The 72,089-nt window shown below is 39.7% G+C and overlaps 1 protein-coding gene across 1 annotated transcript; it reads left to right on the top strand.

The window, feature by feature from the left end:
- Nucleotides 1-28,009: 28,009 nt before the first annotated feature.
- On the top strand, nt 28,010-52,646 carry FOXN2 (forkhead box N2). Its single transcript, XM_070947743.1, has 6 exons — nt 28,010-28,120; nt 28,555-29,105; nt 42,141-42,265; nt 46,488-46,552; nt 49,489-49,557; nt 52,120-52,646. The coding sequence occupies exons 2-6, from the start codon at nt 28,569-28,571 to the stop codon at nt 52,644-52,646; spliced, it is 1,323 nt and encodes a 440-aa protein (XP_070803844.1). The 5' UTR covers nt 28,010-28,120; nt 28,555-28,568.
- Nucleotides 52,647-72,089: the final 19,443 nt, after the last annotated feature.

Here is a 72,089-nt window from a genome sequence, read left to right as displayed (position 1 = left end):
CTCTGGTTGAAAAGATCATTGTTTTTAAAGGCATGGAGGTCATGCTGATTTATTGACAATTAAACCTGAAGAATCTCTAAACCTTCTAAAAATAAAACCCATCTGAGTAATTCTGCCAAAGAGAGATTATTCAGCAAGTTGTGTCAGCTGTCATTTTTAGGTTCAGCAAAATCCAACTCCCTTGGCCTGTTTGGAAAGAAGTTCGTGGCCTGTTCAGGTTCTAGCAGCAGTTGCTATAGAAACGAGTTTCATGGGAATCTTTTCCAGTTATGAGAGGAACCCCTGCAGATTTCATGTAGAACTCTTCCTGATGCATTCTGGGAAATCTATGGAGGTGCATTCAGTTGGTGCAGACTTCTGGCCAACTCTGTTTGCTAGTTTGTTAACATTTTCTCAATTCATATGGCCACCCATGTCACTGTAGCATATCGGGGCAACTAACAACACCTTTATAACAGTAAAACCCAATAATATGTAAAATCCATAATGACCACTGAAACCAATCCAGTAAATTAAAATATTCTGCAGTCATTCTGAGGGCTCTCAACTCCCATGCCTGTGAATACATACAGCCTTTGGAAGTTTTTTCTTCCAAATGTTGCTAGAGAAGGATAAGAATATGTAAGTGGTGAACTTCTGAGCACTCAGATGCTTTTTTAGACAGATCTCTCTGACAAGGCATTTCAGTTGTCAACGTTATCAAAGTGGCTTTCAAAACAAGGAAGGGCATTACTGAATACATTCACCCCTGAGGAGTTTATTAACAAATATTTTTTCCTGAAATACAAGCTGGTTCGTGTCTTAAAATATAATACAAATAAATTAGAGAGCAATATAAATTTGCATGAATATGATGAGAATACTTAGAAATTCAACACCATACTGCAGTACTATGATTTTGAATAATCAAAGTACGTCATCTCCTTTCTTCCAAAGGAATTCCAGTGCCTGTTTACTGCTTCAGAAACTGTAAGGGTGGTTGTATTCTGTATATCTTACTTGAAGCAGAACTGCCTTGAAGCATGAGACAAATGTACTGAAAAACAGATACTAGTTTCGATTGTAAGGGCAGTGTAAGTGTAGGTAAGCTTTGCCTACATTTTATGATTACCAATGCCATATTTTAGTCATCAGGTAATTCTGACGCCTAGTGAAAAGAGTTGGGACTTGAAGCAAATTAAAAACCCAGAGCTTAATATTGCCCATATTCCATGACACTTTCCTTGTTTGCTGCTGGTGCTTATTTTCATGTTCATTGGACAAGGTTTATTTCAGAGAAATTATTTTGCCTGATCAGAACCAGATCCAAGTTGGAGTTAATCCTCAGCAAGATGTCCTTTGAAAATCTATCTCAAAGTAGTACAGGATCTGGCCACATGCATACTTGGTAAAAGCATATGGCCATTTATCCCACGCGGCCTCATTCTGGACCAGCTGGAGCCTCCAGGTACACCCCAAGGGCAGCTCCATGTAGAGGGCATTGCAGTATTCCAATGAGAGATAACGAGAGCTTGGGTGACTGTACGGAGGGCATCTCTGTCTAGGAAAGGGTGTAACTGGCGCACCAGGCGAACCTGTGCAAAAGCCCCCCTGGTCACGGCCGTCAGATGGTCCACTAAGGACAACCGTGAATCCAGGAGGACGCCTAAATTGCAAACCCTTTCAGAGGGAGTAAGCAACTCCCCTCCCATCAAGAGTGATGGGGCCACTAGACCATGAGATGCTGGCAACCACAGCCACTCCATCTTGGAAGGGTTGAGTCTGAGCCTGTTCCTACCCATCCAGACCCGTACCACCTCCAGGCACTTAGACATCACGGAAAGGGCATGTAGCAGTACCATTGCTATATTTAACTGTAATGTAATTTCCCATCTTTTTGAGACAGAAACATATGAGACCAGTAATGTATGTCCTAAAATATATTTAAAATAGTGAAACAATAACATAAAAAACTTGCTTAACTAAAAAAATAAAAAGAAAAGAAAATCAAGGCAAAAGATTTATACAATCTGAAGAGAAACCAGAATATAATTCTGGCCAAACTGTATAACTATCTGGTAGATTATGATTTGATGGAGGAGGTAGTTAAGGACCCAATGATAGCATGGGCCAAAAATTTTGGACAAACCATAAATCTGAATGAGTGGGACCAAATTTGGAATAATAATCTTAAAATGACCAGGGCAACAACCTATAAGGAAAACCAATACAAATGATATACAGGTGGCACTTAGCACCGCCCAGGATTGCTAAAATATACCCAAATACGACCCCAAATTGTTGGAAGTGCGGCCATCAGCAAGGTACTTATTATCATTGTTGGTGGACATGCCCACAAGCTAAAGAATTTTGGAGGATGATACAAAAATGGGTGTCAGAAATAATAGGAGATACAATTGAATTAGAACCAAAAATATTTCTCCTGGGAATCTTGAAGACAAAACTTGCAAGAAAGAAGAAATATCTCATTACACATATAATAACAGCAGCGAGAATCTCCTTTGCTCAACATTGGAAGGAAAAAACGTTGCCATCCGAAGAGCACGTAATCAGAAAAGTACTGGAATGTGCTGAAATGAACAAACTGACGTTAGAAATTAATGACAGAGAGGAAACTGACTGCTATAGTGTTTGGGATATGTGGTATGAGTGGTTGAAGAAAAGAAAAGCAAAGGGAAACTTGAGGGAGCTAAAGAAGTTTAAAAGGATGATTAACTAAATGAATATATGGATAGGAGTCATACTACCGGTAGGAAGAAATAAAAGGGAGTAAAGATGCAATCTTATGTAAATAAAAGGTAATATTATATATTAAGGATTACAAAAGTAAGAAATCCTACGGGCAGTATTCTTAAATTAAGATAATTAATCAATACCATGTAAATAACAATGTAAATATTATGAAGGTATATATGTATATGTATATTAACACCATGAAACCGGAAACGGTGGAATTGTACTGTAATTCTTAAACAATAAAAACTTTTTAAAAAAAAATTAAAAGAAAATCCTGTGAAATACAAGTAATCCCTTTTTCCCACCACTCACATAAAAAATCCCTATCCTCATTATAGGTTATCACCTGTTGGATCTCTCCCAGGGATAATAGCTAAGGAAAGGCTGGCATCATAATCCAACTTTCAATCTGGATTGTAGTTTAAGATGCAACATAGAATGTCACAGATGCAAACAATATTGATTGCTCTGGTAAAAGACCTAGTGAATAATCATTTTGTATATATCTGTGGTGTTTGATAACATCAATCATATTTTCTTACTTGATCACTTGCAAGTTGGGAAAAGGAGAGATATCTTTTGCAGATCTTTCTTGGCTTGGTTTAGGATGCTCACAATTTTCCCAGTTGAGTCTGTCCACATGTTGTGAGGTTAAGGAGTTTTCATTGTGTCTTCTGTTTGCTAGTCGGTGTTCAAGATGTGCTCTGTCTACCTGCCAATCCTACATGGTGGCTGTTATACTATAGATTATTCCTATTCTCCCCCACTCCTCTTGGGCTACTGAGGTTTTTGGTTAGTTAACATGTTTTGGAGGGCTTTAGTTGGTTTGTATGGTATGTGATGCCATGTGGTTGTAAAAATCTGTTGGTTGTTTCTGAGATGTTTTTGATGTATGACAGTATTATCCTTTTCATAGTTTCTGTTTGTTGTGCTGTAGTGAATTGAGTGGTCAGGACTTTTTGTTAAAGTTGCATGGGTGCCCATTTTGTTGGAAGATGTATATAGTAGCTGGTCTGTTCCCTTTTTCTGGTGTTCCAGCTTGCTGTAGTGCATTAGTGCTCATCTTACACAGCTCGTTCTTACACAGCTTCTCTTGTGGGAATTTGGGTTGTTACTTTGGTAATGGAGCAATTAATTAGTGTGGATTATTTTTCAATAAATTTCCATTTCTAATTTGTATAAAAATATACAATCCCAAATACCTCAGACACTACAATGCACATCTAGACATTCCCTGCAAGGAAGAACAAGATAATGTTATCAAGTCCCAAAGTCTTGTTGAAAAAAAAAATCAGGTCTTTATTTCCTTTTGAAAACTAAAAAATGTGGGGGTCAATCTAATCTCTGGCAGAATGCTGTTCCAGAGATAGTGGGGCAGCAATTGAGAAAGCCTTATTTTATGAACCCTATTGATGACATTCCCTATGTGAAGGAGCCTGGAGAAAATCTTTTCTTTTTGATCTTAGTGGACAAGCAACAATCACTGGGAGTAGGGAGTCCTGAAGCTATCCAGTTGATGTATAATTTCCCAGGCTGAGGTAGAGACGTTTTGGAAGTTCTGATTCAATATCCAGAGGCTGTGAGGGTCTGGAATGGTACAAACCAGATAGTTGCTGCCTATCTGGAAACTAACTCAGAGGCAGTTCCAAGGTTAGCTATAGATAGGGTCACCTTCCACATGAAGAAGCAAGTCTGCAACCTGGAATCTTTTTAGACTCGGGCATTCTCTGAAACACCAAATAGAAGCCATGGGTTTTGTTCATCTGAGAGTGATTTGCCAGTTTATAATCCTACTTGGACCATGAAACTCTGGTAACAGTAACTCCTACCTTCATCACCATGTGACTTGATTAAAGGAAAGTTCTCATTTATTAACCACAACTGGATTGGCAACTCAACTTTTAGTGACTGTGCTTATGATCTTACTGTACTTCAGGTTTCCTTTGCTTTATGGTCCTGCAAAGGTTGTAAATGTGAGAACTATTACAAAGTTACTTTGTAATTACCATTGTAACTATGAACAGTTGCTCTACAACCTGGGTGTCAAACTCAAGGCCTGAGGGCTGGATTCGGCCCACAGGGTACTTAGATCTGGCCCGCAGGGTCACCCTGGAAACAGCGAAGGACTGGCCCGTGGTGCTTCTGCCAGCGAAAATGGAGCTCAGGAGGGCCACAGATTCATTAGGAGCCTGTTTTTGCTGACAGAGTGCTTGGGCCACCACAGGCGCCAACTGGAGTGATGTCGAACTGGTCATGCCCAACCCAGCCCCCCGAGGTCAAACACAACCCTGATGTGGCCCTCAATGAAATTGAGTTTGACACCCCTGCTCTACAAGGAACTTGCTAAACAAGTAATGTCTTGTCTCTAAACCTGTAATGTCAAATACAATATAAATAACTGCCTTTGAAAGTGGTCCAGAAATTTCAGTTGGTATAAAATGTGGCCAGGATGAGAATCACTATTGCAACATGGCATCTATTTTTCTGTATCCATTTTAGAATTCCATTCAAAGCACTTTATGGCTTCACTCCAGGATAATTGAGGGGCTGTTCGCTCCAGGTAAAACCTGCTCACCCTAGGTAAGGGACATTCAAGGTGCAGTCCCTGAAAGAAATTAGGGGACAAGAGCTCTTGTATGAACCCCATTATTTTAGCATTCTTTGCCCTCAAGGTGAGTACAGCACCCTTGTTAGTGATTTTTTTTGGTAAGACTATTAAAACAGTGTTACTTCATTTTTGAGGTTGATTGTCATTTGGTTTTGTGATTTTTATGACTAGGATGGTTTACTTGCTGGTAGTGACTGTTTTGATATAGTGTATTGTGTTGATTTATCTGTTTAATTTAGTTTTAATCATATTGTCAACAGTGAAGGTTAACATATTATACTTGTAAAAAATAAGTAGAGGGAACATTATTTAGTTTACACAAATTTATGTAATTTTTACGTAAGTATGATTTTGGAACATTATTAGTAGAATCATGTTCTTGGTATCTTGGAAGCAGCCATGTCAACAGAAACATAATGTACAAGCATTCCACAGCACTACTTACATTTTTAAAACTAGGCAACCAATTCTAATCACATAGTTCATATCATGTTTTTTTTTCATCCAAAACAATGATAGGTTCCCATCGAATATATCTTTTCTTTTATGTACACTGAGAGTGTATGCACCAAGGCAAATTCCTTGTATGTCCAATCTCACTTGGTCAATAAAGAATTATATAATAGAACAGTACTCTCAAATGCTGTAAATATACTGATTGTCTCACTTATTTGTCATTTTATTTCATTGCCTCCATGTTTAAATGTAGATAGATATTCCTGAAATCTTGTATCATGCATGGAACCTGAGAATGTAAACAAACAGTACCATATATTGACCTGAACAAATACAATGCTGTTGGAAAACTGAAAGTATAGGATAACATAGAGCAAACAGCTGTGTATGATGACGTAGGCTGTTAGAACTTTTACAGTTTCTTGTTCTGTTGCTTGCCATATTTTTAGATATTCCATCAATTCCTACAGCCTTCTCATTGAGTAACAAGTGGAGTGCTGATCTAATTTCCTCCTCTAGCATTATATATTCACATAAGCAGGGAGTGTCTTCTAGGGTATCTTGGATGTTAACATCTCTAGTATTCATAATTTCACTACACTCCTTTAGTCCTTGTTTGATGTTCCTTGAATCAGTCACAACAGTTAGTTCTTAACTTAAGACTGGAATGGAGCCTGGAATAAATAATGAAGGCTGTACATCTTAACTCAAGGCACCCATTTGACCAGACTTGATTTTAAATTTTTTACAGCAACTAAGCAAATATGGCACCGTTAAGTGATGCAGCAGTCATTAAATGCAGCAGTCATTAAGAAAAATCCATGTATACCTATAGGTGTTTTTTGCTGGAAACAGGCAAAAAACGTTGTAAATTGCAATAACCTGATCGTGGAAAGCTGCAACCAGCAGTAAAGATGAGCTAGTTGCCGTGCACCTGATATGTGATCATGTGACCATGGGGTACCTACAACTGTCAGATCTCTGGAATTCATAAATAGCTTGGAGGGGGATGTCTCTTGTAACTTTAAATGGTTAAGTGATCAGGTATTAAGCAAATTATCAACCTCATCTTTTCTTCAAAATGTCTGTTGTTTGTTCTGACACCTAGTTTGCTTTCTTCTGTTTCTTCATTTTTCATGCTTTCTCTTTCACATTTATCCTTAACATCTTTTTAAAGCTTATTTATAGTTCCTCTGCTTCCCAATCAATGAAGTTCAGGACTTCCTGGTGTTCTCCTTGCAAATGATGAATATATAGTGAAGATCATGCCCTGGATATTGGTTGGCTGTCTTAGAACTTGCATGTGAGCAATTTGTGATCTGTTCCACTGTCAGACCTTGGCCATGTTTTTGCTTTTATATATAACTGAACTCTTCCACCTTCTTCCCTCAATAATATAGTCAATTCCAATAACAGATTAATTGTACTTTTATAATAGACAAACTTTAAGGATGTTCTCTGAATGAACTGATTTCAAGGTCAAGGTGTGGAAGGAACTAGAGGAACTCCATGCCTTTTTCTTCAGAGGACCACGGGGTGCCGGTTGTGTGTGCATACTTACAGGAATTAATATGAACTAAACGCTCCCCACCCCGGCAAAAAATACCAGCCCGCCCTTTTCCTTTCGAACGGATTCGGTTCTTCTGTGACTGTCCCAGGAGAAGCGAGGAAAGGAATCGGCCCATTTAGAATAAAGGGAGGCGAAAGTTGGCGGTGAGCAAGGAAGGTTAGCATGCGGGAAGAGGAGAAGGAGGAGGAGTTAATGGCTCGGACGCCTTGTTGCTATGGGGAGACAGAGGGAGGAGGTGGCTCCGCCGCTGCTGTTGCTGCTTCGCAGGGCAGGGAAAGCCAGAGGCGGCGACGCTGCTGTTCTGTGACACATTTCCCATATTGCTGCTACTGCTGCCATATTGTGCCCCCATCCTCTCTCCCCTCCCCATGCGCCTGCTTCATGAGTACAGTGAGTTGGACTATTTCTTTTATTAACTATTTCTGGGGATAGTGGGCGGGAATCAAATATCATTTCTTTCATCCTCCCCCCCCCCAAATCTGGGATTTTCTGTTCTTTCCATTTATTTTTAACTTCCAAATCTTTAAATGTTAAGTTCTAGCTAGCCTCTTTATCTCTTTTTTCCCTTTCCCTCCTTTTTTTTAATTTTTTTTTCCAGATGTGGGGCTAAAATGTATCTGAGTAAGACGCTTGTCTGAGCTTTTCTTCCCTCGGTTGCACAATGTGAGCTGGGTAACGCGGAGGCTTAAATTGCGCCGCTGGCGTGCTTGCGTGTCTCCGCGCGCTCCGGCTAAAGATTTAATTCGGGCGAGGGGTGGAATCGAGCAAAGGCTGCAAAGGGGGGGGGAGGGAAAGGTGATCGGGTCGAGCGCATGTCGAAGATCTGTGTAAATTGGAGTTTGTACCTTCAGAGGCTCTGTTTGCTCATCTGGGAGGAAAAACATTTCCATGGCCAAGCCAGAGCTTTGTGGCCTCTTTGCTGGGTGGGAGGAGGAGACCAAGAGGAAGGTTAAGAATTTCAGAGGAGCGATTTGAAGAAAGAGGGGTCGCTTTCCGCAAGCCGCGAAGTAGGGCTTCTTCCAGCCAGTTTTGTCGAGGCCGGAGGTCGGGGTGGGGGGGAGAAAGACTTTGGGTTGATTGGCAGTTAGCATTTTGCACGGGGAGCGATCGGGTCTGCCCGACGGTTCAAATGGGACGCGGGGGAGAAGTGAAATTAAACGAGTAAGGCATGGGAACAGGCGAGAAAGGCTTCTTTTCTGGATGAAGGAGAACTACTGGAGACGATGTGTGCCTGTTGATCGACAGGCACAAGACAGGGAAGACCAAACGGGGAAATATCTTCCAATTATAGCCTCGAAATAACTGGTAATGTCTGGGCATTGATAGGACCTGCTGCGAGTTGTACTCCGGAGGCGTTGCGGCGTCTATTCGAGGGAAGAGTTTTACGGCTTCGAGAGTAGGCACGCAGGGGTGGGGGGGGGAGGAAGGGCTGAGTTTCCGTGACGGTGAGGAAGTGCTCGAGTCCTTTCCGCGATCAGGGAATTGGGCTTTAAGACTCCGGGGACTCCTTCGGGTTGCTCAGCTGTCGCAAAAACCTCCTTTCTTCTCCCCCTGGACTTGGCGTTGTTCTCTCGTGGGAGATCCGCTGCCATGTGGTGGTCCCTTCTCCCTACGGACGGTCATAATAAAAGAGGGGGAAGAGAGACGCTTGAGCGACCGCTGAAATGTTATAAGCCGTAAAACAACCAGGGAGGGAAGGGACAAGCTTGTCAGTTTTCTTCCGTGTCAAGTTGTACGGCTAAAATCTCTCCGAGCAGAGGGCAGAAAACTTAGCTCTTGGAAGTTACATTTCTTCCAGTTTAAAGTAGGATCTCCCCTCTCCCTTCCCCCCTCGTCGTCGGCTGCGATTTGTTTAGTTCCGCCAGTTTTGCTTCCCCCATTTTGGTTTGAGGCTGTGACAGCCACGTGGCCGGCAAAGCCTTGCGCAGGGAGAGGCGGCCATGGGGTCACACGGGCGACTGTGGGAGCGTGTGGCTCTGTGTAAGCAGCTCAACACAAAGCCAGGCGCACAGGGTAGAGCTCCTCCTCCTCCTCCAGGGGAGCTTAAGAACAGGAACCCCCTCCATGCAATCTCTGCAATATTGCATCAACCCCTCCTCCCCTATGGACCGCTTTTCTTCGCTTCCGGCTGCTAAAAAATAATGCAAACTCTTTATTGATAAAACTGAATGGAAGTGCAGGAAACAAACTTGCACCCAATTCGTTTTGATTGTGCAAACGGCGTAGAAAGGATAGCAATCTCCCCTTGAAAATTGTTAACTGCACAATTGCAAACATATTTGAAATATTTATAAAATACATCCTCAGTTTTAAACACACTTTTAAACCCCATCTCTGTATATATGAAACAGAGAACTTAGTGAAACAATGGTCTACTATTGTTCTTTTCTAATAGCCCTGAACATGAATGGGGAAAACAATCTACTGTAAGCCATCTGAAGCCATTTCTTGCAAATTGGAGGTTGTTGCATTGTTATCTAGAAGATGCTAGTATTTTCCCTCTTCCACAAAGATTTTATTTTGCAGAAAAACATGTATGTGTATCTACTCTTTTAAAATACATGTTACGTTAAAGTACATTATTCCTTTTAATTTATTAGCACAATTTATGTGCTGTTCAACCCAAATAAGGTTCTAAGCAGTTTACCATTTACTTAGTTGTGTTTATTTTTTATTGTATTTGCGATGAAAAAATTGCAGCATTTTGTAGAGATCAGTTGTTTAGAATTAGAAAATACAATTGAGAATACTTAGTGACATATTTTTAATGTGCCCCTCATAGTCATTGATTACCATATTAAACCATTAATTTTAGTCTCTCATGTATTGAAATACAGTAATCTCAAAAAGCAGTTGTGCCTGAGAATTACAGCATTATATTTGCACAAGTGCAAAGGGCACCAAATGGGAGAAGGCTGAACTAGTCTAAATACACAGCACTAATTTTCTTTACTAAGTAGTGAGAAGCTGGGAATATGACTTCCCAGTATTGAAATATGGAATGTACTTCTAAAGCAATGTACTTGGTGCCACTGTTTAGGAAAATGGGGAAAACCTTTCACTAACCTTTTAACAATTGTTCATAATGAGAGGTTTTAATTTTGGCTTTAACTGCATTTTATTATGATGTTCACTATTATTATTGAAAGCCATCTTGAACTTTGGAATAACATTCTCCAATTCAGTTACTAAATATAAGTACTCACTTTTGCAAGAATACAGTTACTAAGCTTTTGAGGCCTTCTCAACTTGCAGCACAGCTACAAAAAGGGCTGGGTAATTCATAAATTCTTTATTTCATTACAGATTATTAGATGATGTTCTCTTCAGATGGCTTGCATTATGTCACTGATGAATGAGGATTTCCCTATAAAGTTTATCATGTTCTCTACCAACAATTATAACAGTGGTGGTTTCCGTCCCATTGTACTATCTGATTGCCATGGTTGTAATAATAATTAATAAATATTAATGGCAATCTTTAAAGGAAGAGTTGGCATTTGCTGCAAACTGAGTTTATATCAAAATGATGGCATGTGTGCAGTGACTCTATAGGGTATATTCCACCTTTATACACCTGTATCCTGATTTCTAATGTCATTTATGTAATGGCTGCATGTTTTATCATTCATCTCCTCCCCCCCCCTTTGGAACAGTGTTCCTTTTGATGTTGGTAAACTACAATTCTCTATGTTCACTTACAGCCTTGCTGAAGGAACTACAGTTGTCGTTCAGCAACATATAGAAAACCATAAGTTTCTGCCCGTGTTATTGAGCATAGAATGTATATTGCTAAGCAAAGTTAATGTAGGCCAAAACATATGCTGACTTTTTCACTAGAAAATTAAAACCTTCCAGGTGATATGGACTAGATTTTATCAAGGTCTTTTGCTACTTTGAAGTGAAGACTAATGAAACTATTATCCTCTCCAAATCTTGTTTTTTAATGTATGAGATGGATAGGTTTAGGTGGGCACACAAGAAGTAAAGGCTAGGGCCAGCACACACTTAGCCCCATATTCTCCAATCATAGTTTACATGCCCATAGTTTGAATCTTAGTGCTTCACCAGTGCTAATATGGAACAGATTCCTTGAAGATAAAAAGTTTTAAAATCACATGGACAAATGACTTAAGTAACAGTAATTGTGTAGATAATATCCAAAAAGCTTTTTGCACAGTGCTGTATGTATCTATTCAAGTGTGTTCCATTGAATTCAGAAAAGCAATTAAGTATGCATAAGACTGCACATCCAAACTGTTTTGAATCATAAAAATCTATATTCTTCAAAGGGAACAAAAATCCCTGTTGTAACTAGGGAAATGAACAATTGTGCAGCCCAGGCAATGGGTTTTTAATAAGTACTAGAATTTGGAGCATGGGAAATGCCAGGAGAGCAATCATGACCTTGTATTGGAGTTTTTCTTACCTTTATACATTGCATGGTCCAATATTTCAACTCCATCTAGACACAAAAGTAATCTGGCAGGCAGTTTCCTCATATTGTCTTGATATGTTTGATGCACATGAGCCTGTCATTCTGAACTACCGTACTTGCATTACTGTTCCTAGTATCTTGACAAGATCTTTTGCATTTTCACAGTCAACTTGATCTTTCCCTAAAAGAGAGATAATATTTTATTAGGCAAAATTACATTGTTTTCCTTCTAAGCCTCAGGCAGAAAATCTAAGTAAATTTGTATCAGAACTGTATATAGTTCAGCGAAAAAGGATTTAAGTTTCAGAGGGCCAATACAATTTTTTAATAGCCTAGTACAGTGATGGCGAACTTTTTTGCCTTTGTGTGCCAAAAGCAGGGGGAGCGCAGGGGGATCACACACACGCGTACCCACACCCATAATTCAATGCGCCCTGCCCCCTTGCGCATGCGCACGATACACCCCCCCGTTCCCCCTCTTTTGGTACACAATGGCACAGAGGGCCTGGTAGGCCCATTTTTCGCCCAACTCAGGCTACAGAGGCTTTCTAGGAGCCTGGGGAGGGCAAAAACTGCCTTCTCCACCGTACCGGAGGCCCTCTGGAGGCCGGAAACGGCCCATTTCTCAACTTCCGGTCCCACCATGCGCACTGGAGCTGAACTAGGGCAACGCTTGCATGCCCACCGATATAGCTCCATGTGCCCCCTGTAGCACGCGTGCCATAGGTTCGCCATCACGGGCCTAGCATCTATTCTGTTTACTCATTGTGGAATATAGGCAGAAACTATTTTTTCATTCCATTTTGAAACTGAGGGCATCAAGCATCTGGTTGGCTGTAATACAAGTAGGTAGTTGTAAACCAGTCTTACCTTATTTCATTTTATGTTGTAATATGAGATATTGAATCAAAGTCCATGCCTTCTGCATAGTTAAATTAATTATCCTGTTTAATTGTCCCTTTTTTGATCTGAAAAGAAATGTGGTATAGTCCGCCCTCAGAGCTATTTGGCTTTCCTTGTAGGGCTTGTGGGGCCTCAAAGAGTTGCAGTGATTGGCTCTATAGCAAATTAAATGGACATAAGGCTTTTGGAATTGTTCTTACTTAGTTAGATAAGAGGTTGGAAAATGGGGAAAAGTTGCTCACAGTCACTATTCTTCCTTCCCTCTTTGCATTTAGGACTATTAGAGTATAGTTGTACATTACAGAGTTCACTGTTTATTAGGTTTGATATTACACAGGGAGCTCCTGTGGAAGTAGAAGTCACCAGACATTTTCCAGAACGCTGCTACTACACTCCAGCATAGGGTTAAATCCTCATTTCTGCCAGCAACTGAGAGAACCTTTATTTAAATAACTTCCTACTCTGTGCTCTCACCACGCCCCTTTTGCACACAGTTCCCCGTCTTTCTCTCAGTTGCTGCCAGACTGAGAGGGTTTTTCTCTGTGCTCCGAGGTAAGCGTTAGGCCTTTGTTTATTTTTGATTAGCCCCTTCTTTATTTTCGGTTTGGTAGGGTTTCCCCTTTTGTAAATTGGTTTATTTTGCTTCCCTGCCTGCCTGCTGTTAGCTGGGTTCGTGCCTGGGGATCCAGGTCGTCCCAGCCAGCGCCTGCGTGCGCTCACAGCTGCTGGTTTCTGTCCCCTCGGGGCGGATCCGGCTGATTAAGAACTGCCGGTGGAGTCGGCTGAGGGCTGCGCTCCCCCCCCCACACCGATTGCTTGGGGAGAGAGCCGAGCGGCGGGGCATCGCAAACGGCGGTTAGCGGGCGCGCTACCGCCACGGAGCCTTTCAGACGACCGTCCCGTCAGGTGCCTGCGGGCGGCGTCTCGGCCAGCCGTTTGATTGCCGCGTGGGCTCCGTTCCGGCATTTATAAGGCTTCCGGAGGGCGCGGCGTGGCGGAACATCGCTCGCCACCCTCCTGTGACTGGGCAAGCGGCCGGAGACCCCTTCCACGTGGCGACCTAGGGAGAGGCGCCAGGGGTGCAGCGGAGGCCGTTGGAGAGCGCGTGGGACCGCAGCATCCCCGCGCTGTAGCCGCGCGGCCGCCATTTTGATTGTTGGGCGGCAGCCATTTTGTCTGACCGCGTGGAGCGGCCCGACTCCCATAAGTTTGTTCGCCTTCAGAGGGCCCATTCTGGGGCGTCCACAGGCGTGTCACCGCTCGCACCTTCTCCCAAGACAAGGAGATTTATTTGGCCCCACCAGCTGTTTCCCCCTGTTGGCTGGGGGGGGGGGCGACCTTAAGGCTATCTGCCCTACAAAGCCAGCCCTCCTGCCTGGCCTGGGCTAGGGCCCTGAAGTGTCTGAGCGCGCTGCGACCCAAGTTGTTAGTGGTCTATCCAGTCACTTTCTCTCTCCTTGAGCCAGAGAGTTTTGATTGACTGTGCAATTAATTAACCAAATAAATAAATAAATTAATAAATTAAAAAAAAAAAAAAAAAAGCCACGCCCCCTGGTCACATAGGTGGGCCCCTGGCTTCTATGATGGCGGATTCATCATTTTCCTCTGACGTGGAGCAGGAGGCCAGCCCGGTCAGAGCAAGCAAATCTCGCAAAAACCAGCCGGCCAAGCGGTCCAAGGCAGATGGACACAAGTCCCGGTCTTCTAAGTCTTCTTCAGCGGACAAAGATGAGCTCCGTCGTCATAAGGCCTTGGAGAAACAATACGAGAAGGCCAGACTGGCTTCCGCTTCCTCGTCAAGCCGGGACGCGGGGCTCGCGCTTCAGTCTTCTTGCGCTCCCCAGGATCCGGAGCGAAGGGCGGTCCAACTCAGGCCTTTGGCGTTGCAGAGAGGCGTGTCCCAGTCGATGCCGGACGTCTCGTTAGTGGGTCTGGATTCTCTACCGCCTCCACGACGCCAACCTTCTGCCACTTTCACACCTACGGCTGCGGGGCTTCGCCCTGTGGATCAGCCACCGCCCCCTCCTCAGTATGATTTCCAGTCGATGCTTTCCACCGCTCTGGCATCTATTATGGCGGCTGGCGCTCAAACAGCAGCACTGACTTCCCCTGCGGGGACTTCCTCTGGGGGGTTGGGGACTGCGGGTTCTCGCAGGGCCCGCTCCCCGTCCCGTCTGGACTCTGATTCGTCTGAAACTTCGGATCAGGAGGAGGAGGCGCCAGAGGACCTCGAATTTTCGGAGGATGAAGACCTACCTCCTGACTCCCCGGCTTTCACGGGTTTGTTCCGGCCCGCATTATTCAAATCCCTGCTCCACAAGGCCCGGCAGACAACCAATTTGGGGTCGGTGGGGGCTCAACCCCCGGCGTCCCAACCCGAGCCTGGCCCGCACGATGCCTTGTTCAAACAAGTAAAGCAGGAAAAGGACTTCATTCCGTGCCCCCAACTTTTCACGGATGTGTTGCAGGCACCTTGGGGCCAACCTGGGTCGTCTACCGCGCCCAGTAACCTGGACAAGAAATTGTTCTGTTCGGCACCTGAGTTGGATGCACTGTTGGACTTGCCCGCTGTGGATGCCCCTGTCGCTAGTCTCACTTCTCAGTCAATGGTATCGTCTGATCCTCTTGAAGGTCTAAAATCTGAGGACAGGCGTACCGAACTGGCTTTCCGCAGGTCTCATCAAGCAGTTGCTTGGACGGTCAGGACGGCCACGGCTACGTCGTTCTTCAATCGTGCATCTCTGATTTGGCTGCGACAGCTCCGAGAACGGCTGCCGCCAGAGGAGCAGCGTATGCTGCATGATATCAATAAAATCATCGCCGCCACGGAATACTCAGCAGATGCCTCGTTGAACTCGGTCAAATTTGCATCCCGGGCGATGGCAGCTTCCATTACTTCACGTCGTCTGTTCTGGCTTCGCCCGTGGAAGGCGGACATCAAAGCCAAGTGGAAGCTGGCGGCGGCTCCGTATAGGGCCTCCCACCTGTTCGGCGCTGCTTTGGATCCGGTCCTGGTGGAGGACAAAGACAAACGTAAAATTATGCCTTCCTCTTCTCGCAAGCAAGACAGGCGCTATACCCCGTACTCGCAGCGTCAGCCCTTTCGGTCTTACTCGGGGCAGGGAGGCCCCTCCACTTACAGACCTCCGTTCCAGCAGTCAGAACGTTTCACAGACAGGCAACGATTCAGAGACCGTGGCAGACCTCAACCTGCCTCTAAGCGTCCCTACCGCGGAGCCAACTCCAAGCCCTATCGCAGGGGCAAATGACTCACCGACTCCAGGTCCCGTCGGAGGGCGACTTCAATCTTTTCATCGCCAGTGGGACCAGTCCACGTCGGACGAGTGGGTTCGTCGCACGATTTCAGACGGACTCGCGATAGAATTCTTGGATCGACCTCCTCGACGCTTCCTGAGATGCCCCGTGCCCCTGTCCATGGACTGTCGCAACCTGATGGAGGAGGAGATCTCACACCTTTTGGAGATCAGGGCGATAGAACCGGTGCCGGTGGATCAACGAGGGACCGGGTTCTACTCGGTCCTGTTCTTGGTGCCGAAATCTTCAGGGGGCGTTCGAGGGATTCTCAACCTCAGAGATTTGAATCGTACGGTGCGTTACCGTCGATTCAAAATGCACTCCCTTCACTCGATACTGGCTTCGATTCGTCCAGGGGACCTGATGCAGTCGGTGGATTTACGGGAGGCCTACCTGCATGTTCCAGTGCTGCCTTCGCATCGTCAATTTCTTCGCTTCGAATATGCGGGCGGTCATTACCAATATTGTGCAATGCCGTTCGGTCTTTCTTCGGCTCCCCGTACTTTCACCAAGTTGGTGGCGGTGGTGGCGGCAACACTCAGTGCCATTCCAGTCAGGGCGCTCTGTTACCTGGACGATGTGCTGGTCCTTTCCTCGTCCAGACAACGGGCAGTGCGAGACATGGAGCAGGTGATCTCGGCCTTCAGGAAGCACGGCTTCACTATCAATCTGGACAAGAGCCACCTAGTTCCTTCAACCTCGATTTTGCATCTAGGGACGGTGATAGACTCTGGGAAGGGGCAGGTCTTCCTGTCAGAAGACAGAGTGAGAAGCATTCTGGCACTCCTGGACCAGATCTTAGCCCAGAGGTCGGTACCACTGCTGACATTGTCCCGGTTGCTGGGGAAGATGGTGTCGTGCTTCCGCATTGTGCCATGGGCGCGCAGACACTCTCGCCCATTGCAATGGCTCCTGCTCCCCTTTCAGAGAGACCGCAGCTCCAATTCGTCAAGAAGGGTGCTGGTCCCTCCACGAGTTCGCCTATCGCTACGTTGGTGGAAGTCGACGGCCATTCGGAGGGGATGCAACTTTCTGGAGCCAGACCGGATCGTGATCACCACGGATGCCAGTCTCCATGGTTGGGGAGCCCATATGGAGGCACAAGTGGCGCAGGGACAATGGACTCCGGCGGAGCGCACTCACAGTATCAACTTGCTGGAGCTACGAGCGATCCGCCTCGCTCTGATACACTTCAAGTCCCTGATTCGCGGCCGTCACGTTCTAATACTCACGGACAACACGTCCGCCAAGGCGCACGTAAACCGCGAAGGAGGGACGAGGTCGCGGAGACTGATGCACGAGTCGGAGCGTCTGTTCAGCTGGGCGGAGATTCATCTGGCATCGATCCGAGCGGATCACATCTCCGGGATAGCCAATACTCGGGCGGACTGGCTCAGCAGAGAAGTGATCGATCAGGCCGAGTGGCAGCTGCTTCCCAGTCTGTTTCAGGAAGCATCACTTCGCTTCGGGCAGCCGGTGGTGGACCTCTTCGCCAGCCCGGCCAACGCGCAACTCCCAAGGTTCATCTCGCGATTTCCGACGCCGCTCGCAGAGGACACAGATGCATTGAGATGCAGTTGGCCGGCCGGCCTTCTGTACGCCTTCCCGCCAGTGCCATTGATTCAGCGAGTGATCCGGAAGTTGCTGGTGGAGAGGGCGGAGGTGCTGCTGGTGGCGCCGTACTGGCCGCGCAGACAGTGGTTCGCGGACCTCGTGGAACTTTCGACGTCGGCGCCGTGGCGAATCCCTCCTCATCGGATTGTCTTGCGTCAAGGGGCCATTCGACACCCCGAGCCCCAGCGGTTCCAGTTGGCCGTTTGGCATTTGAACGCGTTATCCTGAGGAAGGGCCGTTTGCCAGACGAGGTGATTGGGACGATTCAGGCGGCCCGTAGGCCTTCTACAACAAGGATTTATGAAGCCTCGTGGAGGGCCTTTTGCTGCTGGTGCGCGGGGGCCCATGTGGATCCGACGTCCGCGACTATCCAGGATGTTTTGGGTTTCCTGCAAGCGGGGTTGCGCAAAGGCCTGGCTCCGGCTACCCTTCGGCGTCAGGTGGCGGCCCTGGCCACGGTGCTTTCCTTTCCTCCATACACATCCCTGTCCCATCACCCGTGGGTGAGGGGGTTTCTTCATGGAGCTACAAACCTGCGGCCGCCCACCGTTCACCGTTATCCCTCTTGGGATTTGGCGCTGGTTTTACAGGCCCTTACTGTTTCACCGTTTGAGCCGCTGGGTTCTATTTCTTTGAAATTTCTATCGTTCAAAGTGGCTTTCTTGATAGCTATTACGTCGGCACGGCGCATATCGGAGCTGTCGGCCTTATCCGTACGGAAGGATTTGTGCATTTTCCAGGCTAACACTGTTGTGCTTCGACTGGATCCTGCTTTTACCCCCAAGGTTAACTCTTGGTTTCACCGCTCGCAGGAACTGATTCTTCCGGACTTCTGTCCATCGCCCAGGCATCACCGTGAGGTTCTTTGGCACACGCTGGATGTGCGCAGGGCTCTAAGGCGCTACATTCGCAGAACGGAGTCTTTTCGTAAGACGGAGGCATTGTTTGTTTCGTTTCATCCAGCTTCGATGGGGAAGAAGGTGTCGTCGGCCACTATTGGTCGTTGGATTAAGGCCTGCATCTCCTCGGCTTACGAGAGGCAGGCGCGCCCTGTGCCTGCGAGAATTCAGTCTCATTCGACCCGGAGTGCTGCCACCTCGGCGGCCTGGGCTACCCAGGCATCGGTGTTAGACATTTGCAGAGCAGCCACATGGACTTCCTTGTCGCCGTTCATTCGGCACTATCGCATTGATGCTTACGCTTCGGCGGAGGCGTCTTTTGGTCGGAGAGTGCTGCAGACTGTGGTTTCTGGCTCCTCTGAGGGGAGTGGTGGTTTGCCCGGCCCTGGGAATTAGGCTTGGGTATGTCCCTATGCTGGAGTGTAGTAGCAGCGTTCTGGAAAATGGACGTTGTCTTACCTGAACGTCCTTTTTCGGAACGCTGCGTATACACTCCATTTCCCACCCATTTGGTTTCTTTTGTTGGTTTGTGTGTTTTGTTTCTGGTTGGTTTAATAAACTTGTTGTGTTTAACACGCTGTGTCTTCGTTCAAGACTGGGGAACTGTGTGCAAAAGGGGCGTGGTGAGAGCACAGAGTAGGAAGTTATTTAAATAAAGGTTCTCTCAGTTGCTGGCAGAAATGAGGATTTAACCCTATGCTGGAGTGTATACGCAGCGTTCCGAAAAAGGACGTTCAGGTAAGACAACGTCCATTTCCCTAGATTATAAAGGGAGGGATTGTTTTCCTCTTTATGTGGAGAACTATAACCCTATAACTAGGGCTGTAGTGACCATCACTGAGAATGAGGGATGATTTTCTAATTTGTCTGGCATGCTGATCAAAACACCATACTAACTTTTTGCTCTGGAGAAATGTTTATTTATTTGTTAAATTTATTTGCCGCCTATCTCACTGTGGGGCTACTATGTCTCTAAAATCTCAAGATACCAAAACCAGAATAATTATCACTACAAAATCAAAACATTGGAAGGGACTGTTGGCCATTGGATTCAGTCCTCTGACTTGTGGGCATTTTGAGAAGTAGGTTCTCTTGTACATCTTTTGGACATCTTGTATCTATTTATTTTGTAAATCTTGTATGTTTGCATCTCAGAAAATATTCCCCAAGCCAACAGTCATATTAATTTATGTATTTATCATATTTGCATCCTGTCAACTCCCAACGTCTCTGGTCTGTTGCCTTTCTACTGCCTTCTGCGAAATGGGTGCATTGTGACAAAACAGCCATTTTGTGGGAGCATTTATAGCATAATCGTAAAATTACAGGTATACATGCCAGTCCAAAAACACTATCCCTACTCTGTGCTCAGCCACTAACTACTGAGATGGGATGGTTATAGGCATTCTTGGAGCCCTTTCAGACTTCACAGAATTTTTCCAAATAGAGCTATGGCTTTGCAAATCAAGTTGTATGTGTATTTTGGTTCTTCATGCTCATGCATTTGCCCTACCCATTCCAGTAGATGTATACATATACAGCAAAGCAAAATCATCACAAATTACTGCCTGTCTGTGGTTATACATTTTATCAAACAAATGATGCTATGTGTGTTGGCAGAAGGCCACATTTATAGTCAGGCTCAATAGTTGTCCAAAAATAGAATATACTATTTTCTTCCAAGTTTTGCTAGAATCTGAGCCTGATATTCTGAAAAGTTACAGCTGGTGGGATGAATGGAAATGTTCAGTTGCATATATACAAAAACAGACTTATGCTATTGAAAGATATTTAATTTAACATTTTAATTGGCAATGTAATTAGTTTGGCCCATGATTTATGTTAGTGTTTCAGGAACTAGAAATGTTTAGGTGTTGATTCACTTGAGCCTCTAAAATCAACTGGAAATACTCATTTTTTTTCTTGTTATTTTCCCCCTGAAAATCACTTAATGAAAAAAAAATCACATATTGTGCATACCTATGGCTTATTGAAAAAATTGTTGAACTAATTCTTAGCCTAGCAGGATTGTTTTTAAGTCTAGCTGTTAATTTTGACATTGAAACATTTAATTCTGATGCAGCTTTTTCCAAATTTCCACTCTGCCTCTCTCCACTATAGAGTGTTATCTGCCCATTTTTGAATTGGCAGGAAAGAAAAACTGATTTTTTTTTGTAAATTCCATATAACTTGGAATTATCTTTAGATGGTGTGGGGGGAAAGAAGGAAAACATTATTTTAATACTGATGCAATTAAGAAGAACTTAAGCCTATCTTACTCATGGGTGTAAAAGGAAAGCAACAAAATCAAGACGCTACAAAAAAATAGATATTATCTGGGCATGATTGTATCATCATTTGGTACGAATTGTGGAGAACCTCTCAAAGTGAAAAGCAGATGTTCACATTGAAAACCACCTTGCTCTGTTCCATACAGGTAGACTTCAACTTATGACCACCATGGAGCCCAAAATTTCTGTTGTTAAGTGAGGCATTTGTTAAGTGAATTTTGCCCCATTTTATGACCTTTCTTGCCACATTTGTTGAGTGAATCACTTCCATTGTTAATTTAGTAACAGGGTCATTAAGTGAAACTCCCTTCCCCATTGACTTGGCGTATAAAAGGTCGCAAAAGCTGATCGCATGACCCCGAGACACTGCAACTGTCATCAGTATGAGTCAGTTGCCAAGCCTCTGAATTTTGATCACATGACCACGGGGATGCTGCAGTGGTTTTAAGTGTGAAAAATGGCAGTAAGTCATTTTTTTCATGCCTTGTAACTTCTAACAGTCACTAAATGAACTGTTGTAAGTCGAGGACTACATGTACTCCTCCCCCTCTTCTTAAGGCAAACTTCTACTTTTTTCAGTGTTGAGCATATGAAGGCATGGACTGTTTGAACCCGGGAGAAGCAATTGTGGAAAGTCCCAGTTATCTAGGTTCTTTGCTAACAGCTTTATACTTCCAAGACTAGTTTTCATAGCTGGTTTTGCAACAGTCCTTTCTTTTAATTGCTAAATAAGGTTTACAACAAAGGATGAGTACATATAAGCATATACGAGCCATTTTTAAAAAATGGACCAGCCACCTGATGCTTATGGGAAAAAGGCTGACTGTTGACATGTCTCATTAATAATGCAAAGCTGAGTGCATATCCTGGATGTCCTTAAAATCTTAAGACTGATTTAACTATCAGAAGGTCTTGCCATCAGGCAACAGAGAAACAACAATAACTTGGATCTTTTGATGCTGAGCAATATTCCAGTATGCACAGTTTCGTCTGGTCGACTGATATGCCAGCTTGCCTAAACCTATGACTGAGAGGTAGGTTTTTATCCCTGAGGAGAACATAATGTTTCAGTTGTCTTGGATACATAGTGGTGTAAGTAGGATTGTAATCAAGTATAGGCTCTCTGCAGTGCATTTTGGGATTTAAATCTGACCTCTGATCCCAGTAGCAGCTCCAGTGAGATGGGTGGTATATACTAGCACATATGTGGTAAATTCTAAGAACAAAGGGAAAAAGAAATGAATATAATTCTTGCCTTAGATACCTTGCATTTTTCTAGAATATATCCTACTTTCTGTGAATGATTGTTCTTGCGCTTGACGGCTAAGCAAAATGAAGCTTAAGTTGCTTATTTAGGTTTTTCTCTGTTCACATGCTGTGCTCCACTAGAACATTAAGGTATCAGAACGAAATGGGCATTGATTTCAAAGAAGCTGCATCTACTTTGAAAGCTGGAAGGTAAAATACTCTAATGAGCTGTCAAGATGCTGAATATCAGGATAGATTCAGTTTCCACGATCAAGCTAACATTCTGTGTTTCAGGCTCAAATATACTTGAACCCGTATAACTGATTGTCAAACACACATACAGCAAGCAGAGATACTGACTGAATTCACATGTCAGTCTAATCTAAACCATCAAGTGCTTGTTTGATTTTGGCTTAGTTTGTTGGATGACTCCAGTCATTCTAAATTATGATTTAAGTTATTGTAAAATTCTATCAGTCAGTAAACCATAACCTAAACTGGCATGTAAACTTCGCCATATTCTTTATTCACATAATGCTAAACAATATTCAAAGTTCCACTGTTGGTTTTCAGTTTTTGATTGCTCTGTATATGAAAATCCTCACTGCCTTATAGTGCTGTTTCAGCTATCTCTGTTTATCACATGGAATTCCTCCCTTATTTTGTTAAACCAGTTCAGCTTGGAACAAAAACAAGTTTTATGTGATGTCACTTAATAATTACAGGTTTGGTAACAATCCTCCTTCCTTCCCTGCCCCCACTTGCACTCTTCTGCACACGCACGCCCTAAAAGCATCGTAACATAATGCACTCTAGCATTACATGCCAAAGGTTTAAGTGTTGGTAATGAGGGCACAGTCCATTTGTTCAGAGTCTGATTGGAACGTGCAATGCTGAGCAAGCAGGAAGTCATGGAAGCTGAACATGACACTATTCGGAATACAGCACACTTGCTAGCTTCAGCCTTCCCAGGTTGCCTGATTTTATTTATTTTATTTTATTTATATTTCTTATTTCTAAACCGCCCATCTCTCTCAAAGAGGGGGCTCTGATGCCCAGACTATGGACAAGGAGGTGAGAGGATCCTTCCACGGGAAAGAAAAATTCCTACCTAAGATATAACATGAGGCAAAATATACTTTCTTGGGCAAAGCTTTGTAATTTCGATTTTTTAAAACATATAGAATGTCTGATTAATGAAAATAATTAGGAATTTGATAATTACTCATGGTACTAGTTCAGCTCAGCAGTTCCAAAGCTGTAATTGGCTTTTCAAGGAAAAAAAAAAGTCACAGTGACTATTCCTCACAAACAAGCAGGGGGAGAGAAATGCTCAGTTGCTTGGAGGCACTGAAAAGTATTTCCAGTTCAAGAACATTTGTTTGAACTGGAATAGCTAGCCTTCCCTATGTGATGCCCTCCCAATTGGACCACTGGTCTTCTAATTCTCCTCTGTGTGATCATATTAGCTGGAAATTATGAGAAATGTCACATAATAGTTGGAGGATTCTTAATTGGAGAAAACTGGACTAAGCTGGATAGATATTCTGACCTGATCAAATGTCTTTTTGTGTTCTCTGATAAGATGGGCTATCCTAGCTCACAGGATGAGCTAGCCTAGCTCACAGGCTCTCTAACCTTCCCCTAGCAATCTGTTTCTCTTTGTTCAGCTTGCTTATTTTTTAATCTGGCATCATGAATAAACTGTTGTTAGGACTAACTTGGATTATACTTTGAAGCTAGTTTTGAAATCATAGCATAGTGCAGAGATGTGCCATTTTGATTTGGCAGACGCTTTAAACTTTTGTGTGTTGGGCTGAAATTCTACTGAAAGAGAATGGACAGACCGAATAAGTGAGCAGGACATAACCTGAATTTTATTTTGTTTAGTTTTATATCCGTTGCACTATATTAATGTATCATATTAAAAACTAAAATTAAAGATATTTTTGAACAAGTTCTGGGACTTGTTCTTTTGTTCTTTCAACTTTTTGCATACCTGATTCAAAAGTTAACACTGAATAGGTTTACCAGTCTATTCACAGTATGGTCTACTGTTACTTGCTTAGTACAGACTTCATGACTAACAAAGAAACTTAAGGGCTTGGAAGACAGGAATGCACAATAACTGTTTGAAAATTTGAAATCAAATACTTTTATCATAAATCTGTTGTGTAGGTGGAAATGTTTCTGAATTGTATGTAAAATCAGTACTTTGAAAAATTATATACAAAATAATACTGCAAAACAGCAACAGCTGGATTTATATTGTATGGCAATTTTTAGGTATTTGAGACAGTAAATAGAAGGTGTGAAAAGGAAAACAGTCTTTGGCTAAGATTATTCCTTCTTTCCAAGCTGTTTGAAGCTAGATGGCTTTATCAGCTCTGTGTGGCAAAGAATAACATTGCAGGTGGAGAGAAACACTACTAGGTAGCTAGAATTAAAATCCCTTCATTATTGTGAATTGTGAGAAAATCAGCCCTCTCTCAGCTCAGTACGTGGGAGAGAGAGAGACAGAGTGGTAAAAACAGCAACCTCCCAGAATGCTTTTTCTTCTGTGGATGTTCACATATGTAAAATATGGTGTATTTTGCCACAAATCAGCTGCCAGTTAGGTTTGAAGAAATCACAGTGCCATTGCTATAGAAACCTGCACTTGATTAGATGTCATAACTCTGTTTGATTCACACTGATGTGCTCTAGGTTCCTACTGTGAAATGAAGACAGTATTTCTTTTATGTAGAGAAAGAATATAAATTCCACTGCTTTACAGCTTACCAAATGACTTTGATGCAGAATTTAATCAAGGTGGGTTACAGCAAACCAGCAAGCATGGTGTTGCTGTTCTGTTGTAAGCTACAAGTTTAATACATTTGTGGTAAAGGTTTTATGGTGTTTTAATTTAGAGAAAAACTGTGTATTACAGAGTTTATCCTTCCCATTGGGAAATGTGTTCTTATATACAAAAAATAATTCCTTACATTCAAATGGAGGCCTCTTTGACCGGGTCCAAACAATACTGAGCTTGTTAGCAAAAATCTTGATGTTTTTAGGCTTTTTTGGTTCACAATTTAATGTCACTAAATGCATGGTGCATTAAATTTATTTATGATCCAACCATCTTTCTGAAAGGGCTTCTATTTTTTTAAGAGCTTGGTGCATCCAATAGTCAAGAATATATCTAACTCAGGATTGAACTGTGGAGTCCTTGGTGATCTCTAAATTTGGTTGGTTGCTTGCAGAAATTGCATTACCATCTAGGTAATATTAATGCACTTATCAGTGCAACAGGCACTAGTGATGCTACTTATTTGAATAATGAAATGTCTGTAAGCAAATAATCAAGCTCAGAGAACACCAAGGAGTCCCACAACTTAGTGTATATTGGTTGTAGAAGGTGTTTCCTTTCACTGTTGGCAAGTCAGATTTTGACAGCAAAGCAAACCTAAATTGCAGACATCAAAGTGGTGAGCATTGAATGCAGTGAAATTGTGTAAACATGGTGTGTAAATTGTGACTAACCATCGTCTCAGTTATGCAGCATTTAGTTATTGATAGATCTATTACTTTTATTATTGTTTCTTGGTAGTTTAATATACTTAAAGATCATAGGCATGATCTTTAAGTCTTTATTTTGAAATAGAAGCAGATATACTGCCAAACCACAGTGCAGGTGAGTAGTAGCAATATCATGTACCTTTAGTCCATTAGTATTTTCATGCATAAGCCAGTTAAATACTTTCCATGGCCAATTTTTTTTCACTTCATATCCTGCACTTTAAGTATTTTTTTTCTTCAGAATATATTGTGATGGTACATTTCCATCAAGCCAACCTATAGTTCTTTAAATGACTTCCTGTTGTATTACAGATGATGTCTTCACTCTTCAGTGCTCTTAAGTGGAAGCATGTTGCCAGTGAAAGCTGAACATTTAGTCTGAGATGAAAATGATAGGCCATCTTATCTTACATTCGCTGTATTTCTGATTTCTCTCAAAATCAGAGGAGTGCATAATAAGTTTTTGTCATGTCACCACCTGTGCCTTTTGGGAAATCGCAGCTAAATCCAAAGGGTTAGCTAGGAGATTCCTCCAGTTTTAATATTATTAGACTAATAGCTTGTAATTGTTGTAAGAATTATTAACAGATGGAAAGTTAGGGGAAGTTTCTTTTTATCTGCAGCTATAAAAGGTTAACTAAACTAGCATACTAAATACATTATGGAGTTTAATACATAAACTGTATACAGGTAGGTGTCAATTAATACTGATAATCCCATGAAATGCTCATATTATTTGAATTTGCACAACTTGGACTGATATTTCTATGAAAAACAAGATAATAGGTCCCAGCTCAAAGGAAATAGGCAATGAACAATTTTAAACATTTATGAATGAAATATAACAGTAAAAAATTAAACATATTTACGTCTTAAATATATTTTGACAAAGTCACAGAGTAGTTATAGAAAATAAAATAAAACCAAAAAACCCTCTAAATATAATTTCTAAAGATAAGCATACACTGACAAAAACATCTTTAACATATAATGTAGGAAATCAGAGCAACATTGTTACTAATACCACCTTTTAGTCATTTTTGTGTGCTTTTAGTATTTTTATTGCTTTCTAATGGATTATAGATCTCATAAATATTTTTTAAAAAACACATCAAGCAAGCAAAAGGATATGCTGGAAGATAAACCCATATCTCCACTATTCTGCTGTAGTTCTTCAAAATGAGTCTCATCTTTTCTGAACTTTCTCCAACAGAATTTTCCTTTTCTCCATTTTGCTCAAACAATCATTAGCCTCTAAAACAGCGGTCCCCAATCTTTCTGGCCCTGTGGATTGGGGGCTGTCAAATGGAGCTTTGTGCGCTCACCCACTGCTTGCACGGCCCAGTTCCCATGGACCAGGGTTGGGGACTGCTGCTATGACAGGTCTGGGATAACTCGCTGTGGCCAGTTGTTGCAGGACAATTCGCCATGGGACAATTCAAACAATTGTTTCATTCAGTTACTTTTATTATTGGTGACCATGTTTTTGTCAAAATTACTGTAATGCTTGTATTTCTGGATTGACTTTATTTTATTATTATTGGCCAAGGTTCCATGAAAATAAATTTAGCTTTTGTATTTGTTAAATTGGCTGACGGCAAGTTGTTTCACAGCAAGTTGGCCATGGCATGTTGTGCCATTCTGGCTTCTAAAAACCTCAATGACAGTAGCAGATGTGCTAGCCTCAATTGTGAGTTTGCTAGCCTTGCATTAACTGGATTTTGGTTGGCATTATACAGTAGGTTTTTTTTTTTCTATCTTGCCTAAGATAAAGTACCTGGAAACTTAAAAGTTTGCAAATATTTTGTAAACATTGCTGACTAAATAAAAGCATTTGCCTGTGTGGATTTTGGACTAGATTATGGATGTTTTAATGTTTTAATAATCCTGATCTACCTTGCAAGTTCATACTAGTTGCTGAAGTAATTAGCTTGTCTGCTTTGAATGTTCAAGCTGTTAGGATAGTAAATATTATAATCATAATCACCAGAATAAGTATATTTTGCCATTTGGAACTTCTGCTTTGAGGGTGCTATGACCTCTTGTTTTTCTTTTTGTAGCAATAATATCTTCTGAGCACTAAGGTATGGAAAACTTTGTAGAAATTTTTCCTTTGCTATCTTTTCTAGAATGGCCAAGTGAAGAATCAATATTGGTCATATTATCGTTTTGTTAGTGAGATTGGTGGTATATAAATTTAATAAATAAATAAATAATAAAAATATGTATGTGGCTGCATGGTGTTTCCAGAAGTACTGCAGAGAAGAAGCAGCCCACACTATTGTGAAGGTGTGGGATATTTCTGCTGTGAAATGCATTTTTTGAAAATCAAGAATCCTGACTATCGCTTACAGATTCAAATCTAAATAAACCACTTCTTCACCATTAATAAGACTACAAGTAGTCTTCATTTAGTGACCACAATTGGGATTGGCAACTCAGATATGAAACAAAGTGATCACGAAGTGAAACTGTGACAAGGTGTGCTCATGATCTTATTTCAACTTGGATTTGGGGGGGGGGTATTGGTTTGTTTGTTATTTTTTTATACTGTGGTTTTATTGTTTGTAAGCCACTAGAGTTGCTGTGAGCAAGTAGGCAGCTATATAAATTTTCTAAATAAATTTAATAAACTTTTGTTTGCTTTAGAGACCTATAAAAGTTGTAAATGCAAGGTTTGTCATGAAGGTACTTTTTCATCATTGTTATAACTGCAAAAAATTGCTAAGCAAAGCAATCAGTAAACAAGGAGTGTCTATCATATTTTTGTCAGGTGTTTTGTAAAAATATAGATGAAAATTTGTTAAAATAGAAAGCCTAGATAGTAGATGAGCTAGATGATCCAATGATCAAACTAAATATAGAGCCACTAACAACCTACCTTTTAATGCTTAGGGTTTTATTTTTATGTCTAGGCCTACAAGATTAAATGGGTCCAGTAACAGGAATGACTCCGGATAAGAAAGCTGAAACACCAGGAGTAGAGAAAGCTGCAGGTCTAAGGCATATCCAAAGAATGGGAAGCTTGCCGGAGGCAGGTGATGCTGCTCGACCAAAAGCCACAGCTGTGGATAGTGAAGTTGCGGACGATGAGCTCACCAACTTGAACTGGCTTCATGAAAACAGTAATCTCCTAACGAACTTTAGCCTGGGAAGTGAAGGTCTTCCAGTTGTTAGTCCTCTGTATGATATTGAGGGGGATAATGTGCCAACGTATCCATCCTCCTGCTATTCTAATCCGAAGAAGAAATCTGCCACATCTAAGCCCCCATATTCTTTCAGTCTTCTTATATACATGGCAATTGAACATTCTCCTAATAAAAGCCTGCCAGTGAAAGAAATTTACAGCTGGATTCTGGAACGGTTCCCATACTTTGCTACGGCTCCCACCGGCTGGAAGAACTCCGTCCGGCATAATCTTTCTCTGAATAAGTGTTTCCGAAAGGTGGAGAGAAGCCTTGGCAAGGTGAGATTAGAGTTGTTTACATGTGTCTTTTTAATGACTGTAAACCCATTTTCCTTATTGTGGAACCCTTGATTCAAATGTTTAGTAGAACATAAATAAATATGGAAGGTTTGGGGTCTTCGTTACCTTATACTAGCTTTACTAAACCAGGTGCCTTCCAGATATGTTGGGACTTCAAATTATGTTGATTAGACAGCCTAATCGTTACAGTGTCAATGCATCAGAGAGACCTAGTTGAGGAAACTGTAAACATAAGGCTGTTACATTCTGTTTTGACAGCCTGACATCTTTTAATCATCACGTAGAACCCATGTGGTTCAGAAATTAGTGTGCTGGTCAGTTCTAAAGTGTAAAAACTCAGCGGGTGAGTATTTACCGATGGTTTTTATACTGCCCCAATTAAAAAAAAAATACTACCGTGTTTCCCCGAAAATAAGACCCTGTCTTATATTTTTTTGAACCCCAAAATAAGCGCTTGGCTTTATTTTCGGGGAGATCGTATTATTTTGGGGCACGTGGAGCAAGATGGGGCTCCTCTTGCTATCTTACCTGATTTCCAGCTCTGCATTTAAATATTTTCAGGGAGGGCTTATTTTCGGGGGGAGGCTTATTTTGGTGCATGCGCTCAAAAGCCCAATTGGACTTCTTATCAGGTGATGTCTTATTTTTGGGGAAACAGAGTATTTGGTAAAATAGTAACTTTAGAGCAATTTCTCTCAGTTCAGTCTACGTTATAAGGTGATTGTTGGGGGAGGGGAATGGAAGGATGAAATGTTATGTATTTTCCCTTGATTTCCTGTTAGAATTCAAATGATAAATATTTGTACCCACAAAATGTTGATAACAAATACCATTTGCATGAATTGAACAGCTGGAAATGAGCTTATTCCTTCCAGTTCCATCCTTGGCTTTGCTATCAGTTCCTCTCTCACTTCTATACCTAGGAAGCTGCCTTCTCCCCAGGCAACCATTGTTCCACCCAACTCAGCACTGTTAATGCTAAACGTTAGAAGTTGTCCAGGATTCGTGGTACAGGTTTTTCCCAATCTGTAAGACCTGAAACTGGTATGGCAGGGATTACTGGTTCAAAGGCTAGACAGAACTGTTGTTTAAGCATTGATCAAGTGCCTCCAAGTCTCAGAATGGCCAGATTTCCACATTGAAAATCTCTAAGCAAAAGTCTTAACATTTAAATCCTGGATCATATATTTAGATAGACAACTTGATATTAGCCATTAGCAGATCTTTTCCGTATATATTGTTTCTATCTTATTTGTGGCAAGGTAGCAGATTGGACAGTGTTAACATCTATGATGTGATTGGTTACCAGTTTGCTTTTGGGTCCAATTCAAGATACTGGTGGCCAGCGTTTGAGTTCTACATGTCTTAGTTCCTAATATCTATAAGACTATTTTTCCTATCCTTACTCGACTGAACCCCATACAGTAAGCCACCTGTGAAAATCTGTCACAAGTATTCAGTGTGTTGTGATAAATGTTTTTGACTATGAAAGATTTAGAATAGAAAGACAGAGCCATAATTGGACAGGCTGTTGCGTTTATTTATTTATGATGGACGTACGTTTTTTGTAGTTCAGATTAAAAGGAGTAATTTTAAATATACACCATCATTTTGGATGATTTGTTTTCCTTCTGATGTTAATATCATGAAGAAATATTGAAAAGTTGTCATAAGTGGAAAAAACAGCTAAGTCAAGCTTTGTGACTGAATTTGCCTATAAGTAGGGTATGGCAGGCCAAGGTGTGGCAGAGAGGGGTAGAAAACTCTTACTGGGAATGCATAGCTAACCTCTTAAGGTCTGACAGTGAATGCTTAAAATTCATGCTGGAAAAATAATTTACGAGAAGTTTTTATATTTTTCTGAGAACAGGAAAGCAGTCATTGTTTTACTTACTTCTTAATCCCAGAAATACAATAATAGGGCTTGAAATAAGCCAAGTATCCAATGACCAGTAGAGTATAATATAAATGCTTACATCTCCAACAGTACTTCTTTGAGTAACATGCCAAGGTGGTTTTCCAAAAGTAATGAATGAAGCCAGGTTAAAAACTAAAATTGATTTTCTGTATCTTACATTTCAGTTTAATTAAAATAAAATAAAATAAAATAAGAGTTAATAAGATTAAAATCCAGTCATAAATCTAGTGTTTTCCCTAGTGTATTGAAAATGACAATTTAATAGTAACTTCTCAAGTTCTCTTTAAACTATATCCAAGGAATTCAGAAGTTGCATGTAACTTGGATCTCACACTGCACACATTTGAGCTAAACTCTTAACAGTGTAGTTAAATGTAATTTTATTCTCTCATAATCTATTTTTTATAATACTTTAGTTGATGAAGAAATTTCAAAAACTACTGAAAGCTTGTCCGCTTTTGAGATTTTTAAGTTAACTAGATGTGTTGGATTTGTTCTTGTAACTATTTCGGTATATTTTACAATGTTTGTGATAACTAATAAGAAATGTGGATTAATTTTGGGAAAGAGGGATTTCTGATGTGTATGCTAGGTGGCATCATTGGCTGAGCTACAAGAATCAAGCAATAATGAGTATAGTGGGTTGCCATTCCTTTTTTTTTTTTTTTTTTGCTATTGCTTAACACTTCATTTAATGATTTATAAATTATATCTGACTAAACTAGGGATTGGTGGCAAATCAGTTAACTTCTCATTTTATTGTACGCTTACAAAAATGTGCGTTCTTTAAACCAATGCCCAAAACAAAGTTTACTAAGCTGACAATCGCGAAACACACATTGTGATGTTATTTATGAGCAGCGAGCGCAAAAACATATTTTTGGGAAATATGGAGAAATATTTATATATTGATGGAAGTGGCATGTAATGATAAAATTACAAAGGGAAAATTGTAGTTTGATATATTAGAAAAAGCAAGTACAGAAATACATGTATTTAGGAGAAATGAAGATGCAAAGTGATTGCAAGAGATTGCAGATCAGGGCAGCAATCGGATCCCACACACGTGATTGAAAAAATGAAGGACTGGAGCCCTGCAAAGTAGACCAGACTCTGAAACCAACACCAAATGGACTTGGACTATTTTTATTGTCTATGGAGATTTTCAATCATCCAGATTATGGTTGTCCCAAAGCTACTTTTTCAAAAGGCATTGGACTTCTTCAGAACTGAAGAAGCTTCTTGGATGAGAAGAGAAATGTCTTCAAGGGAAAACAAAGCCCAATTGCCTTTTGAAAAAGTGCATTTAGGACTACTTTTATTGCAACATCTATAATGATAGGCTTCCAAATTTGAATGTTTCCTCCTCCCTCACTTTATTTTCATGTGAACTAGGAAAGAGCTTGCTTGATACACTCTCTCTTACTACTCAGTTACAGATCCATGACCACCTTATCTTGCTGTTACTGTGCTAGCAACTCTTCCTCCTGTGCTTCAAGACCATTCCCTATGTCCTCTATAGATATTCAGTGGAAAGTCCACAAGGCTTCAAAGTAGAGTTGAGGCTATCTTCATTCTCCCGATTTTCCATGGGTTCAGCTGTGAAATTTAAATACATAGCTAGAACATAAATATAACTGCACAATCTTGGACAACTTTTATTATAGAGCTATATTTACATTCTAGCAAACATGAATTGAGTACAACTCTGCTTTGGACTTCCAAACTGAATGTGTAGAGAATGGGAAGGGAAAAGATGGGATGTATGTGTAGATTTGTTCTTTGCATAGTTAGTACTTTTCGTGCATTCAGCTGAGTAGAAATGAATATAAAGAATTTATCCAAATGTATCCATTGTAAGCCATCCCATCAGAATGAATGACTGTATTTGTTCGCACTTGATTTTCCTTTGCTACCTGTCCAGGTGACTTAAATTTTGCCAGCGTTGGGGTGTACCTTACAGAGTTTGCATGGTAGGAGGATTGTGGTTGTTCTAGAAAAACTGGAAAATGTATGTTACGTTAGTTCTGTTGCCTAAAGTAGGAGAAATGGGTTATTTGAAAGTTGTGCTGTTTGTGGCAGGGAGAGCTTAGTGTGTAAAGTACCAGCTCTTTAAGCAGCCTGGTTTGTGTTGCCATGGTAGCATTTCCTCTTGCTTGGCTGGCTTATGAGTGACTGGTAGCGCAAGGCAGAAGCTGTGCAGTGTGCTCCTGGCTGGAGGTGGGAGATGTCATCTCTCTTCTCTGTCTTTTTAAACTCAGGTGTGAGGGTGGATCCCAAGTCCACATGTGTTTGTATGTTTTGATGTAACATTAACTCAAGAGCATCTGAGGGCATTTAGCTAGCTTTTTTAGTTATTCTGCAGAACTGGTTTTGTAGAAATTAAAGAGGAACTGCAAGTCAAATGCGTTGAATGTTGTTTCATTACATTGCAACAGGGGTGGGTTCTACTTACCTTTACTACCGATTCACAGCGGGGCCACACACGTGCGCGAGGTTTGCTCGCACGCACACTCTTCTGCACAAGCGCAGAAGCTTCTGCGCATGCACAGAAGCGTTTTGATGACATCGGGGTTGGTGGGTGGAGCCTCCCGCCAGTTTTACTACTGATTCTATAGAACCGGTGCAAACCGGGGGCAACCCACCACTGCATTGCAAGTATCTCTCTCTGGTACGATGGTGGTAGTAAGGCTTTTCATCTGAGTTAATGTTTATTTATTTATTGTTTATTTATTTATTTATTGGTTTGATTTATATGCCTCCCTTTCTCCGGAGACTCAGGGCGGCTTACAATGCGTTAAGCAATAGCCTTCATACTTTTGTATATACCTGCTTAGTAGGGCTTTCGGGCCCCCCTAAGCGGTGTTCTTTTTATGCAAAGTCAGCTTATTGCCCCCACAATCCGGGTCCTCATTTTACCTACCTCGAAAGGATGGAAGGCTGAGTCAACCTTGTTGCAGCTCACATAGAGGCCAGTTTTCATGGAGAGGTTTAAAGTCATTTTGTCCCTTTCCTTTAGTACACCATCAGAATGACAATTTAAATAAGGCACTCAGGTGATGGAAAACCCATCTGGAATCAAATGGACTCTTTCCCCTGTGGAGTATGTCTCCACAAGAAATATAAAAAATGTTTCATAATATTTAAAATGTACATAAAATTGCAAATTGTTGTCTGCATTATTTGGCATAACAAATTTCTGGTAAAATGCTCACTTTTTAAACAGTTACTTTACTGTTTTTGGTATATTAAAGGTTAATTGTGAAGCTTTCTCTCTTATTAGTGCCCTTCCTACATGCCTGGATTAAAGTTATAACCATTAAGAACCTGGTGGCTCAGCAGACTGATAGCATTGTGATTAACACCAGCTGTCTGCAATTACTGTAAATTCAAACCTCACCAGGCTCAAGGTTGACTCAGCCTTCCATCCTTTCTAAGGTAGGTAAATTGAGGACCCAGTTTGTGGGGGCAATAAGCTGACTTTGTATAAATATACAAAAGTATGAAGGCTATTGTTTAACGCATTGTAAGCCGCCCTGAGTCTCTGGAGAAGGGCGGCATATAAATCAAATTTTTTAAAAAAAGTTTCCAAAACACTCAACCAATATGCTTTCAGAGTATTTTATTCCCTAATCCACTGGGACAAAAAAAACCCCATAAATCCTGAACAAAAGTATGAGTAGTTCTTGATTTATGAGAGAATTGGGGCCATAATTTCCATTGCTGTGGTTGTAAAGTGAAAACTGCCTTGTTTAATGACGGCAATTGCTGCAATCCTGTTAACTGACTCCCATAGTTATTAGGTGAGGCAGCTTCATGCCAGCTTCCAACAACCAAGTCAGTGGGGAAGCCGGCGGGAAGTTGCATAGCCTTGCAAAGTGGCTTGCAAGCAGGCTGGCAAAATGGCTGTTGCCTGGTGAAAGAGGATGTGAAGATTGGAAGGCTTAGGGAGGGAGTGTGAGAAGTGGGGGAAATGCAGTGAGGCATTGAACCTACCTCAGACTTGTGACCTTCCCTGATGGCTTCCTCATTGACTTCTGAGGAAGTTGGCAAGGAAGAACACAAATGGAAATCATGATTTCATGAGGCACTGCAACCAATTGTAAGCATGACCTGGCTCCAGGATCACGATCATAAGACTGTGAAGATGATGGGATGGCAGAATTCCAATAACCAGCTTATAGTCACCTTCATTCAACACTGTCATAACTTCAAACAGTGAACAAGTGGTTGTAAGTCAAGGGCTACTTGTAGAAGTTTGAATCCCCGCACCCTGAGAAGGAGCATATCAGGTAGGACCAACACCCCTTTCATCCAGCAATTCCCAGATTCCTCTAAATAGGTTGGAAATATTACTGACAAGGAATTCTGGGATTTGGTCTCTACATATCTGGAAGTCACTTTATTAGAGAAGTCTGTCATAATGAATCTTGAAGACTAATCCTTTTTTAAAGCAAGTTTGTTGAACTCAAATGGTAGAATTAAAATTGCAACCTTCATTGTAAGAATGATGTACCTCTATATAGAGTGTGTTAGGAAAGAGGATTTTGCAATGCTTGATTCCCAAATGTACCACAGACGTTAAACTTCGCTGTATTGATGAAATGTTTTTTTGTAATATTGATCCAAATGTTAAAAGGGATCAGATCATTAAAGAAAAGTTACTAACAGAAATATTCTGAACAAAGCAGGGTAGGGTACACAACACTTAGATAAATGAGATTTGCTAAACAAATACGCATCCCTTGGGGAATCTCTAATTGAGTACTATCACAGCCTTCTCCAAATTGTTGAGAGGTTGTGCATCAAATTTCTTTGTTTTTCTACTGAATTTCAGCAGTTCAATTTGAAAAACAGCCTGGGGCTATATATGATGTAGAAAGGATGGTTGCCCATAGGAACTGGCATAGAAATTAGCACAGACTTCCTCTAAATGAATTCTTTCCATCCAGAAAAGTCTTGCAATATTCCAAAAATGGTATGGTCTTTGAGAATTTCTGCTAAAGCTATGGACACATGAATATAAATCACACATGGACATGCTAAGTTCTAAATTATCTGGATAGAATCAAGTTGGAGATTAAAAAAAAAAAAAGCTAACTTATGATTACTGAAATACATTCTATTTGGGACTGCTTTTGAAGACTGCCTAGAATTACAGCTGATCTAGAATTTAGTGTCATGAAGGTCACCCTGGTTACACCCGTGTTGTGTGAGTTGCATTGGCTCCCAATATTCTTCTGGGTGAAATTCAAGGTGATGATTATTACAGTTAAAGCCCTATAAGATATAAGACTGGGTTATTGGTATGATTGCCTCTCAGATTGGATAAAATGGGCATGCCTAATGTTATCTTAGAAAAGACGCCATTTCTGTGGCAGCACATGTCATATGGAACACCATTCCCCCAGAGCGGGTGTCTGCAACCTGCGGCTCCGGAGCTGCATGCAGCTCTTTTGTCCCCCTGCTGTGGCTCTCTGTCCGTTGAATCCACCACTGGCTGGCCCTGCCCCTCGCCCTCCCCTCCCAGTCACTCCCCACCTGGCCTGAGAAGGTAAGGGCGATGGCAGGGGATGGAGACTTGCACCTTATTCCAGAGCGGGAGTGAAGCACCCCTGTACATATCTCGCGGGCGCTTCTTCCGGCCCTTGTTGGTGCTACGCACACCTCGGTCGCTTGGAGATGCACAACTTGCTCTCCGCCCCGAGACACTGGCCCAGCCCGGTTGCAGTCGATGCTCTGCATCGTAATGGGCTCCAGGAGGAGGAGGGGACATAGTCTCCCCCATTGTGAAGCGTGCTATTTAACTGTGCTGCGCAAGGCGCTGTGAGAGCAGCGGGCAGACTATGGAGGTAGCAACAGCAGTGGCGTCGGCCGCAGCCAGGCTGAGCCAGTATCGGGGCAGAGAGCAAGTCACACGTCTAGCCAGGCGAGGAGTGACTGGAAGGGGAAGGTGAGGGGTGGGACCAACCAGTGTTCATCTGACAGGGAGCCACAGCAGGGGGATGAAAGAGCTTCATTTATCTGGGAACCTGAAATGACACTTGATTTAAATATGGTAAAAAGCACCCAAAAAAAACCCCAACCTTCACCTGTTTTTGGAAATGGTTCAAGAGGGAACAAAACACACACACACACACACACACACACACACACACACACACACACAAGATAGATAGAGAGAGAGGGAGACGAGAGAGAGAAAGAGAAAGAGAGAGACAGAGAAGGAGAAAGAGAGAGAAACAAACACACACACACACACACACACACACACAGACCTGTTTCCTGGTGTTTTCCCAGGAAACACCAGGAGCCATAAAACCTGGGAAAGCGTGACTGGATGGGAGTGAGTGATGTCAAGTTGGCCATGCCCAGCCAGGTTTTGTGGGTCCTGGTGATTTCTTTTCTGTGGAAAAAGGGTCCAAATGGCTCTTTGAGTGTTTAAGGTTGCAGACCCTGGCCCCAGAGGATCGGCGGCCCCCACTAAACTGAAAAATACTTAAGATCTATCTTTTTCTCCAAACATTGGGTTAGGTTTAGATTGGTGAGATGAATTTATGGGTTACATGGGAAAGTTTAGTTGTGATGCCAAAACTTTTTGTTTTGATGTTTTATTATTGTAAATAGATTTTGTTTTATTTTGAGGTTGTGAGACACCCAAAGTTTGGTTCAAGAAGGGCAGCTATATAAATGTTTTAAATAAATAAAATGTTGAGCATCCCCCCCCCCCATAAGGTGAGTGAGTTGGTACAGTAGTGATTTTTCTCCATTTGTTAATTAAGTTATTCAAAGGATTTTGAATAAGGCCTTTCTTTGTGCAAATTTTATTATTTGAAAAATAACTTATTCTCTTATTTTATTCAAGAGGAATAAAACTATTCAAAAGAATAAATAATTCAAATCTACCCAACTTACCACTGTTCATGGCAAAAATATGACAAACCCAATGACTCATAAAAATATCCTGCATATTGTAACATATTGCAACCATTGAGGTTATTCCTTCTTTTTAAGTGTCTTATTTATAGGACTTAAAATTAAAAGTTCATTAGGTTCAATAATTGAAATGAGATTACTTACCACCCAGTGATGTCTTTGCATGCACTAGAACTTGGCTTTAAAATAGATAATGAGGTGCCCAGTGAGCCATCTTGATGCATCATTCTTTGAAGTTGAAGCAGGAATAGCTTTGATTTCCCTGGATGAAGAATTGCTGGCAGTCCTATGAAAAAGGAGGATAATAAGTATATATTTTAAAAATATGAAGTCCAATTATATAGGTATACCCCAGTGAAATCCAATTCTTAAAAGGCTTTTGGCAGTATCTCTTGGCCAGATGTGCCTCATTTGAGATATGTTGTTAAGAATAACAAAAAAGACAGCCCCAGTTAATTCACCTTGAGCACTTGGAAAGGAAGATTGGGAACCGATAGGAAAAGTCATAGCTATTTTGGAATAGTGCCTGTTTATTCATTGTCTGAAGAGAAAGAGATGGCTGAGGATGAATGCATGCATTATGTCCTAAACACCCTTTTACAAAAGGCCTCTCCAAATAAAAGCCAATTAGAAATACAAGCAGGGCTGCTATTAAGAAATTACTCTATTAATCCTATCTATTGATGTTTTCAACTTCAGTTTTAATGCTTCCAAGCAAGCATTTGAAGACAAAATATTAATATAACATGCATGCAAACCCAAGTGAAAAAGACACTGAATAACCTAAACCAGCAGAGGGACATGGTTTGGCCCTAGGTATCAGAAATAGGATTCAAATCTGATTCAGCATTTATCAGCCTGCTGAGTCTTTGCCTGGTACAGTATATTTTCTTCCATTCCAGGATGTTAAAAGGGTAATACAAAATACGGATGGTCTGCAAAGACAAAACTAGATTGTCAGGGCCTGGGGTGAGATTGAGGGAAAGAGCACAGCTTAAATCTGCAGGAAGCATTCCTGATGAGGAAAGGAGTAGGTGCCAAAATCTAATTTTAGTCAATAATTTTATAATGCATTTTTTGAGGAATTTATTCCAGGCTTTGTCTCGATTTTTTTGTCAGTTTTACTAATGCTACATTGCTTTTGTTTTCGTGTTTAAAAAATAGCCTCTTCAGAATACATATAGGCAGTCCTTGACTTACAACAGTTCATTTAGTAACCATTTGAAATTACAACGGCATTGAAAGAAGTGATTTATGACCATTTTTCACACTTACGACCGTTGCAGCATCCCCATGGTCATGAGATCAAAATTCAGATGCTTTGTAACTGACTCATATTTATGGCAGTTGCAGTGTCCCAGGGTCATGTGATCACCTTGTGCACCTTCTGTCATGGGGAAGCCAGATTCGCTTAACAACCGTGGTATTATCTTAACAAGTGCAATGACTCATTTAACAACTCATTTAACAAGAAAAACCGTAAAATGGGGCAAAATTCACCTCACAATTGCCTCACTTAGCAGCAGAAATTTTGGGCTCAGTTGAAGTCCTAAATTGAGGACTACCTGTATAAGGAAATGTTGGGTTTTTCCAAATCTTATGCATGAGTGTTCTACTTCTAGGAAAGTGAAGCCTATTTCCAAATTGACAGGTAGCATTCTACAACCTAGTCTCATGTTTGTTCCCTGAATAGGGCCATTAAAAAATAAGAAAGAGAAAACTTTCTCATTAATCCATTAAGTTGAAGATTAAAAGTGATCACAGAATATCTGTTGGGTGTTTGGGGACAAGAAGCATCAGAGGATGCAATGGAAATTAATTAATTTGCTTGTTTACTTATTTATATCTTGCCTTTATTATTTTTACAAATAGTTCAAAGTAGTGAATATATCCAAGACATCTATTTCCTCTTATTTTCTCCACGACAACAATCTTGTGAGGTGACTTGGGCTGAGAGAGTAGCTGGCCCAAGTTCACTCAGCTGGCTTTCATGGTTAACACAGGATCAGAACTCACAGTTTCCCACATTCTAATCTGGTATCTTAATCCTGGAAAAGAGATGTGCCTTGTTATAATGCTGAGCAGGAAGACCACACTACAACAATATGATGCTATTTCTTGCTATATGTACAGTATTACAATGGATAGAATCGCTTTCTGTGGTGGTTACTATGTTTTTATCTGATATGAATTGTCATTCAAAGTGAACATATTATTCCCTATGACCTGGAATTCTTGTGTTCTCTTTCAAAAAGTTTTAACATTGACAAAAATTGAGGAAGGGCAACCTTTTTTAGATTTACACTCTCATCTGGAGATGATCAGCATTGTATTACAGGTAGTCCTCAACTTATGACCGCTTGCTTAGCAGCTGTTCAAAGTTACAATGGATCCCCCCCAAATGTACTTAAGTCTGGGATTTTAAATTCCAACAACCCTCTCCCTGCATCACTAGATAACATTGTGGTCACTTGGCAACTGGGCCGCATTTATGACTGTTGGCAGCGTCCCACAGTGAGGTGACCACAGTGTGCCTTATTTGCCGGAAACTGGTGTTTACTTCCAGTTTTCAGCAAAAAAAAAAATGTTGCGGACAATGTGTTTGCTTGATGACCATTGTGTTTAACAACTGCTGCAAAAAATGTAAAATTGGGTTAGTCACGTGGGTGCCTCAAGTTACAACTGTCATAACATGCAACAGAAATTCTGGGTTCCATTACAGTTGTAAGTCAAGATCTATCTCTATCCCAACACATTTGGACGAGTCCAAGTTGAGGAAGATTGCATTTCAAACCCTGCATTATAAAGTGAGTAAACAAAATGCTCATTTTTCTAAAAAAACAAAAGTTATATTCTTATTCCATTTTGATCATCATAATACTAAACGTCAAAGAGATCTAGTGTTATATTAATTATAGGATAATTATAAACATTGGAGGTTGAAAAGTGATTGCTTAAGAAAAAAGGGACACCATAGAGCAACCAGCTACAGAATTCTCCTTTCCTTAATAAAAATGTATTTCTCATAGTTTGAGTAAACATTATGAATGGTGATTCTAAGAAAACAAAAGTAGCTTTCAAACTTTGTTATCACAGCAGTTGTTTAATATGAAGTTTGATTTTTTTTAAATAAATGGTGTCAGTTGGTCTTTTTTATGAAAAGAAAGAAGGATATTTTAGAGGAAATATTTACTTCAATAAATCAATACAAGTAATTTAACATTTTTCAAATATCAAATATTGAAAAGCAAATGGCTAAACCTGTAAGGAAGGAAGGCAGATGACCTTGTAGGAAGTATTGCCAAAGCAAAAGGGGATGAAGTCCAGAACAAAGAGATAAAATTAGTTTGGAAACAGCTCGAACAGAAACCTGCCTAATTCACTGAAGATGGAGGAAGGGGAGGTACAGCACAATCAAACTTTCAGAATTTCATTACTATAGCCAATCTAAATGAAATCAATGTTAGCCTTCATGTGGAGTTGAATTCCTGGTCTGGTCTGCCTAGTGGGGCTGACAATATGTTATCTTGGTCTCCAGAAGGAAAAGCAGGACATAAATCTGATACATAAATAATGCTACATTTTTAATGTTTTATGAAAATGCAGTTACAGATTGGAGAAGCTTGGCATGCAAGATATCCATTGTTTTTTAAGAAAAGGCTGGTTTTTTTTAAGTTTGGTAATGGCAAAAAATATATCCAAATTTTCCAAGTGGGTGAACATTTGATTTAAAAGGTTTTAACTGTGTATTTGTCCATAAATATGACCCCAGTGCTGCCATGAGGAAAAGAAAGGCACTTGTGAGGAAAGTCGCAAGCCCCTTCTTTTCCCATCACATTTCTGACGTCAGCCAATCTTCTGGAGAGGCACAGGGCTGTAGGGATGGCAGTTCCCTCATGAGGTCTTCTGCTGCTGTTACCAAGTGATGAATACAGTGCCAAAGTGGTGGGATTGCAGTAATGGTGCTGTAATGATCCGTTGACCATGCTTATTCAGAGAAGTGTGCCTCCAGCTGTGTTCACATTCATCTTAAGGTCTCTAGACATAAAAAGTGATACATTGTGTTTTATTCAAGCACCTGTGGAGTGTAACACACTTTTAGATCTGATGTTCCTATTGAAACTGCCTGTAATCACTGCTAATGCATGGTTGTTTCCTAGGTGAATGGAAAAGGTTCATTGTGGTGTGTGGATCCAGAATATAAACCAAACCTTGTACAGGCTCTGAAGAAGCAACCATTTCCTTCTGCGTTTGCATTTTATACTCCACCAGCATCACCACTAAGGTAGGATTTCTTTTCCCAAGCAATACAACCTTGGAAGAAAAGGTTTTCCAGATAATATTACTAAAGAGAAGACGGGACAGTTTGTATTTTGACAACACTGTGATGGAAAGCTGTTTTTCTATATCTTTTTTTTTCTTTTTGAAAGTTGGAGAACAGCTCGTATTCAATGGCAGATCCCATATTTTGTAGGCAGAAATGCTTTCCATGTCCAGAGAAGAGATCCTGACATTCCCTGTCCCCAAATGCATTGAGTGTGCTTTCCACTTCCCCCAAATCAGCAGGCCTCAGTCACAGAATACAGGAGACCAGCACTGAACAAGGCAGTTTTATATTTTCATCTCAATAGCCTGCCTCTTATCATAGTTACTAGGATTTTGATACTAGGATTAAAAAAAGGAATGTAATTGTTTGTGAAATCAGAGAGATGTACAGGACTCGGTATAAGCCAGGTAATGAAGCTTCTTGCTTAATACGTTGAGACCATTAACCCTCCCAGGTTTGTATATTATGAACTAATTCCACAGTTCTCATATATTTTCTGGTTAGGCCTGCTTAGGAATATAAGTATTCAGAAAAATAATTGTTTGATAGAACTTTTGTGTTGCATAGTTCATTTTGGAAGAGGCAATATCAGGAGAGAGATTTGGGACATGACCCAAATCTCAATGTACCATATGAGCCTGAAAGACCTTGTGGAGAAGAGGACAGAGCTACCGTATTTTTCACACTATAAGACACAACTAAATTTAGAAGAGGAAAACAACAACAAGAAGTTTTTGGCCTCTGCGTGCCCCATTTTTGGCCCTTTTCCAGCCTTTTTTTGGCCTGTTTCCAGCCCATTTTTGAGGATTTTTTTGGCCCATTTTCGAGGCTTTTTTGACCAGTTTTTTTCCAAAAAGCCCAGGCCGAATAAAGTCTCAAAAACGGGCCAAAAAAAGCCTTGAATACGGGCTGAAAAATGCCCCAAAACAGGCTGAAAAAAGCCTCAAAATGGGCTGAAAAAAAGCCTCCAAAACAGGCCAAAAAAAGGCCTAAAAACGGGGCGTTCAAAGGCCAAAAAACAGCCAGCAGGTGGGCGGGGCTTCTGCAATATTCAGTCACAGACATTTTCACCCCCTTTTGGGAGACAAAAAAGTGTACCTTATAGTCTGAAAAATATGGTCCTTTTGCTCCTGGGTCTCTGCCCCGACTACCCCTGAGATGTACCAAGCACCTGCAAGCACGAAGAGACTTTGCAGCTTCTCTCAAGGCCATGATGACTTGTAATGTGGCAATAACCTGAGAGAGAAAAACTCTTTTTCACATGAAATTACAACTGAATAAAAGAATTGAAAGAAAATACAGTTTAAAAATAGACACTAGTGCATAAGACCTTTTAAAGAAAAAAAATCTAAAAATGATGAAATTTCTGAAGAAGTGTTAAGGGTGAGATGAATTTTTTTGAAGCACAGGTCTGTGAAATTGAAATTCAGACTTATATTCATGCCTAGCAATAACTGGGAAAAAAAGATGTATGAATTCTGTTTTCTGTTCTTTGGAGCATTGCACATTCAGGGAGGCACAAAAATAAAATCTCTGGTATATCACTGTTATTTAGAGTTTTTTTTTCTACTTTCCAACTTGGCTATCGCCAAAAGTGCATGTTTGTTACAGTATTAGATTGTCTTATCTTGCATTCTTTGTTTTGTGCTATATCAAGCCTTGAAAATAGGTCCCTGAGCTTTTAAATATAGAATGTTGTTTAAAAATTAATACCATTGATATTTATTTTGCTGTCAATGTATTTTTTAAGGTGGCTGCAAGAACATTGAAATACAGTAACAGACTTAGTATGGTAAAATATATGAAAACAATAGATAAAAAAAATAAGCTGGTATAAAAATTGGGCCAATTAGGAAGTGAAATGAGTAATTTAAAAAGCAATTTAGAAAAACTTGCAGAAGACAATTCAAAAGAGTCATAGGTCTATTAACAGAATAGCAATAGCACTTATATACTTCTTCATAGTGCTTTACAGCCCTTTATAAGTGGTTTACAGAGTCAGCATATTGCCCCCAACAATTTGGGTCCTCATTTTACCAACCTTGGAAGGATGGAAAGCTGACTCAACCTTGAGCCGCACAGAATCAAACTCCTGGAGTGAACAGTGAGTTAGCCTGGTCAGTATAGACTTGAGATGAACCCTGCCCTAACTTTCCAAAGATAGTGCCAGCTTTTGGGAAATGCTAGAACGGTGATGGTGAATCTATGGCATGCGTGCCAGAGGTGGCACGCAGAGCCTTCTCTGTGGGCACGCATGCTGTCACCAGCTGCTCTTTTGGTTTCCAGCGCGTATGGTCTTCGCGGGTGCTAGAGCGCTGGAAAACGGCCTGAAAACGGCTCAAAAAGCACCCAAAAAACAGGCCATGCGCCGGAGCATCGGAAATCCGAAGACCAGCTGGCCAGTGGGCGCATGCCTGTTTTTTGGCCATTCTTCAGGCCGTTTTCTGGCTGTTTTCTGGCTGTTTTTGGGGCGTTTTTTGGAAAAAAGAACTGCTTTATGATTTAGAAAGGCTTTGAAAATTGTTAAGGCATTTTAAAGTATGGCCTGCTCCTGAGGTAAGTGCATCACTGCAGGAAGAACAAGCTGTTCTTAGACCCTCTTCCAAAAATAGTCTTGATGAACAGGTAGTCTTTGATTTACAACAGTTCATTTAGTAACTGTTTGAAGTTACAACAGCACTGAAAAAAGTGAATTACAACTGTTTTTCACACGACCATTGCAGCATCCCATGGTCATGTGATCAAAATTCAGATGCTTGGCAACTGACTCGGATTTATGACGGTTGCAGTGTCCCAGGGTCAAGTCATCACCTTTTGTGACCTTCTGACAAGCAAAGTCAATGGGGAAGCCAGATTCACTTAACCATGTTACTAACTTAACAACTGCAGCAATTCACTTAACAACTGTGGCAAGAAACGTTGTAAAATGGGCAAAACACACTTAACAACTGTCTCACTTAGAAACAGGAATTTTGGGCTCAATTGTAGTAGTAAGTTGAGGACTATCTGTAGTAGAAATTCTTGCCAGAAAGGCCTTTCTTAAAAGATGCTCATTACAGACTTAATATTTATTGCTTTAAGAAAGTTGTCTTGGGGTAGAATAATGTCCTTCCCCTTTAAATGTATGAAGAGATTTTTTAATACATATAGTCCTCCACTTACAAAGTTCATTTAGTGACCGTTTGAAGTTACAACAGCACTGAGAAAAGTAACTTATGATCCTTTTTCGCACTTACAACTATTGCAGCAACCCCATGGTCATGTGATCAAAATTGAGACACTTGGCAAATGACTCATATTTATGATGGTTGCAGTGTTCCCAGGTCATGTGATCACCTTTGCAACCTTCTGAAAAGCAAAACCAATGGGGAAAACTAGATTCACTTAACAACTGTGTTACTAACTTAACACCTACTGTGATTCACTTAACAACTGAGTCCTCGGAGAGGGGCAGCATACAAATTGAATAAATAAATAAACTGAGGCAAGAAAAGTTGCAAAATGGAGCAAAACTCACTTAACAAATGTCTCAGCAATAGAAATGTTTGGCTCAATTGTGGTCATAAGTTGATGACAACCTGTATTCGCCTTTCAGCAGTACAAAACATCATCTACTTCTGGATAAAAGTTTCAAGCTTTGTGCCAGACAGTAATGTGTGACCTGGAATAAAATCTGAGACAAGATGCAGCAAAAGGCTACGAGATCTTTAGAAAGCAATAGCAAGAAAGTAGTTCAGAAGACCTGTTAGTAGCTTGTATAAAAACTGCATAATTCAGCATAATCTATTTTGGTGGGCAGATAACTTTCTATGACTTTAGGCAAATATATATTTAGATAACCTTCTGTAAGGTTTTAAATTGAAAATGCCTACTCTGGTCCAATATTTAGGTATAAGAAATGACCAATAAAAATAAGGATGGATCACATATTTTAAAAAAAATTATGTACCATGATTTGAAATGAATAGAAAACTGGCATCTGTCTCTAATATGGTAGTTGGTTTAGAAATCAATTTGGTATGGTTCATTTGAGGATCCATTTGGAAATTCCTGGAGTTTGTTATGTATATTTAATTATGTGTATTGAAATCATAATAGCTGAAAATATGATTGGCTCATGTTAATTTTGTCTTCCGTAGCATAGACTCTGAATTTTGAGATTCTTTTTCCTCTCTTCCAGTGGTTCATCATCTCCTTGCTATTTAACCTCAGTTCGGAAACAGTGTCAGGGACGATCTATCAAAGGTAAGCATTTTTTCTGTTGCCCCTTTGTTTAAAAGTCTGAATCAGTCAGTTCTTCAAGCTAGGCAGATAGGAAACAGATTCCATAACTGACTGGAACTGCACTTTATTGATATAAGGGGAACTTGATCACATGAGAAGAAGGAAGAATTTGAACTCAAAACTTGTTCATTTATTTATTTATTGGTTCGATTTATATGCCGCCCTTTTCCGGAGACTCAGGGAGGCTTACAATGTGTTAAGCAACAGCCTTCATACCAGGGGTGAAATCTAAAAATTTTTGCTACTGGTTCTGTGGGCGTGGATTAATTAGTGGGCGGGGCTTGGTGGTAAGGTGATTGGGTGGGCATGGCCAAGTCAATGTCACTTCTTTGCCCTTTTTTAACCTACAAAACACAACACAACACAACTGGCTCACCCACAGTGTAAAAGCAGCTGTGCTAGACCCAAAATGGCCCCGCAACAAGCAGGAACCTCACACAGCCACAAAAAGCCCAAAAAACCAACTTTCATACTTTACACACACACAACACAACACAACACAACATAACTGGCTCACCCACAATGTAAAAGCAGCTGTGCTAGACCCAAAATGGCCCCTGCAATAAGCGGGAACCTCACACAGCCACAAAAAGCCCCAAAAACCAACTTTCACACTTTACACACACAAAATTTCACATACAGCTTTGTGAGATTTTGTGTAGTTAAAGTGAAACACTACAGAAACACACAAAATCTCAGAAAGCTGCACAAATATTATTTTATTTTAATTTATTTTTATTTTTATATAAAAGCAGCTAAATTTAAAACTTCCTAAACTTTAAATGGCTAGGTATAAAAAAATTAACCAATTAACTATTTTTTTTAAAGCTCCCAAAGGGGGAAAAGACTTACCCAATAGAACAGGGGTCTCCAACCTTGGCAACTTTAAGACTTGTGGACTTCAACTCCCAGAATTCCTCAGCCAGCTTTGCTGGGAGTTGAAGTCCACAAGTCTTAAAGTTGCAGATAGAGCTGCTCACCAATGAGCTTGATTGCAGGTAAGGAGATTCAGTTGCTTGCTGATGCAATGGATTGCAGGTATTACAGCATTGCGACCAGCAGCAGTAAGCAGTAAGCAGGCTGGAGGGGGGGCGGGGGGGGGAAGAAACTTTTTTTCTTTTACATGGCTCTGGCGATTCAAGCTGAGTTGCCTGATTAGCAGGCAACTCAGCTGGGATCATCAGAGCTTGGCTCGTCAGAGCCATTTAAAAGGAAAAAAAAGGCTCTGATGATTGCACGGCTCAGCTGGGCATGGGGGGCGGGGGCAGGGATTTTTGCTACCGGTTCTCCGAACTGCCCGCCGTCATCGCTACCTACTCGCCCGAGCTGGTCCGAACCAGGAGCATTTCACCCCTGCTTCATACTTTTGTATATACCTGCTTAGTAGGGCTTTCGCGCCCCCCCCCAAGCGGTGTTCTTTTTTATACAAAGTCAGCTTATTGCCCCCACAAACTGGGTCCTCATTTTACCTACCTCGAAAGGATGGAAGGCTGAGTCAACCTTGAGCCTGGTGAGATTTGGACTTGCAGTAATTGCAGGCAGCTGGCGTTACTTAACAGTGCTTTAGTCTGCTGCGCCAAGACATCATCGTTCATAGTTGCAAAGCAAGACTTTGGTCACAGCATTTGTACCGATAAGAAATGGGAAAACTAAGAATACTAAGATTGGAAACTTTCGTTTGAATTTTCAATAGTGGTTTGCCTGTATTATTTGAACTACCTGGGTTGCTTCAGAAGTATGGCTAGTTTTTGTTGCCTTTGTGTGAGAATAACATCCTGCAGTGAGAAGAAGTCTAGTAGCAGTTAAACAAAGCAATCAACAGATGGAAACTGCCTCGTCTTGATATGAAATCGGCCTTTGCAGTGAAAAAGCATGAGAAAAGAAACCCAGAACTGCCATTTTAAATGTGCTATATAGGGATTTCTTATTTGACAGCAGATTAATTGCTGAGGTTTTGGTTATATTAATCATTTTCTGATAAAGATTACTAATCAAAGTTCTAAGAGCAGGGGTCCTCAAACTTTTTAAACGGGGGGCCAATTCATGATCCCTCAGACTCTTGGGGGGGCCGGACCAGCTGGGTGGGTGTGGCTAGGTGGTCATGTGACTGGGTGGGCGTGGCTAGGTCATGTGACTAGGTGGGCATGGTCAATTTAACAATCCATTAAACAATGCACACAAATTAAACTTTAATTTGTTTTGCTCCTGGAGGTGTTTTATTTGCTTTTGTTTGCATGTTGCTCTTTTGGTTGACTTTTCTTTTTACTAGATTGTTTTTTCAGTTGTTTAGGAGTCTAGTGGTCCACTTCAGGAAACTCAGTTTTGCAGCAATTCTTCTCAGCCCTAAGGAGCTTACAATCAACAAGTCTCTTTCTCTCTGTGTCTCCCCTCCTCTCTCTTGTCTGTCTCTCTCTCTCTCTCTCTCTCTCTATCTTCTGTAGGCCAAACATGGGCTAAAACGGCCTGTTTTTTGGCCTCCCCCGCCTCCAGAACATCTCTGCAGATTAAAAATGGGCTAAAACGGCCCATTTTTTGGCCTCCTGGGGTTTCTGCGCCCCCTGTTTTTCACCTCCCCTGCCTCCAGAATGTCTCTGCAGGCCAAAAATGTTGGCCTTACCTTCCAGTTCTAGCCCACGGGGCTCGCGAAGGTAGGTCCTGCATCCAGCCGAACGGTAGGCGGGGCGATGTGGGCAGGGCAGCCTTGTGGTTCTGTGCGGACTGAATTAATGGCTTGAGGAGTTTGAGGACCGTTGCTCTAAGAGTCTTGTTCTTTGGATAATTGTTTCGGATCGAAATTTCTAGGAACGAATTCCGACTGGTTATTCTGTCATAATCATACTGTTCCAGGTCAAACTTAATTGAGTTAATTGACATGGGGTGCTTTTTCTGATTTTCAGATTCAGATATCGATGCTGCTACTGCCATGATGCTCTTGAATACTTCCATTGAACAAGACATTTTAGATTGTAAGTACGGTAAATCTGTCTTCTTTTCAAAGAATATTGTTTTATAAAATTTATTTTAACTATACATTTTTAAAACTATGTCTGAGTTTAAGCAATTGATAGTTTAATAGGTAAAGCCATGTTTTAGAGTTGCTATGTTGTTTAAAGATGTAAAATCTCCCTCACGTTTTCTTTGACTCCTAGTATAGACATATCCATGAAGCTTTCTTGGCAATTATACAGAAGATTTTTCCAAAAACACCTTGTCATGTTTTTTTTCAACTTCTCAGATTACTTAGAGCGCTAGTAATTTCACCCATATGTGATCCTGACTTTGAAATCAACTAAAATCATTTGAAAAAGGGCAACTAAAACAATTCTGGGATTGTTTAAAGGAAACTGGATGGAAGTCATGTATCATTTATGGAGAAAATTTAAAGCATCTTTTGTTACACCAGTTACAGCTTTGATGTTACTATTTTTCCTGGTAGCGGAAGAAGTGTTTTCTTCCCCCTCCTTTTCTTTTTTCATAACCCAGGATCATCCACTGAAAGTAATAGGCAGGAGATTCCTGGAAACTGAAAGCCCTTCTCACATAGTTGTATTACCTTATGGAATTAGGAGCCACAAGGTATGCAAAGTCCATTACCTTTGATAAGTTCAGAGGGGAGTTAGAAACATTCATGGAGAACTGTTCTGTTAACAGCATGCTTGTGGAGATAGTAGGCCTCCAAATTTCAGTTGAAGGCAGTATTGGCATAGATAGCTATTGCCCTTATCGTCAGTTTTCCCAGGGCATCGGGTTGCTTTCTGGGAATCGGGATGTTGGATTAGATGCCTCTGTTGCAGGTGTGGGCAACATGGCCTATGGTATAATTTAATGCACTCTTTATTTTACAAGTAGTCCTCAACTTACCATTTGTTTAACAATGATTAAAAGTTACAAAGGCCTTGGAAAAAAAGTGAGTTACGATCTGTACTCACACTTATGGCTGTTGGACCACCCTATGATCATGTGAATGCAATTCAGGTGCTTGGCAATCGGCTCACAGATGGTTGCACTTTCCTAAGGCCATGATTTGCAACCTTTTGCTAATTTCTGGCAATAAACACCTATTGGGGAAGCTGGATTTGCTTAATGACCACCATAAAAATTGTCATAAAGTCAGATCCAACTTGACTTATGACTGCAATGACTTAATGACAGAAAGTCCAGTGTCTAGTTGTGGTTGTAAGTTGACGATTACCTATATTTCAGAATATCTGCAAGAAATTCATTTACACTACCAATAAAGTTTTACAGTATTTCCATGCAATCTATTGATTGGAAGAGTGATGTGCGTGCATGTGTGTAAAATTTCTGTTGTGGCCTGTTGGCCGCCAGCCCTTCCAGCAGCTGAATCAGAGGAGGAAGAGGAGGCGTAGGAGTCAGGTCAGCATCAAAGACACCTGGGAACTCTGAGGGGGAAGAGGGAATGGAACTGGCAGAGAGAGAGACAGAGGTGGAGCCTGGGCCATCCGTCAGCTCTCAGTCAACAGCCCCCAGCTCTGGAAGTGCCTGATGAGGAAGAGGAGGAACAGCTAGGTCCAGTGCCTGACGCGCAGATGTGCAGAAGGCAGAGGAGAGCAGTGGGCCAATCCTTGGGAAGGAAGAGCCACCGCTGCTAGCGAAGCCCCACCCTACCTCTGGGGATAAAAGGCAGGGGGCGGAGATGAATAGATGTGGCAGACAACCATTCATCTCTTGGCTGGACGGACTTGTTAGCCTGCAGTGAGAGAGAAACTTTTTGCTGCGGTTGCTGGCGCTCCTAATAGAGGAATCTTTGAGTTAACTTCAGAGGGTTTGTCGTATTTGGGGAGCAAGGTCAAAACAATTTAAAGAGGAAGGGATTAAGACCCTTATCCATTTACAGTTAAAGCTTTGGTCTCAATCAGCACATTACCCCCCAAATATTGTCCCTGATAAGATGTTGCCCAGCCCTCCACTGGGTCTGTTCTTAAAGATTACATTCATGTCTAGGAAGTCACTTGCTTCCAGCAGAATTATTAATACTATGATTAGGTTCAATTTTCAAGTAAAGTGGTAGTGGAACGTGTGAAAATTCATTGAGCATTGAGGAAGGGGATGAGGGAGTTGGGATGGTAAAATATTCAGTCAATGTCCTGGAAACCAGAAAAAGAGGAGCAGAAAATGGAAGGGGGAAAGAAAAGGTGGTGTGTGATGAAGGAGAGAGGGAGATCAATCAAATAACATAGCAACATATTCCCTACCTGATGCTGTCCATAAATTGAACTTCAATTTCCATAACCCTTCAGGCGACAGAACTGTTATATACGCTGTCTGGGGAAGTAGAAGTCTAACACCCTTAGAGAATACTTTGTTGATTTACATAATGAAAAATATTCCAGAAATGAATGATCTAAAATTTCAGCTAAGAAATAAACACAGGGAAAGAAAGCATCTCATTCCTATTCTTGAGCTGGGTTTTAATTGAATCCCTTCCTGATGCTTTAAACATGGAAACATGTTTATTGGACTCATTGCCACCCTTGAGTTTTCAGAAGATTTTTGTTTTCTCTTAGGTGAAAAGCCACCATCCCTCAAGCTCTCCAAGAAAAGGAAATATGGTAGCACATTCCATAACCACACCCAGGAAGAGAGTGATCCAGCAGTCCCTAACATTGACCCCAAGGAGGACCACAATTACAGCGCCAGCAGTGTGGCTGCACAGCGTTGTGCATCGCTCTCTAGCATGTCTTCCCTGTCCTCTGTCGATGATGTATACAAATTTGTCTCAGAGGCCACCCGGACAGGGAGTGACGGCAGTGAAGGATTTCAGAGTGAAGTGGACACAGATGACAACGAAGATGATGATGATTCTCTGGCAGACAGTGGTTATACCTCACAGCCATGTGTCAGTATCACAGATGAGGCCCAGCCTCATCAGAAGGTCCTGGAGGAACTCTGCCAAGAAATTGATGACGAACTCAAAGAGGCAGCTGGGTCTCTTCTTCATCTTGCTGGGATCAGCACTTGTCTTGGCTCACTAATAAGTACTGCAAAGAGCCATGCCCAGAAGAGAAGGAAAAAAAATGACAACACAGTGTGAAGATAATTGATCTATCTATCTATATCTATATCTATATACATGTTTTATTTTTTAGGCTGGCAATATTCCTCCTTTTACCCTTTGCAAGGGAGATCAAAGCCATAAAAGGACTTTTTGTTTGTTCTTAATTTTTGCAGATTATAATTTTGCCATTTATAAAATTTTGTTTTTATTTTTAATTATAAGAGCAATTAATTTGTGCTTTGAAGGACCAATGGAAATTGTGTGAAACAGATGAGGAAGTCTCAATAATTGTAAGGAAATGGAATATTCATTATTATCATTGGAATGATTGATTCACATGGATATCATTGTCATAAACGTGTGACATGTAGGGTCCAACAGATAATTGGAGGAATAAATTGTCCTATGCACAAGGGATTCTTTAAAAAATATGTATATTGTGGAGAAGAGAATTGCTTGCCATTTCCCAATATGCCTTTTCAGTTTCTAGGCCTACCAGGTTTTTGTATGTTGTACTTTAGAAGAAGAGGCTAGATGCAAAGAGTTTGATCACACTAAGGAAAAATCTCTGTCTTTCTAGTTCTGTTGATTAGATACTGAGTGAATGAAATATATTTCATTTATGCAAAATAGGCATAAATTATATGATTTTTAGCCTTCAGAATGGGGTGATAAAAATTAAGCAAACAACACATATATATGTCTAATTCCCAGTTTGTGCTCAGTATGTATGAATCTGGTAGTCCTAAAGGTGTAGAGGCCCATCTGAAATCGGGCAACTAAGCAGGTAATGTCCCCATTTTTCACTGCTTATGGGGTCCACAGTGTCTCCATTTTTTTAGCGATATAGAATGCAGAACAAGACACATAAAGACATGTTTTTATAGCCTTCAGCTTTAGCTTCCATTGTTAACTGATTTCCTCAACTTACAAGCCAAGGGTCTGTGATTACATGAATGGTATAAAACTGCCATGATAATCAGTTGCAGGTTGACTGGTGTTTGCAATTATAAAATTGATAGGTAGGGGAGAGATACAACATGTGAATCTTCCTATTTTTGAGAGGGGGATCTTGAATGGGTAATTAGAATTTTCTTCCTATTTTTAACACAAGGTAAGGAGCTGGTTCTTTCTCTTGTGTTTGTGTTAATTGTAATTATTATATATTGGATCAATGGTGTATACATCTGTTTGCAAATCCGAGGCCCTTCTTTCTGTCTTGATATCTAAATTATGTGCAAATGAGTGACTGCTCAATTGCAAATGACCATTGCACAGAGAACTTTAATTTTGTTTAGGTTAAGGTAGTTGATACTTGACTAGTTCTTCATATGCTAAGAGTTGTTTTGGGGGCTCTAGCACATCACCTTGCAGATCATAATGGAATTATATTCCATATGCAACAGAAATAAGTGCATTGAAAAGTCATTGTTGGCTGAACAATTCTAGACTAATCTTCTCCCTGATTCTTTATGAGTAAAGCTTTTAAAAATTATAATGGGATGATCATGAGAGATTCTTCTTCTTTTTTGCAGCAGTATAGTTCAGCTGTGTTATCACCTGTGTGAGAACAAGGGCTTTCAGTGGCAGCTTTCTAACAGACTACTTCCTAGCCTACCCTGCAGTTTTCAGTTTTGCTTTGATTTAACCCAGCATTTCTAGAAACAACAGAGGAAACTTAGAGATAGATATGTCCACTCCTGGCAGCCTCCACTTTTCTTGGCAATGGGATGGATTTTGTTTATGTTTTATATCTTATTATTTCAGCAATAATATAATCTTCCTTGTTGAATTCTGAGATAAGTCCAGATGCAGCGTGACAGTTGCACATAACATAATATTTACAATGCATGAACCATGTAATATGAGAATTACCTGTTTCTGTGCAGTGTATCGGGGAATTCGAATTCTGGAAGTGTATCCAGATGTTGACTTCTAAAATTGTGGACTTCTGTATCTCCTAGGCATTTATTCAGAAACTGTTGTGCATCTTCTCAATTCTGAGGGCCATAAGAGAGGTTACTACAGTGTTAGGGATGCTAATACACAGTTGGGTTAGGGACAGTTATTTGCCTGTGGGATAGTTAGTCTGAAGTACAGGGCCAAACTATCATCCAGATATCTTTTTGTTGTTACCATCAGCCATACTGATGAGTTTGGAGTCATGTGGCAAGTGTCCCTGGTTGGAACAAAGAGCACTGGAAACAATGAGCGTAACTCAGAAAAACAAGAATCTCCAAGCTGGCACAGCCGTCTTTGGCTGCAGTCTATTAATGCAATTCCATTACTTTTCAGTGGTCACTTGTGGAAGAAATGTTTGCATGCTACAGGCTGGGGCTGTTGTGTCCTGTGAATGTCTTGAATGTTGCATAATGATCAAAGCATAACTTGTTTGGAAAGCAGCTTGACAAATTTCGTCTGCACATTTTCCATGCTTTTGAGAATGAAGGGAAGAGAGTCCACTAGTGGCCCTTTAAGCAAATCTGCCTGTTACCTCTCTGCATTTTGCATTCTTGTGAGTTGTATATTATATTTCTACTGATGACATAGAGCTGCTTTGACAAAAGTGTCAAAGATGTAAATGTCTGGGACTTAACTTCCTTCACTGCCTTTTCTTGCATACTGTCTCTTTATATCTGCTAAAAACTCTTGTCACTGTAATTTCTGTTAAATGTTCAGTAGGAGTTCAATGCCTTAGCCAGGTTCCAGTGATCCTAACTGGACTGATTATAAGAGCTCCGGAACTAAGAGGAGCGATCCCCTCTTGAGGTTTATTGTAGGCTTGTGTAGAGTTTTAGATTCAAAGGCAAAATGGAGTTTAAGGGGACAATCACTTAGCACCTCTCTACAATCCCTTAAATCACATTTATCATTTCCTGAGATTTCCCAGCAACTGGCAGGTATTTTGAGCTAGCAAAAACAGCAGAGAGATGTAGTGTTCATACCCCATATGCTCCAATGTGCTTTTTTGCCTTAGAATGCAAAGCACCGCACAGCCCTACTTTGTTGAATGCTGCTACTGTTACAGCTTCCCTTAATTTGGCAACATCCAGCTGTAGTGTAACTGCAAGTCACAGAATTCCCAGGCACTATGAACAATGGAAATTTTGAGATTTGCAGTCCCAGCACACCCAGGACAGTGCTATTAGAATAATATCAGCAGAGATTCTCCTGGTGTAGGCCTTAAGTTTGTAAGAAATTATGTAGTTTTTAGTATTTCAGAATAATTTTTTTTGTTAAAATGATAGCAACCTATAAGTGAGTCAACCTTGTAATCACATTATTTTATAGACAGAAACAAAAATCTAATGCATGGATGTTTGCACGCTCACCTGTTTGTAGACAACTTTCTTTGATGTCAAGTTTAAACACAAATGGTGCTCATTCTGTATATTGCCTGCTTCAGCTCTTCAATCCAGAAATTCTCGTGGATTGGTGAAAAACTGCCTGCTTGCCAGAATCACTTTTGAAATAATCTGCTGATTAGGTTTTGCTAAGGAAGGAGTAATGTAGGGGTCTACTTCCAAATCTGATAGATTTTGTATAACTTTCTGGTTTTTTTTTTCCATTAATCAATATTGCGAGTTCCACACAGCATAGTGATTGAGAAGTGGAAAAAGACCTATGGATTAAAAGTTGCTTTCAATATATTGTTTTTATTTGCTGTCAAATAATATTTGCCCCTCTTTGAATAGGGTCTTCCATTGTATGACTACTACAAAAAAATAACTCACAGTGTTACTAGGTTTTACATTTGTAAAAGATAGCATGTGGAAGCCTAGAATGCCCTGCAAACATGCTAAGTCAGGGTTATTTAAGGCTCTTTGTATGCTTGAGAAGTATGGTATTTTCTGCCAAAAGGTACCTACGTTAAATAAAAGAAGCAGCCAGTAAATAGAAAGTAAAATATTGTATAATTGCTCAGTAATCAGGTTGTTACTGGGTAGAATTGATTCACAAAAATCTCACCTTAGAAATCACGGGAGAGTTGAAGACTTTTACATCAATTCATAGAAAGCAAAATTCTCATCTGACCTTTTGAATGGCTCTAGTCATATATCCTTCCTATGAAATGGGGTTTTCTATGTGGTAACATGTGGCTAAGTGAAGAATATTGTACTATATACATGATCCAGAGAGCACCTACAGCATGGGGATTTAATATAAAGTCACCACTCACAAATTTATAAGCAAGCCTGTATATTAAGTGCCGAAGCACATTTTAAGTCCTGTATGTTGTGCAGAGATGTCCCATTTAACATTTGTCCAAAATGTGTGTTTAATAACTTGCGTGATGTGAAATTTGTTTCCATAGCAATGCAGGTAATATGGTTATAAAGAAATGTGTTTCTTTGGGTCTTATCTCTTGAAAGTTGAGAAAAGTTGACTTCAGTTCTCAATACATATTGGCCAGATTTTCATGCTTGAGGCTACTTTCCCTAAGAGCTCCTTTGCTCAGGTTTGTCGTCTTACATTTGACCTGTTAAAAGTCTTGTTTGCAGTCTCTTTTCTCCAGACAAAAGTTGATGTGTGCACAATTGTTTTTCAGTGTCCTCCCATTGCAAAAAAGTCTAATGTCACCTCTATGATAGAAAATGTATAGTGATCATTAACATTGGTAGCACTTTCCCTGTTGGTCTTCAAGTCCAAAGGCAGAGCAATAAAAGCATTTGGTGAGAACAGATGCTTCAGAAAGCTCAGATTTAAAGAGCTACGATTGTAGATGCTTGCAATCTTAGTTACCTTACATAGCATGACTTTGGGAAGTCCTCTAATTGTACAATTTCTGCCTATAAATGGGAAGTAATATATATGCAGGTAGCAAATAGCATATTGGAGAGAGGTTTAGATTTTTCCTCCTTATATGCTTGTTTACTATATGCATGGTGCTTTTTGAGTTGCAAAAATATGACATCTTACCCCATCTTCTCCCATTTTGAAGAGATCCCGAGCAGGGATTTACACGTACTTTTTCTAGAATGGGTTGAACAACATGTTGTAATACGTTAGATTTGTTTCATCTCTAAATTCATTGTGGAAATTCCATGAAGAAGGGAACTGCCATATCCAAGTTCTTGTGGATATGAGGAAAAGCTGCATTATTATTATTATTATTATTACTTTTGCCTTTACTAGCCGTATTCACAAATATATGTGTCTTCCTATGGCCAAAATCCACGCTGAACTTACTGTTCTAATTTTCAAAGAGAAGTAAGTGTTTTCATATCTTTGCAGGGAAGTCCTCATTTTCTTTGCTTAAGGTTACCTAGCTCTAGTATGTCTAAAACAGTGGTCCCTAATCTTTGCAGCTTGGGGGCCCGGTTGGTGGGGGGAAGGGGAATTGGGCCACGTGCATGCTGGCCCATCACTCGCATAAGTTGACCTGTGCATGCTGGCCCACCATTCACACGACCCGGTTGGGGACTCCCGTGTCTAAAAGACATCCAGATTGTGCTATGATTTTTTATTAGTAAATTGGGATGCTTTTATTGCAATCATGCGTCTCTCTCCATTCTAAAATTTATGCGCTGTAGGGTCAGACCAGAACAAATGGGAATGGCCAGGGTTCTGATCAGCAAGGTTAGAGATCTATTATTGTGATGTGGATGGAGCATGTACCTGCATCCTCTGGATGTTCAATACAGAATAGCAATAGAGTTATCTACTCTTAAGTTTGGCTTCGTGAAAGAATAATTCTTGCACATAGAAAACTAGTAGCCTAGAATCCTTCCTGAGGCATTAGCTTCTAAAAACAAGGAACCTACGCTGGGAATTTGGGATGGCTACAGATATATTAATGGCTTTGTACATTTCAGAAGAAACGGAAATAGGATGATTTAGCACCATTATATGCATTTCAGGATGTGCTAGACTAGCTGTTCTGGTCCTACAAACTCATAGTAGTCCTTGTCAGCATAGCTATATCTCTTGGGAGGAAAACAAAGGCTAAGGACGATTGCAATGATTTAATAGTGTGGAACTGATATGTGTGACACATATACTTGCTGCACAGAGAACATCCCTAGGCCAGCTAGTCTGTGTCCTGTTAACATATGGAATCATTTGCTCTTGGTCAGACTGCATTGATGCATTCTATAATGTTGTCTACTACCTATGAGGAAGTGTGTGCAGATCATGGCCCTTGGCCAGTGATTGTATACATCATAGTCGGGAGAAGCAGATATGATGGACATGCTTTGTTTTAGATGCAAAGTGTAATCTTACCTTTAATTTTTTTAAAAAAGGTAAATTCCTTTCAGAAAATTAGTTTAGCTTCAGGGAAAAAAGAGGTGATTGTAGAATATTACCTGATCCTCTTCAACTCCTAAAAATTAGCATGGAGGGCTTTCTGCGGGAGACCCACCTGTTCTTGAGGTAGAAGCTGATGTCAGTATTGTGCAAATCTTTCTCCATTTCATATTCTGGAGCTAAATTATAGCTTCCGGGAGAAGTGCAGGCAGCCTTCCTTAGAAAAGCCCAACTTTGAATTGGAACAGTTTGCAGCTTCTTTATTTGGCTAAAGCAAATACGACAGTAAAAGCAAAGCACACCCTGCAATGCTAATGATGGGGTAGTCAAAATATTTATTGAAAAAGAGGAATAGAGTATTTTTAAAAAATCTTGTACCTGCCATTTATTTGAAAAAGCACATTCTCCACAGTTTAACTGCCAGTGCCAAGAAAAGATTTGTTTTTAGAAGTGTATTTTTTTTCAGACTTAAAGTGTATAATTTAAAAGTATTACATTGCCATCTTGTAGTGATAGACCATTTACAATTGCCAATTCACTGTAACTATTATTTATTAAAAATGGAAATTGTAAGAATGCTTTCAGATCAAAGTAAGCAATTTTTTTTTAAATTTACATTAGCTGTTTCTCCCCACCACCTGCCCCTGCAACTTCTTGGATTGACTGAGACTAATTCTGCCAGTAGATTAACCCCTTTCTAACCTGAAATTCCTTGAACCCCGTTTAGTAGTTGACCTGGTTTAAAAATGTTTTTGTATGCTAACCTCTATTAATTAAAATGTTGATGGAGTTTATTTTTACCAAAGAGATGCAATTCATTATGATAAAGTATTTCAAAATAAACTTTGTTTTATAACACTTTGGAGTAATGGATTCTTTTGCCTTTTGGATAATACATCAAAACTTACACTTTATATTTTCCATAGAAAAAAGAACACCATTTGATGTGGTGATTAAGGTACTAGGCTAGCAACCAGGAGACTGTGAACTCCTTGGGGGATCCAGCTGGGTGACCTTGGGCCAGTCATTCTCTCTCTCCTAAGAAAAAGGCAATGGCAAACAACTTCTGAAATCTTGCCAAGAAAATGGCAGGGACTTTTCTAGGCACTTGCCAGGAGTCAACAATGACTCAAAGGCACACACACAACCCCCCCCCCCAAACTCCTTACCAAAAAAATTTGGGGTGAAGTGGACTACACTTTCCATGTTTTGCATATTAGCTACCGTGGGACACCCATATGGGAAGTAATTCTTGGTTGCATGCTTCTTGACCCTTCACTTTTCTCTTTGTCATTTGCTCTGTTCTTGCAGTTACTAAAAAGTCACTGTTCACTTCCATGCAGACACAAAAGTTACATAAATTTCATTTATATAAGAAATGTGTTTCCCTTTAAAACTTATTTCAATAATATAAAAGTCAGTTTGGAGGTAACAGATGCTGGAAGAACATCTGATGGTTTCAATTGTCATTCAAGGGATCACTTCACTTTTTCCTACAATATGCTGAAATTCCATTGCAAATATTAGAGTCAAAGTTTTGTGCTTCTTCTTGCTTTTGTTTCTCATGAGGAACACAGGATTGTCATAAGTAAAATGATGAGAACTTAGAAAATTAGATTAATACTAGAAGCCTTCAAAGTTTTATTACATTTGTTGACATGGTTAATTCAGCTGGCTGCTTCAGATTATGGTATGCAGTCACATGAAGCAGTGAGCAATGATTAGAGTAGTGGTCTAGAACTGGGAAATAAGTTCAAATCAACTCAATCATCCACCTTGCAAAATGATTTTTGGCCCAGTAATTTATACTTAGTTTATCCTATTGTACAAATTTGCTGCTAAGATAATTAGAATGAGTGGACTAAGATCTATATTCAGCACTTCAAATTTCTGAATGAAAGATGAATAAGATAAATACATCTTTAAAGGCAATGATGGCCACCTAAATTTAAAGTTTTTAGTAATGCAGTGTCAATGTTCCTGTTCTTAAGCCATATACATTCCTAGTCCCTTTCCTTTGAGATCCTTATAAATGGAGATATTGGTGATCAACACTGCAACATCCACACAAAAGGAGGGTACCCACCTATAACTTGTGATGGGCAATAGAGAAATCCAGAGTTTACGCAGCCTCCTCATTGCACTCTTGTCAAATCTACAATTGAAAAAGTAGTTGGGAACGTGCAAACTTCAGTCATCTCTGAATGCTAGAAAAGGCTTTAACATCCATTCCAATTACTTGACTACATGTACATTTTATGCAAACTAAGTTGTATAAACTAGCTTCTCAACCTCAACTTGCCACCAATGTCTGTTAATTTAAGTGAAGTTGCATTTTAGGAGAAGAGAGGTCGTTTATAGGTAGGTTCATGGATATCCTAAGTAATATGGAAGCTTGTAGAAGAGCTTTCCTCAATCTGATGCCTTGCAGTTTTGTTGTACTTTAGCTCCCATCATTCAGCAGCATTTTTTTGTAGGAAATAAAGTTCATTACATCTGGAAAATTCCAGATTGGAAAAAAGATGTTTTAGAAGTATTTATATTCTGCAAGAGAGGAGTCTGTGTCTATGTCTGTTTTGCATTATTTTAATCCCTAATCATATGAGGCACAACTTGGCTCAAGGAGTAAATTGTACTTGTATGGCTTTGCCTACATATACATTGCCTCCTTTAACATAAATTTATACAGGACTTGTATTCATTCAAAAATATCCTGAAACGTGGAAACAAATTGGATGTCTGAAAAATACTCTTTCACTATCTACTTCTCTTATGTAACCAATAATAGTTGTGTCACAACTACCAGCTCACCTTTCTTTCTACAGATTCTCTTGCTAAGATTAAACTAATGAAGGCTCTCAAAGATGGAATGATACCTTTACAGAAATTTTGCTTTATGAATCCAGAAGCTTTTCTTCAACCCTGAGGCAACTGTAGTCCAAAACTTCAAGAGATCATTGCATTACGGAAAGCTATTGAAAACAAAAAGATTTCTTCTTAAATGAGTTTGAAAGTCATTGCATTCAGAGATGCCTTTGGAACAATTTGTATCTCTTGTCAAATAGTGTGATGTCATCTCTACCCAATCATAACCTGTTTTGTATGAGCAGAAGGTTGACTCTCCAGGGAAGTATCCAGTGAATGACAGTAGCATCCCATGCAGTGGTTGCTAGGAAACCAAGCCAGCTTTCTTTCAGCAAGACCTAATTTTAAAGATTTAACTCTAGAAGAACCAGGATTCATTTCACCTAGAGTAAGATAGATAGATAGATAGATAGATAGATAGATAGATAGATAGATAGATAGATAGATAGAAAGAATTTTAATGCATGGGTTGGGAGAAAGAATATTGGAAATACTATTAAGAAATACTAGCAATTGGGCTGATGAAAAGGTAAATGTAAGAGATGGCTGCATAGATCCACTCCATCTCATGTATCCTTGCCATCTGCATACAAAATTCTTTGCCTTCTAAAGCAGCTGGGCATTCAATAGATATTGAGACTGAAATACCCAGGATTTTCAACCAGTGATGATGACTCATAGTGGTTTGACATTAAGTACAGTTACTGCCAGGGGATATTGGAAGAAGTTCTCAGGAAATTTGCTTCTGGCTCAATGTGATGCTCTCTGCCACTATTGTTTGTTAATGAAACCAGTTTTCTTGGTTTCTTCCATTTTATGATCAACATAACAAGATCATAACACTTTAATTCAGATCTGTTACAGCCTTCTCTTTTCTCTTTGTTTCCTAGACACAGCATATTATTTTCTTCTTTCATTTTTTAAAAATTGTTCTCTAGCTATCATATTACAACTTGCTACTTTTTATCTGATATGATCAGATGTACCCATAGATATTAACCTTGCTATCCATCATAATGCTGGTGAATCAAAGCTTTCAATTAATGCTTTTTAGTAAGGCAAAAAAGATGTAAACCTAAATTAACTGCTTTGGTTGTTTGTGTGACACATGCAGCAATCACAACTAATAGTAAAAACAGTATCAATCAGTTTTGGCATATCTGGTATAAATACAATCAAAGTCCAGCATGCTCTAAGCATTTTACTTCAAGCATGCACATGATATTCTATGCAAGCTAGAATCATTCTAGAGTGTTTCAGGCAAGCCAACATGCTATTATTCACCTCCATTTGGGATGAGCATGCAGTAAACTGACACTCTTAAGATGATCAGAAATAATTAACAAGCAAAGTAGAATTAAAATCATTCCTATTTTGCAGACTCTTATGTGTATTATTAAATGATGAATTCACAGAATTATAATGTTGACAGTTGATGGCAAATTATGGAAAAAGTTATTTAGTAGCATTAATCTGTATGTAGAATCCCCTGCATTGAGATGGGAACATTTTCTACCTTACCTGTATTAGATTTTATTGATTGATTGAATTTATATAACTGTCCATCTCAGCTATCAGCAAGGCATCTCTTTTTAAATAACATTTCACTGCCTAATGTTTATTAAAATTATTGTTGGTTCTTTGTATTAGTTTTTGGAATTTCTTCAATTTTTTTCTTCCTGTCAATCATGTCTGATTTTCAGATTGCCTGGACAAGTCTCTGCAGTTTCCTTGGCAAGGTTTTTCAAAAGTGGTTTGCCATTGTCTCTTTACTAGGACTGAGAGAAAGTGACTGGCTCAAGATCACCCAGCTGGTTTCATGCCCAAGGCAGGATTAGAACTCTTGGTTTCTAGCTTGCTATTTTAGTTACTACACCAAACTCATTCTCTGATGCCAAAAGCCTAATACACATTTCTTAAATTCTTTCATCTTTGTATCTCTTTCATTTTCTCTTCTCCACCCAAAGTATTCTGCCTGATTTTATAAAATAACAACAAACAGGTCAGAAGAGCTCTAAAAAGTATTGCCTCATTATATAGATCTGTGAGAATTTCAACAGGGAAAGCACATATTTCAGTGATCCAGTCTTACAATTACTATGATAAGAGAAACAAAGCAGCAATTCAGAACCTGGTGCCATCAGCATCTAGAGGCCTGATTTCAGCTTTGGCTGATGGCCTTTGATGATTCACAATGGCTCTTTTTTCAAAAATGGCTTTACCCAACCCCAGCCTGTTGAAAACTGCCATTTGTGAAATTCTTATAAACCTAACTGAACAGTAGAAAGAAACGTTTTTCATTGATGCATAAGTTGTACAGTTTGCACATGGTGTAGGATTTTAGCTCAGATGGCTTCCAAAATTGGAGACGGGGAAATGATATGATAGCTAAACCAAGCTTTCAGCTTTCAGCTTAAGCTTGGTGGAAAAAATAGATACTCAGTTTGATCTAGTGAGACAAATTTAAATGTATTTCACATATTTATTTTTATTTATTTTATTTATAAGCCACAAAGTGACTCTGGGTAGCTTACAGTTAAAGGCAGTACAGTTAAAGGCAATACAAATATATGTGGCAATAAAATTATAAATAAAGGTAAAAGATGTGGAGGGAGAGGAAAAGATGTGAAGGAGGTGAGAGGTGATCTGTTATTAGTCCATCAAGCAGCTCATTTGGCATCCCCCACAGGCTCCACACCAACTTGTTTTCAGACCCTTATGGAAGGTCAGAAGGGTGGGAGCAGATCTTATCCTGAGGACTAAAACGTTCCAAAGTGCAGGGGCCATGGCAAAGAAGGTTCTTCCCTTGGATACTGCCAGCTGAAATCCCTTGATTGGTGGGATGTGCAGCATGCTGACACAGGTGGGGCAGGCCCGTCCCATCAGGATGAGGCAGTTCCACAAATAACCTGGACCCATGCCATGCAGAGCTTTATAGATAATAACCAACACCTTGAATTGCACCTGGAAGCAAACCAGTAACCAGTGTAGCTCACTGAACAGCAGTGTAATGTGGGCCATTCTACAGGCCCCGAAGACTGTCTGCGCAGCCACACTCTGCACTAGTTATAGCTTCTGAAAGCTCTTCAAGGGTAGCCCCATGTAAAATGCATTGCAGTAGTCCAGACGTGAGTTGACCCAGGCTTGAATGACTTGAGCATAGGTCCTCCTGATCCAAGAAAGCCTGCAACTGGTGCACAAAATGAAGGTGTGCAAAAGCTCTCCTAGGCATGACTGCCATCTGCTCATTGGGGAGTTTCAAGTCTAGGAGAACACATGAGTCCCTTCGGGGAGAAGGGCGGGATATAAATTTAATAAGTAAATAAATAAATTTAATAATAAATAAATATAAAAACACAGATGCAAAAAAAAAGGAGTTAAATCATAAATTTGGGATAGTTTGGAGTTTGTTTATTTAATATTTTTCAAATCACTTCTGCTTTACAAACTGGCTCAGTCCACTAACCAATCAGCTCAATTCTATTTCACATAGAAGTATTTAAATACAGGGTCTCTTTGCACATTTGGGCAGAGTGAACTAAGAGATCTTAACATGCTGTAACTGAGTGTAAGCAGTGTTTGAAACAAAGCTTGTGTGTTAATAATTGAACAAGCTAATCTTTCTTTGTTGTAAAAAAAAAAAAAACTTGCATCAGTATACAAAGCCCTGAGTCCAAGTTGCCTCCTAGATTGCCTCCTCTGTAATCTGTCCTCTGTTTCCAGATTCTTTCCAAGGGTCTTCTTACAGGTTCTTCCCCATCCCACATGATGCATCTAACATCAACAGTGATTTCTGTGGCTTCCATGGTAAGGGCCAATGCTGTGGAACAATCTACTGTATTACTCTGCCATTTCATAAATGACAGAAATTGTGGGATAGAAATTGCAAATTAACAATGTCAATGGCATATAAAGAAAATCTATACAAAATGTTTTATAGGTGTTATTTACCACCAGCAAGATTAGCAAAGATGTTCGAAAATTTGTCAGCTAAATGTTGGAAGTGTAATCAGATACCAGCTTTGTATTCACATATGTGGTGGACATGCTCAAAGGCAAAAAATTACTGGACTAAAATACATACATGGTTAGAAAAAATGATAAAGCAACATATAGATTTGAAACCAGAAATATTTTTCTTGAGTATCTTACCAGAACAGTTAATAAAGGGAATACGTATTTAATTTTACATGTGTTAATAGCAGCAAGAATTGTGTTTGCACAGCAATGGAAAAATGAAGAGATCCCTGCAGAGGAAAGTGTTATAAAAAATATAGAGATGGATAGATTAACACTTAAAATAAAAGGAAGAAACTTCCTTTTATAGAATACTTCTTAACATGGAACTTGTTTTACCAATGGCTAACTAACAGAAACAGAGGTTAGAAACTAAAAAGATTACAAGGATAATTAATTATATTGTATACTGATTTTTTTTAAGATGGATAAGCTATTACTATTACTATGTGATTAATATTGATATGTGTATTATGATTATAATTATGATTATTGTTGTATCTCTACTCAAAACTAATTGTACCCAGACAACACATTGCTCAGATAGATATGGAGTTTTTTATATATATTAAAAATGTATTAATAATATATATATATTTAAAAAATCTACTGAATTACTGAATTTCACTCCTCTCCTGAAATTGTTTGTGGACTGTTATAAATTTTCTTGTTGTTTCAGCTCGCATGACAAAGAAAAGGGAAGTGAAACAGGAAGTTATAACTTCCTAGCTTCCTTTGCAATGGCTGAGAAGACTGCTAAAATGATCTTCACAATATAGATCAACCATCATGCGCTGCAGGCACAAACTGGAAGCCTAGTGACTGGGAGAGATTAGGGTTTTTATATTGTGATAAAATGACCAATACATTGTACATTGACATCAGGGAGATATATGTACTTTCCTTTGAAGAGGGCAAAACAGAAAACCCTGCAGATATTCAAAGTAAATAAGCATCCAGATATTAGTTTACTTTATATTTAAATTCTGATTCTGAGGAAAGTATTGCCCCTTGAAGTATTTATTTGTTTGAACACCTATGCTAAACCTGCTTTTCAGTCTGCAATTCTGATCCAATTGAATAGAGAAATTCAGAAGTGAATTCTGGAATTTTTCTTCACTTCAGGAAAAAATATTCTAGATTTGGGTTCTGCTTTTGTTTGATTCCGTGGTTAAAAATGGCCTCTCTATATTTTTCTACATAATTACTTCTGTTTCTAATATATTTTTTCCTTCCTTTTGGTCATTCATTTTTAATTCAGAAACTTTCAAGTCTTACATCAACTGTGGCATTTAAATAAAGAAATATGAATGAATGTAAAAGAAGTTGAATGATTTTAAAAGGCAGAATTTCAGGTATAATATGAATTAAAATATACAAAAGAAAATTATTTTTGTGAGTAATGCAATGATGAATGTCCAGGATTTTCACGTTCCACCTGTTACTGTCTCACTTCTTCTAAGCTTTTATTTATGCCTGAAAAACTGGAAAAATGTTTTCACCCATCCATTTACCTCTATTTCTCATTAATTCAGGATGAGTTATCATTCTCTCTCCTGAATATCTAGAATGTATTGATTTTATCTCTTCATCAAAAATTCTGGTCTGCGAATTATTCAATTAAATATATTTAGATTTTTGTAAAAAATGATATATTCAGAAGTGAAAAACAATATGGCTGAATGTGGATAGACTGTGAAATGATAGAGACATAGGGCAGAAGTTTATCTGGCACTGGACGTAATAATACTTTGCCCTTTTTTCATAAGAAAGGATACCCCAACTCTCTGATAATACTGGACAGGTTTTTGGCTGTAATCATGAAAGTAATCAGTAGTTTAAAATATCGCTTACTATTCAATAGAAATCTGTTTTTGTAATTTCTTCTTATACAGGTAATCCTCGACATATGGGTCACAATTAAGCTCAACATTTTCATTGCTAAGCAAGACAGTGGTTAAGTGAACGTTGCCCCATTTTTCAACCTTTCTTGTCACGTTTAAATGAATCACTACAGTTTTTAAATTAGTACCATAGTTGTTAAGTGAATCTGGGTTCCCCATTGATTTTGCTTGTCAGAAGAATGAAAAAGGTGTGATCACTTAACCCCCTGGGTCACTGTAACCATCATAAATACATGTCAATTGGCAAGTGTACGAATTTTGGTCACGTGACCAAAGGGATGCTGCAACGGTCGTAAGTGTGAAAAATGGTTGTAAATCACTTTATTCCAGTGCTACTGCAACTTGAAACAGTCATCAAACGAATGGCTACAAGTTGAGGACTATTTATATATATTTTAACTTTACTAGTTTTTGCCTGTGTTGTGCTTTATGTAGTTCATGCATGTCCAGCCATGCACTCAGGACATATTGCATAACATTTATAGAATTTAGAAAGGCTACTAAAGCAGTTTGCATGCACAGATGCTACTCATTTCATTAATATCAGTTTCCATGTATTCTGATGCAATTGTTTCAAGGTTTAGCATTGTCTATGTACAGTACATGTAATTTACATAACAAGTAAGTCAGTTATAGACTTTCTATAGGATGATTAATGACAGCAGAAATGTCTCACCAATATTGGAACAGCCGTGATACATTCTGCTACATTTGTAAAGAGTACATGCTTAAGCCTCAAAAATTCATCACGACTGGACTAAATATTTTCAAGGACAATTATAATTACCAAAGTTCTTTTTAAAAACCCCAAAACATACTTTTATAACAATAAGCCTGTTATGTTTTGCTTTTTGTTCATTTACAAATAATTTATATTTTAAAATTATATGAAGCTTTAAGCAAAAAAATCCAGTATTTCTCTCCTATTCAAGTAAATCAGAAATTACAAACCAAATGTAGTAAAAAAGCTCCCCCTAGTGTATCAAAAATAAAGAACAAAATTATATTATGCACCCAATAGGTTACAGTAAATCTTAACTACTTTTAATCAGGAAGATTTAAATATGCAGAAGCAGTTTAACCCCAATCCTCATGTACTTCTGGAATACCTCAAAATTTCAACCTTTTCAATTTTGGGGATGCCCTGGTAATAGGCAGCCAACATGTTGGCTACATTTTATGCAATATTTTCCTCCTTGTGATATTGTTTTACCTTTATTTTTTTAATTGCTTTTAACTGGTTTTGATATACATATATTAGGATTAACAAAAAGTTTAGCATCACACTTGCCCCTCATTTAACTCCCAATAGCAGTAGCAAATCAGGGTTTGTGCTTGACTAATATTCATTTGCTATCCTGTCATTTTCCCATAATCATCTTCTTAGACATTTTCGACATGAATCCAAGAATTGGACATACTATCATATCTACTACTAGCAAGCTTTTAAAAACTTTTAAAGAACTAACATATTGTATTAAAATGCTTAAGCTTGCTTGAGCTATAACTTACTTCCTAAACTGTTAATTCCAATGCTATTCTGCGCCTAGGAGCTAGACTGCAAAATAAAGTATACTACTTTATTAACGGACTTTGCTTAATAAGAGACACTTACTAGGACAATTAATCTAAACTTTTAAAAATATCCAGTCTTAAAACTTCAAGAAAATCTGTCTCAGAATCTTGGAGGTCAAGCAAACAACTCATGCCTGAATTATGTAAGTCTGAACTAGTTATTTTTTTTTTACAACAGATGAATACATATATCATGTTGAGTCTTAATATTCTGACATTAGATACATTTAACCAAGTTTAAGATACTATAGGGTTCGTTGAGAACACCGGATACAGTTTACCACTTGTTAGCTTTTATTTCCCTTCTGTTGAACAATTGTAGTCAAATATATAACTATCAAGGGAGAGACTGTTTTCTTTTGAATGCATCTTTATGGGATTTAAATTTACAGTAATGTTTTTGAGTTCTTTAGCACAAAATTCCTGTTTCCGGTTAACCAATAGAAAGCACCAAGGTGCAAAATGGTGTATCTTACTATATAGATTTAATGAAAGTATTACAAAATCACAACACCGAAGGCAAAGATTTCATGGATTGTAATGTAAGGAGGTGAAAGGTTTTTGTGAATATCATCTGAGAAGCTGGGACTGTTAGGCTTTTTACCTAACATCTGTTTGTAGAATAATTTCAGTGAACACTCTTTAGAAGCTGCATTCAATTTTAAGTATCACTAAATTACAGTGTATCCATACATATGTGTGATCTATATCACAGCATATTTCTGTTTGTGAAATATAACAACTGTATAGTACTTATGGGCTTCCATATTTCTAAATGAATATTTCTCCCTAATGAATCAATCTAGGATTGGGATTGATTTAGATTTCAGAATCACTGAAGATAAATTGAAAAATGAAAACTTGATTAACTATCAAGCATTTATATTTTGTCAGAACTTTAGATGCTTTAATCCTATATATTACTGTTTCAAATAATCTATTATTCATGTTACTGTATTTTATGGGCAGACTGTAATTTTCTGCCTTTTAATACTATCCATAAACATTATCTGTATAATGTTTGATCAAGTTTTTATATTAATTTCCTACTTCATACATAAGATGTAGCAAGTTATAGACATATCTTCCATTTGTCACAATCCTATATTCTCTCACTGTTCTATTTTTCCTTATCACAAAAAAATAATCTATAAAAATTCACAGTATTTTTAACAATAGTTTCTATATGGAACATGAACTAATGAGTGCTTCCTAAACGTTTAAAATTAGTATGCTTATATGTTGACTTAAAAATAAGGAAAATTGCAGCAGTATTGATTTGGACTATGCAATGCTCTGAATTTGATTGGGAAGATATACTTCTGCACGTGCCAAGAACAGGAACAGGTCCTTGCCTGCAACTTATTTAAATCACTAGGAGTCAAATTTGATTTGAACATTTTATCTTTCATATTCTGCCTAATAATTCTTTGACACCTTCTCAGACGTGAGCTGTTATGAAGAAGGAAGTGCAAGAAGAAAATAATAACCAATGCATTCTTACTGTATCACATTTTTCATCAGACGGCAATTTTGTATTGCATAAAATTTCCCAGCAATTCATTTTAGAATTATGAACTTCTGATAAAATATAGTTTACAAATGGGTCTAAAAACATTCCTTATTTTCTTATAGATATCACCAATTCCATATGAACTCCTGGAAGTTTACAAAAAAAAATCCATTAATAAATAAAACCAACACCGTACTATCACAGTATTTACCATGTTAAGCAACCACACCCAATTTAAATGAATGATTCATTAAAATTAATAAAAAAAACCTCTGTGAAGGAGCTTAGTTTTGACTGCTTCCCTGTGATGGAATGTAGTAGTTTGTTCATTTTCTAATGAACAAAGAAGCAGCTCAGCATGGAATCTTTGGCATGTAGAAAGTGAAAGGGTGAACTCTCCCTAATCTTTCATAGGGTCTGTCTAATAGTTACCGTGTATAAAATCTAAGAGCAAGAAAGGATAAGATTGTAATTATCTGTTAAAGTCAGAAGTCATCCATATATTCCTTGACTTTAGCTTTCTTGCTTTCTGCCAAATATGATTTAAATAAATAAGGTTATCAATAAATAGCAGGTTATCATCCACATTCTAACAACACCTTATCCTAAACTTCTTCCTATGGTGTCATATAGATACTATAAGGGAAAGAGAAAACAACAAACTCTGCAGTGCCACATAAGTGAATAGTAATCTGGGCAATCTCTTTTCCATCCCTAATAACATGTGTTGTCCACTCATTGTAACTGAATATCACAATGAAGGGATCATTCAAGCAGGGCAACCAAGGCAGTTCTTCTCATACCTGGTTTCCAACTGGAAATAATTTATTTGCTTCATCCAATGTGCTCTCTATTTGTGGTTCTCTTTCAACCAACTTCCCTAAAAAAGAAAAAGTTGGAAACTGTCTACGTTGGCTACAATAGAGGACGTCCTCAGGAAGGGATGCACCTCTGGTTCTTTCAAGTGGGCACACATAATAACTTCCCATTATTTATATTGTACCTCCATGCTTCTGAAGGAGCCAGATAGGACAGGAATGTAACCCACACATGACAGATAATCCTATCTATTCCTTGGAGTCAACAAACTGAAATGAACCCTGTTAACAACACAAGACCAATTGGTCTTCTGAACCCACCCAGATGATGTCCAACCAGAATGAATCTGAGTAATTTTAGCTGCAAAATCCTAGCCAAAGAATTCACAGTCCTGCACAAAGATCCTCTTGCTTCTTGCATCCCACAAGAGAATGAAACTCCTAAAAATACCGATGGGACATTCTACTCATGCAATAATTGTGATGGAGAAGATATAATTACATTATTATCAGTGGTGAGATTCAGCCAGTTCAGGAG

The sequence above is a fragment of the Pituophis catenifer genome, unplaced genomic scaffold (assembly GCF_029215685.1).
Source record: "Pituophis catenifer annectens isolate HBS135680 unplaced genomic scaffold, rPitCat1.0.hap2 SCAF_1, whole genome shotgun sequence".
NCBI classification, from domain to species: domain Eukaryota; kingdom Metazoa; phylum Chordata; class Lepidosauria; order Squamata; family Colubridae; genus Pituophis; species Pituophis catenifer.
This window is presented reverse-complemented; position numbering and strand designations above follow the sequence as displayed.

Bases quoted from the DNA above. Each gene is read 5' to 3' on its own strand.
- FOXN2 (XM_070947743.1), top strand. From the start codon at position 28,569: ATGGGTCCAGTAACAGGAATGACTCCGGATAAGAAAGCTGAAACACCA. The intron at 42,266-46,487 runs GTAGGATTTCTT...CCTCTCTTCCAG, and splicing joins CCACCAGCATCACCACTAAG to TGGTTCATCATCTCCTTGCT. The intron at 46,553-49,488 runs GTAAGCATTTTT...TCTGATTTTCAG, and splicing joins TCAGGGACGATCTATCAAAG to ATTCAGATATCGATGCTGCT.